Source organism: Triticum aestivum, chromosome 7D, assembly GCF_018294505.1.
Source record: "Triticum aestivum cultivar Chinese Spring chromosome 7D, IWGSC CS RefSeq v2.1, whole genome shotgun sequence".
NCBI classification, from domain to species: Eukaryota; Viridiplantae; Streptophyta; class Magnoliopsida; order Poales; family Poaceae; genus Triticum; species Triticum aestivum.
Genome location: NC_057814.1, coordinates 237,068,587 through 237,140,675, shown reverse-complemented (window position 1 = coordinate 237,140,675; position 72,089 = coordinate 237,068,587). Strand labels below are relative to the sequence as shown.

Here is a 72,089-nt window from a genome sequence, read left to right as displayed (position 1 = left end):
TCCACAAACACCCTACTCGACGGTTCTAGATCTCCTTACCGGACCCCGACAGCCAGCGTAGCGTCATCATCCTCGATGTTTCTAACCTGATTTCCACCATCTGGAGAGATGCCAAGCACCCGCCACGGCCTAGGTACTTGTCACCCTTAAACCCGTCCAGCATCACCTGCCCGATGTACTTCAAATATACTAACCGGTCGCTGTTACCTGTTATGCAGCTGGCAAAAACTACAAGGACGATGTTTCTTCTGGATCTAACTGCTTGGCCAACCAAGATCCTGCAGTGAGGCATTGCTATGATCTTGTAAGCGTGTCTCTCTCTCTTGTATTGTTCTGTGCCTGCCAGCGTGCTTTGCTAGGATTTTCGACCAGTAATCCCTTTGTGCAGACAATGATTTCTACTACTGGCTGCTAAATTAGATATGTAGATGTCACACTTGATACTACCTCGTACCTCCGTTCCTAAATATAAGTCTTTCTAGAGATTCCACTATAGGCTACATACGGAGCAAAATGAGTGAATCTACACTCAAAAATGCATCTATATACATCTATATGTGGTCCATACCGGAATCTCTACAAAGACATATATTTAGGAACAGGGGCAGTACATTACACAAAATCGTAGGTGGCAAGTAGGAATTCCAGTGCACTACATTAGGCTCCCTTAGAGTGCCTGCTAGTCCAGCATACAGAGTCATGGCTAGTTTATGGTACGCACACAATCGTTAATTGGTGGTTTAAATATGCCCAAGGGATATGCAATGTAGTATCATGTAGAGATGTCTGAAATTAGCCGTGTCAACTTGCAGATAGGGTTACACAATGAAAAAGTACAAGATGTATGTGGCAATTTCATGGAACATCGCAAAAAAAGGAGAGGCAGCGGTGAGCCTATACAGTGTGCTATGGTACGTCACTCCTCCATTGCAATCATCGTGGCATGTTATTTGTATGCCAGTTCTATTAGCCAAGTTTCTTAGGGACAGTTATTACGAGTTATCCTAAGAAAATAAGCACCTGTGAATATAAGCTCCATGTAATAAGCCAACCAGTTCTTTCCATTGCGTTTTCAGCTTATCTTTGGTATGATCAGTGGAAAGTCTAGGTTGCATTATATTTTTTCATTTTGCTGCCCATATGGAAATTAATTTGACTTGCAAACATCACAAATTGAACCCAGTGCAGTAATTAATATGATAGGAAATCAGACCATCACTATTTGCTCAAAATGCAAATACAAAGATACCATCTACTTGGCACAATTTACTTTGGTCAATGTTTTCCATAGAGATCCCATTGCCTAATTTAAACGAAGAACGCATGACCCACATTTAAATGAAGAACAATTATTTATTGAAATTCGATGGTGCAAGTGGCTGGTTATTATCGTATAGCAGCACCACCTGAAAGCATCATATAGCAGCAGCAACTCATAGCAACTCATCATACAGCAGCAGCAGTCTGCAATTCATCATATACCAGCAGCAGCTCATAGCAATTCATCATATAGCAGCAGCAGGAGCAGCTCATAGCAATTCATCATATAGCAGCAGCAGGAGCAACTCATAGCAATTCATCATATATCAGCAGCAGGAGCAGCTTGTAGCAACTCATCATATAGCAGCAGCAGCAGCTCATAGCAATTCATCATATAGCAGCAGCAGCAGCTCATAGCAACTCATCATACAGTAGCAGCAGCTCATAGCAATTCATCATATAGCAGCAGCAGGAGCGGCTCATAGCAATGCATCATATAGTAGCAGCAGAAGCAGCTCATAGCAATTCATCGTATAGTGGATCAGAATGAAAATTTGGCAAAAAAATCAGAGGAGATCCTCACCTTGTTGGATGAGCTCATCCTTCAACAGCACCTCAAGGCCATGGCCTGGGAGGAGGGGAGGGGGAATAAGGTGCCTTCTGCCGCAGTGTGGCATCAGCCATAGTTGTGCAGCGCCCGCCGGAGTAGTGCGTTGGACGAACCACAGTGGAGCAGCTGCTGGAGACCATGAGAATGAGGGGCGGCGCCAGATGGAGGAGCAGCCAGGGAGATTTTCCCCTACCCACCGGCCATGTAGCCTAGCTGGACATAGCATCGTCGAGGACCAGGCCAGACGAGACCAGTGGCGACGGCTCGCTGGAGGAACCCTAGTGCTGCAGGCAGGGGATCGAGGTAGAGGGAAAGGGGAGAGGAGATGCAAGCGGGCAGGGCAATGAATGCTTGCGTGTTTGTTTTTACTTGAGGGTCAGGTGTGACACGGGCGTCAGCAGTTGCATTTTGAGTGTCATATAGGCAGACAACAGAGTCATTTCACTATTCCCCTTCCCTTCAATTTTTAGTGAGGTTCTACCCGAAACACCCCCCTCCAAAGCGAAATTAGTTAAGCCCAAGCCCATAACTCAAAAATGACTTCTTTACATCTTTTATGGCTTATTTTGACAATATGCCCTGAAAAGGCGGAATCGAACTGGCCCTTAACCTGCAATTCAATTGTGCGTGCAATGATGAATCACTCCTGCCTGCTATCTGTACATTTAGGCATCATCATACATGGCATAACCTAATACATGTGCATTCCATTGTAGAATCTGGAATATGCAATGTTTATGTTAGTTCATATGTTGCACATGATGTTTAAATGCCCCTTAAATCTGGTCAGTCAAGTGATGGTCTTTAAGCCTCCTTCTTTGCTTCTTTTCTTGATATGTAAGATTTGCTCACACATCTGTTCAATTGCTTGTTTGCATCAGCCAACCATACTAGGACTGTTTGCTTTGATTACTTGATGTTCTTGACCTAACACCCTAACAGAGCTTGTCAACGATTTTAACACTAAGGGCTGCTGTAGTGGGGCCTTGTCTAACTCACAGGTGACATAAAGGTTTGGCTGTACACTACAGTAGGCTCTCCAAGAGTGCCTGGAGATTCAGTTCGAAGGTATGCCTAGTTTTTACATAGTGCAGACATAGTAAATGCTCATTTCATTGTGTGCAAGTGCAAGAGATGCGGCATGTTTCATTATGTGGTGTTGTTTTGTTATAAATCTCATCCTTTTGTGTTCACGGACTGGAAAGTATGCATATTTATCTTCCAAGGAGACGAGTAACTAGTTTGTGTCACCTTGCAGAGGGGGTGCAATGAAGATAAGATTGAGGATTTCCAAGTACAAGATGTTAGGAAGGAGCCTTGCAAGAGAAGTAGGAGCTGCGCTGAGCCTCTTCAACCTGCTAAGGTAAGTCACTGTATGCAACTCAACAGTTCAATTCCTTGTTTTTTCAAGCATAGTTAATTTTCTCTTTTCAATTGCTTTATTTGTCCTCAGTTAATGAGATGCCCAAATAATCATGTCTGATGTTCGGTACTTGTATCACTATTAGTTGACATAATTAAAGGCCTTACCATTTAATTACTCTGCCGAAGTGTGCCTGAAGCTTTGAATATATTAACCAACTATTATTGCATGAGGCTCACAATCTAGTTTATACTACGCTAATGATTGCATAGTTTTGCCTGTTGTAGTATGTTTGTATGAAATCCTCTGCTATTCATTATGCTCCCTAAGACTTTAATTGAGGCACAGAATGGCCAACTGCTTGCTTACTTATACACAACGTGCTGTCTAAATTTGTAACTTGTCTGTGTTTTCGATTGGGCCCCAACATCATGCTCCTCTGGTGAGCTAAGAGGGATTTCTGTATGCAGGCTGCACAGACTATCTTTTTTATAATTTTTAAAATATCACCTGCTTATGCTTCATGACGTGTAACAATTTTTTTAAAGTGACGTGTAACATTATTGTTAGTCCTGTTTTGCCATGTAGTACAAAATAGTGTCTTGTTCGCTTCACTCTTGTAACTATATTTTTGCCCTAGTCATGTGTACTTACAGAAACATTTCAGGATGAAGTGACATCAACACAAAGATCTGCGAGCAGTGTGGCATGGCCGTTACCGAATGATTATGGATTGGAATTGGAATGTGCTGATGTTCTCGAGCATCAACTAGAGGTGGCAAGACAACATGTACATGATTGTCAACGTATAATCAACAAGTTGAGACTGGACATGCAGGTATTAGATGCAGGAGTCAACAAAATGAAACAAGACACTGAGGTAACCATGAAGGAATTGGAGATTTTGCAGACTGAAATTTGTGCTATCTGAATCCGGCCAATCCTATTTTCTGAAGAGATTATAGTTCAAATGGAGTTAAGTTGATGCGCGTCCATGATGTATGAGCTGTATTTGCCCAGTGTATGTAATTTGCTGTTTGTGTATGCTTTATTATCACCTGTGCCGAACCATAATGCCCAGTGGGTATAATCGGCTGTAATTTCTTTATTGTATAGTGTAGGATTATTCTACCTTTCTATGCCTTGATCTCTTTGTTGTATAGTGTATGCTTTTTAGAGGTGATAGTATTGAGTAGGATAATTCTTTGAATATGCTATATCGTTCAAACGGGGGCCAATTCGCCCGACCATGGCCCTTCACGGGCCGTCGGATCCATGGGCCTTCTACGTCTCGTAGGATCCATGGGCCTTCTACGTCTCGTAGGATCCATGGGCCTTCTACGTCTCGTAGGATCCATGGGCCTTCTACGCCTCGTAGGATCCATGGGCCTTCTATGTCTCGTAGGATCCATGGGTCGCCGACTCATTTATGGGTCTTGTACGGGCCTTTAATGGGCCGTAGACGGGCCTTTAATGGAAATCGTACGTTTTATGGGTTGACCATAACGGGCCGTTAATAGGCCGTATTTGGTGATGCTATGAAAATGGCCCAACAGACTAACGGTCCACAAACGGCCCAACTGTAACGACGGGCTGAATTTGGCCCACAAGCAAAAAATGACAGTAATGGGCCGTAAGTAACCGAATGCTGCAAATGAGCCCAAGAATAAATGGGCCCTCAGAAGGCCGAAAGTTAACTTGGGCTGGAAACGGCCCAACGGAATAACGGGTCGTTAATGGGTATAAAGTGATACACTGTTCATTACGGGCCAGTTTCACCACGGGCCGTTAATGGGTGTAAAGTAATACACTGTTCATTACGGGCCAGTTTCAGCACGGGTCGCTAATGGGCCAAGAGTTACAAAGGGCCTCATATGGGCCGAAAGACGTCATGGGCTATACATGGGCCAGAAGTGAAAACGGGCTGGAATCATATTGGATGGCCCAGATGACGCTACTGGGCCTAATTCGGATAGAGCGTAACGGGCCTCGGGTTAGCAGGCTGTAAATGGGCTATATGCGAACAGGCCGTTAACAGGCTTTCCATGGGCCGGCCCGCCAGCTTTTGACCAAGTCAAACGGGCCGGCCTTTTCACAGGAATGGGCCACTGTTGGGCCGTGCCACGTGTCGACGTATCATAGGCGCCTTCTGTCCAGTGAGTGGATGACATCTGTCCCAACGATGAGCCGACACGTGTTTCCTCTAGCCAATGATGATTTTACACGTGGAAAATCCCCATTGGTCGGGGCTGTTAACGGGTTATCGGATCCAAAACCCGACCCGATAGCTTAACGGCGTTCCGTTACGGTGGATGCCACGTGTCGGTCACCCTTGACGAAAGCACTTCTGTGACACGCGATTTATCGTCATGGAAGTGGACACTTCCGTGATGATAATTTTGGTAATGTCATGGAACACTTCTACGACAGCACAGGTATGACTATCTTGATTCTGTCATAAATTTGTCATGGATGTACATGCATGACAAAAAATGTGACCTACTGTGACAAACACGTATCATCACGGAAGTGTATTTTTTTTATAGTGACTATCATCTGGAAGATTAACTCCCAGCTGAGTCAAGTGGTTACGATACCCAGACATTTTGAGTACGCGTTCACTGACAGAACTGTTCTCCTCCATCTTGCAACTGTAGAACTTGTTGGAAACTTCATATCACTCAACTCAGGCATTTGCTTGAAATATTAACTTCAACTCCTGGAACATCTCATATGGTCCATGATGTTCAAAACGTCTTTGAAGTCTCGATTCTAAGCCGTAAAGCATGGCACACTGAACTATCGAGTAGTCATCAGATCGAGCTTGCCAGACATTCATAACATCAGCATCTGAACCTGCAGCAGGCCTTTCACCTAGCGGTGCATCAAGGACATAACTCTTTTGTGCAGCAATGAGGATAATCCTCAAGTTACGGACCCAGTCCGTGTAGTTGCTACCATCATTTTTCAACTTAGCTATCTCTAGGAACGCATTAAAATTCAAGGGAACAGTAGCACGGGCCATTGATCTACAACATAGATATGCAAAAACTATCAGGACTAAGTTCATGATAAATTAAGTTCAATTAATCATATTACTTAAAAACTCCCACTTAGATAGACATCCCTCAAGTCATCTAAATGATACGTGATCCAAATCAACTAAACCATGTCCGATCATCACGTGAGATGGAGTAGTCATCAATGGTGAACATCTCTATGTTGATCATATCTACTATATGATTCACGTTCGACCTTTCGGTATCCAGTGTTCCGAGGCCATGTCTGTACATGCTAGGCTTGTCAAGTTTAACCCGAGTATTCCGCGTGTGCAAGACTGTCTTGCACCCGTTGTATGTGAACGTAGAGCCTATCACACCCGATCATCACATGGTGTCTCAGCACGACGAACTGTCGCAACGGTGCATACTCAGGGAGAACACTTATACCTTGAAATTTTGTTAAGGGATCATCTTATAATGCTACCATCGTACTAAGCAAAATAAGATGCATAAAAGATAAACATCACATGCAATCAAAATATGTGACATGATATGGCCATCATCATCTTGTGCCTTTGATCTCCATCTCCAAAGCACCGTCATGATCTCCATCGTCACCGGCTTGACACCTTGATCTCCATCGTAGCGTCGTGGTCGTCTCCCCAACTATTGCTTCTACAACTATCGCGAACGCATAGTGATAAAGTAAAGCAATTACATGGCGTTTTCATTTCATACAATAAAGCAACAACCATAAGGCTCCTGCCAGTTGCCGATAACTTTTACAAAACATGATCATCTCATACAATAACGTATATCACATCATGTCTTGACCATATCACATCACAACATGCCCTTCAAAAACAAGTTAGACGTCATCTACTTTGTTGTTGCAAGTTTTACTTGGCTACTACGGGCTTCTAGCAAGAACCATTCTTACCTACGCATCAAGAACACAATGGTGATTTACCAAGTTTGCTATTTTAACCTTCAACAAGGACCGGCGCAGTCAAATTCGATTCAACGAAAGTTGGAGAAACAGACACCCGCCAACCACCTTTATGCAAGACTAGTTGCATGTCTGTCGGTGGAACCGGTCTCATGAACATGGTCATGTAAGGTTGGTCTGGGCCGCTTCATCCAACAATATCGACGAATCAAAATAAGACATTGGTGGTAAGCAATGACGATCACCGCCCACAATTCTTTGTGTTCTACTCGTGCATATCATCTACGCATAGACCTGGCTCTAATGCCACTGTAGGGAAACGTAGAATGCAATTTCAAAAAAAATCTACGCCCACGCAAGATCTATCTAGGAGATGCATAGCAATGAGAGGGGGAGAGTGTGTCTACGTACCCTCGTAGACCGAAAGCGGAAGCGTTTTACAACGCAGTTGATGTAGTCGAACTTCTTCTCATTCCGACCAATCAAGCACCGAACGTACGGCACCTCCGAGTTCTACACACGTTCAACTCGATGACGTCCCTCGAACTCTTGATCCAACAAAGTGTCAAGGGAGATGAGTTCCGTTAGCACGACGGCGTGGTGACGGTGATGGTGAAGTGATCCGCACATAGCTTCGCCTAAGCACTACGGAGATATGACCGAGGGTGTAATCTGTGGAGGGAGGCGCCGCACGCGGCTAACATATGTTGTTCTGTGTTCTAGGCGCCTCCCCCCTCATATATATAGGTGGGAGGGAGAGGGAGCAGCCAAGGGGGGCGCCCCAAGTAGGCCGAATCCTACTTGGGGTTCCTCCCCAATTCGCCCCCCCCCCTTCCTTATTCATCGGAGGGGAAAGGAAAGAGAGGGGGGAGGGAAGGAAGGGGGAGGCCGAATCCTCCCCTTTCCTTCCCCCTTCCCCTCTTTCCTTCTCCTCCTATTTCGGCCTATATGGGGGCGCACCAGCCCCTTAGGGGCTGGTCTGTCCCCCTCTTGTCCCATTAGGCCCGTATAGTTGCTGGGGGGGTGCCCGGAACCCCTTCTGGTGACCCGATATGTACCCGGTACCCCCAGAACACTTTCGGTGTCCGAATATCATCGTCCTATATATGAATCTTTACCTCTCGACCGTTTAGAGACTCCTCGTCGTGTCCGTGATCTCATCCAGGACTCCGAACAACATTCGGTTACCAAATCACATAACTCATATAATACAAAATCGTCATCGAACGTTAAGCGTGCAGACCCTACAGGTTCGAGAACTATGTAGACATGACCGAGACACCTCTCCGGTCAATAACCAACAGCGGAACCTAGATGCTCATATTGGTTCTCACATATTCTACGAACATCTTTATCGGTCGTACCGTAATGACAACATACGTTATTCCCTTTGTCATCGGTATGTTACTTGCCCGAGATTCGATCGTCGGTATCTTCATACCTAGTTCAATCTCATTACCGGCAAGTCTCTTTACTCGTTCCGTAATATATCTTCCCGCAACTAACTCATTTTTTACATTGCTTGCAAGGCTTCTTATGATGTGCATTACCGAGAGGGCCCAAAGATACCTCTCCGATACTCGGAGTGACAAATCCTAATCTCAATCTATGCCAACCCAACAAACACCTTCGGAGATACCTGTAGAGCATCTTTATAATCACCCAGTTACGTTGTGACGTTTGATATCACACAAGGTATTCCTCCGGTACCTGGGAGTTGCATAATCTCATAGTCGAAGGAATATGTATTTGAGATGAAGAAAGCAATAGCAATAAAACTGAACGATCAATATGCTAAGCTAACGGATGGGTCTTGTCCATCACATCATTCTCATAATGATGTGATCTCGTTCATCAAATGACATCACATGTCCATGGTTAGGAAACTTAACCATTTTTGATTAACGAGCTAGTCTAGTAGAGCTTACTAGGGACAAGGTGTTTTGTCTATGTATCCACACATGTTTCAAGTTTCCGGTTAATACAATTCTAGCATGAATAATAAACATTTAGCATGATATAAGGAAATATAAAATAACAACTTTATTATTGCCTCTAGGGCATATTTCCTTCACCCCGGGCTCTCTTCCGAGCTGAAAATAATTAATATATTTTTTCTAGAATTTTTTCGTCTCTGAAAAATTATTTTCTTCTTTGGCCCTTATTTTGCTCTTGTGCTGCAGTGCTACTTTTGAGCTGTGCTGGGATTTCCTCGAAGAGTAGAGGATGATACAGTACAGTAGAGATAAGTATTTCCCTAAGTTAAGAACCAAGATTATCAATCCTGTAGGAGAACCACGTGAAACCTCATGAACAACACCTACACACAAAAGAATAAATACTTGCACCCAACGCGATCAAGGGGTTGTCAAACCCCTCGGCGGTTATTTGCAAAGATCAAATATGATAATGGTATATAGATAAACAAAAACACAAAATAAAAGAAGGGCAAATAAATTGCAGCAAGATATTTTTGGATTTTAATATATGGTAAAGGTAGACCTGGGGGCCATAGTTTTCACTAGTCTTCTCTCTCGAACAAAAAGCATATGGTGGGTAAATAAATTACTGTTGGGCAATTAATAGAAAGCACATAGTTATGACGATATTCAAGGCAATGATCATGTATATAGGCATCACGTCCGAGACAAGTAGACTGACTCCTGCCTGCATCTACTACTATTACTCCACACATCGACCGCTATCTAGCATGCATCTAGAGTATTAAGTTCATAAAGAACGGAGTAACGCTTTAAGCTGGATGACATGATGTAGACAAAGTAAATCCAACCAATATGAATAAACCCCATCGTTTTCCCCTTAATGGCAACAATACAAATAACGTGTCTTGTCTCCTACTTTGTCACTGGGATATATATATATCACCGCAAGATTGAAGCCATTACAAAGCACCTCTCCCATTGCAAGATAAATCAATCTAGTTGGCCAAACCAAACGGATAGATCAGAGAGAAATAAAAAGCTATAACAATCATGCATAAAAGAGTTCAGAGAAAACTCTAATAATATTCATGAATAATCTGATCATAAACCCACAATTCATCGGATCCCAACAAACACACTGCAAAAGAAGATTATATCGAATAGATCTCCAAGAACATCGAGGAGAACATTGTATTGAATATCAAAGAGAGAGAATAAGCCATCTAGCTACTAGCTATGGACACATAGATCTGTGGTAACTACTCACACATCATCGAAAGGGCAGCAATATTGCTTAATCAAGATACCACAATAATAGATCTACCAACTAGGTGCGTCGGCCAAAACATCAACCTTGCCAGAACCTAGATTACAGATCTTGGAAAAGTTCTAACCATCATATCTGCCAAAGATTCAGATCTGGTTGGTAACAGGATATTTCAGGCTCAGCATGTCTGAAAAAAAGTCTGCAACACAAATCGACGAGACGATTTTGCGAGATCCTCGGGTAATGAACTACGGTAACAAGCTCCAAAACATGAGCTAGCTTGCAAGATACATGTGAATAGAATGTCCAGGACAATCATGCCCACATAGAAGTCTTGCAACAAACACTAGTGAGTTCCGGTTGGGAACCACCATTGAGGATAACGGAATCTTGGACAAATCCATATGGTACCTTCAGGATTAGAACTTAGAACTTATTATCCTTGAGCAAATCAATCAGTGGCTTGGTGTGATAGAGAATACATATGGAATGGAGGTTGCAAATTTATTAGACCATAGCATACTTCGCACGTGCATGACGACTTGGGATGATTCCAAATGAAACAAAACAACTTTCTCGAATTCACGGCGACAACTTGCATCGAATGCACATGAAGTTGGAGGAAGTCACTTCTTACATCAAAACATCTACTTCATGAGCTGGCACGAAGATAGTGCTAACACAAGTTTCCCAACACTAGCTTAATGTCCAATACGTATCATGGAGAAGATCAGGATGTTACCGATAGGTTCAACAACAACTCATCGAGGTTTCCACGAGGATGGAAATCCACAATTATGTGAACAAGGTGATAGCGTTGGTCAGACCAAAAGATATAATGATTGGTGAGGAAAAAAAATTGGCTGCACGAAACGTTTGTGGCGTGCAAAGTATAGTACACGTCGCTAGGTGAGTGATTATAGTGGTGGCGTTGTCTACGTGGCACGTCATCAACACGTACAATACTGTTGACATGGGGTCCAACGCTACCACTATTTTTTAACAATGGCGTCATATTAATAGCGTTGAGTGTCCACACCAGCAAAGCCGTTTTTGCCACGCTAGACTTTTCTACACTAGTGGTGGCCTCACCTTGTGAGTCTAATTGGAGGCGCTGGGACAACACCACGGTGATGTACATGACCTAAAATGTACTAGCCAACGTGAGGTTTTTTTCCATCCTCTTCTCTAATACTCCGTCCGTTTCTTTATGTAAGGTGTGTTTGTTTTTCCAAAAATCAAACAAGGGCATATTTGACCAAGTTTTTAGTAAAATATATCAATATCCATAATATGAAATTTATATCATTTGATCCATCATGAAAAATAGTTTCATATATTATTCTTTTAGGTTGGCTTGCACGAAAACCAATACACCTTATATTCTGAAATAGAGGGAGTATATAGTACGAACGACATTCGAGGAAAAAAAATTATACATCCAGGAGATCCATTGCAGTAGAAAGAGATCGTGCGATAAAACACAATTGCCCAGGTCGCTACAGTTACAGATTACAGTGTAATCGGTGAAGATAGCACATGCCTCTCCAGGGACCAGGCTCTAGTCTCATAAAAATAGCTGTGTCTTCGAAATTAGTTATCTAAATTACTGTTCTTTTCCCTAAACCAGTGGTACATGTGCTAGGTAGCATAGTTGATAAATGATAATACAAAGAATTTTCTTTGCTCCAGACTGAACAATACAATCGTCCTAAGGTAGCATAGCATTGATCTTTTGTGCATGCCTATAGTTTAGTTACAAACATACAATCATCATAAGCAAGAGAAACACTTAAGTTTGAGAACTAATAATAATTCAAAATAAGTTGGTTTTGCTTCGACCTTTTGGAATATCACTTCCTAAAATGCAAGACATGACTAATTTAGCAACTTCCAGGGTACTCCAAAATCGTTGAAGGATGATGAACCACCTGCAACACATCTTAACCAAAAATAATAATGCCCCATTTTTGTGACAAAATGTACAATACCTACAAGTGCATAACTGCATATCTATTCTGGAAACTAAGAAGAGTTCCAATAATATTACCTTAGAACATATATACCGCACATAATAAACATGAACAGGTATGGAGACATTCTAGAAAGATTCAGCAAACTAAGGTTTCAAGAAGAGCATCACACACTGTTAGGCAACAAAATATACATAGATTCAATATGGCCTCACACGTACGAAAACTAATACTTCACTTGACTACTAAAGATTTCTCGTCTCTAAATTATGATTAAAAGAAGACCCAAAAGAACTCCACATATGTTCAGAACTGCTGACATAAGAAAAATAAAAGCAAAGTTCCATCTTGTGCCTATCAGTTCTTATGAACAAACATAGATGTGCATCACAATTGCAACCAAAACCTCCTCACCCCATATAATGTGTGTCGATGAAATAGTACCATGATCTGAATTTATATTAGCAAGCACGTGCCGATGACATAGTAACATGATCTGAATTTATATTAGCAATGACCTGCTATACCTCGATGCAAGACCAGTCACGTGGGTAATCACATAGACATCTCATTTTCGTTAATTATAAGCGCTAGTGCTCTAGTACACGCTGGGGGCTCCTCTGTACTCTGACGTCTGAGCTATGGACACCAATTTGCGGGTGTGTGGCGGGCTCCCGCACTAATCCTGGTGGAGTGTGGCGGCAACCCGCGAATGCCCGCACCTTGTGCTGGCGCCCGCTTTGGCCTGTGGCGGGCAACCGCCACCCACCCCGCTTGCAGCCTGATACACACATCTTCTGTTACCAATAACAGCTAATCCAACAATCAGTTCATGCACTGGAGGAAATCTCCTCACGTCAAAACAACTCCAGTTTCAGAGGCAGCATATGCAGAGGGAACGAACATCTTGAGGTGCCATTGTCAATCCCCACTGTCCACACTGATACAACGACAAGTCAGATCAGATCCTAAAAAAGGGGCAACTGTGATTGCAAACTGAGGCTCTTAATACCCCTAACAATTTAGTTCTGCTAACTACTAGTGGTACTCTAAAGATAACATCAATCAAATCTAATGTATTCCTCAGGAACTTGGTTCAGAAAAGAATGGAGTAATCACAGGGGGAGAGAAGCGATAATGATGTTTACGAGTGCGAGACACTATTCACATTGTCCCTAGGAGCATTATTACAGCATTTACCATGTTCGCCTGGCTATTGGCTGGCAGGTGGATTCCCCTTGCTAGCCCCATTCACCACTGGGGTATATTGGCGACTGGCTGGTGTTCCGGTGCCGGTAAGCGAGTTCCTGCCTGGTGGAGTTCCAGCACTGGGAGCCGGGTTCCTGACTGGTGGTGTTGCAGTGCCAGGAGCCGCAGTCCTGACTGGTGGTGTTGCAGTGCCGGTAAGCGAGTTCCTGGCTGGTGGTGTTCCAGTGCCAGTAAGCAAGTTCCTGGCTGGTGTTATTCCAGTGCCAGGAGCCGCATTCCTGGCTGGTGCTCCGGTGGCAGGAGCCATATTTTTAGCTAGTGTTCCGGTGGCTGGAACCGCATTCCTAACTGGTGTTCCGGCACCGGGAGACATATTCTTGGCTGGTATTCCAACGCCCGGAGCCGCATTCCTGGCTGGTGTTCCAACCCCCGGAGCCGCATTCCTGGCTGGTGTTCCGACGCCAGGAGCTGCATTCCTGGCCATTGCACTACTATTTGAGCTCATAGCATGCTGCTTCTGGGCCATAATTTCTTGGCACCTATTTTGTTTGCCTGTGGTGCCTGGGCCAGGTGACTTCCGATATATTGCTTTACTCAGCACACCAGCATTGCCTGTGCCAACAAGGCCACTAGAGGTGACTGTTGATGGAAAGGTCGCCCCATGTGAAGCTAGAGTTTTGGTCTTCTTCACGGTTGCTGGTGCTCTAGCAGACGCAGGGATGCTTTTCACAACTGTGGGTTGCTGTTTCGGTTGTTTCTTCTGGCTGGGAATAGCACCTTGAGCTCCAGGAGCAATTTTGACACCTTTGCTCTTATCCAAACAATCTGTAGTCAAGCATCCTTGGGCAACAAAGCGATCGAACTCCAGCATGTCGGCATCCTTGGGATCTATGCTCTCCTCACCTTTGGGGTCTATCATCTCATGCTGCTTCACTATCTCTGGCTGCTTCACCATCTCCGGCTGCTTCACGTCTTCAGGAAACAAGTCCTCCATCGTGACTGCACAAAATGTAGAGTCGTCGTCCATCTCCATATTGTCGCATGGGCCAGACACTGGTGTGGTGCTCAATGCTCTATCAGGTTCCAACAAATGTGCACTAGCAGATTGTTCAGGGGGGTTAACTCCTGCAACTTCTGACACAACATTAACTTGCTCAATTGACTGTGTTATCAAAACCGGAGGAGATGGTGTAGGGGCACTACAGTTTGGAAGTTCTGGGTGTTCAGCACTACCAGGCTGTGTTCCAGGCTCACCAGCCATAGTGGATGCTTTAGAGCTTGTAGAAGTTTTTGAAGATCCTTTTCCTCGAGGTCTTATGTGCTTAGCTTTCGGGGTTATGTGCACAGCTTGCGAGGATTGTGCAGCTTTCAATAAATTGGTGGCGATGCTTGCTGGGGCGATTCGTCCACCAGCAGCAATAGCTGCAGCTTGTATCGAGGAAGGAGCATTTGTAGGATTTGCTTGTGCATTTTGCTTCTTAGAGCTATTTTGTGACTTGTTTGAAGTATTTGACACTTTTGAGGCTGCAGCTTGAGCAGGAGCTGGTTGCACCCGAGGAAGTGGAATCTGCCCTTGTGCTGACACTGGTACTGGCAACGGGAGTGATGAAGAGGATGTTGCACATTTTAACTCGGGTGCCGCAGCAACGAATACTGGAGCAGGATGTTGAGCGCTTTGTTGTGAAGCTCCTACATGAAAAGGCTAGAATGAGCACCAAAAGGCTAGCACAAGGCACAACAAAGATGCCAGAATGGATTTACATCTCAGGTATACAACGAAGCTATAGAACAATGTTTGGCTTGTTGATACTTCAGTAAATAAGCATTATTCTAAATGAGAGCTGTACTGACAATGTATAAGAATTTTATTAGTACCTAATCTTAATGTAGAGAATCCACCAGGCTTCCCCATAGGCATATCAAGAGCCATAGAGAATGCCTTTTGAGTAGCTTTTATATCGAACTCCGTGGTGACTGATTTAACTTTAGCAAGCTTGGTTGTTCCTTGACGCCTGCAAATGACTGCCCATCTCTGAAAACAACAATACACATTACCTAATTACTCTACAGACAAATATGTACATGGAGACACATGGATGTCCCATCATGCTAATCATTATAGCACACAACAGTTATATGCGAATGAGAACTAAACAAACAGGCCAAGTAGGATTGAGATGGAACTTTTTCTAGGCATAGATCACAAGCAAAGCAACATAACTATTGCAACAAGAAGCACATGCATTTGCCTACTTACCTTGGCATATTTACAAAGGCATGCTACAAATTTATTATAATTCGGGAAGACTAAGGAAAACCAAATGGATGTAAACAAAGATGAACTGCCGCACAATAATAGATGCTAGTATGCAATTTACAAGATGACCATAGAGTTAGTTACCTGAGACAATTGAACATAAGTTCTTGTGCTATCGAAGTTATATTTACGCAGAATGTTCAGCCAATTTCCTTCACCACACTTATGTACACCATCCATTAAGTCTGCATCCTCCTTGTTGGACCATGCTTTAGGCTTCTTTGTCTTTTTATGAGGTCCATTCCCATCAAAAGGATCAGGAGATAACCCTGTATGGGATGCCTGTTTTGAGTTGGAAACTGGACCTGTACCATTTGTTAGACGATGGCTCTGAGCAAGCTGTTTGTCAGATGGAACACGCGGTATCTTCTCATTTGGAGTGTTTAGCAGAGGAACTTCTGAGTTAACACAATGACTAGAACCTTGCTCACGTGAAGGTCCATAGATTAAGATCTGCAATTTAAATGATAGGATTATAAGTACCATTGTGCATACCTAAGATATGAAGAAATTGTAGTGAAAATATGCAACAGAGCAAATATTGCATGGCATTCAACATAGTTGGTAATCAATACAAAATTGCTAACGAAACAAAGATTTGCATTTTCATAAATGATGACTCGTTTACGTTGTTACTAACTGAAATGGAAGCTGTCATAAGAACTGTTATACTGACAAATCCTTGCAATTTTTTATAACTAATCTGCCCAGCAATAGAAGACATTTGGGTGTAGACATGGTCCCTGAGTAGAACTGTGAGTATACTTGTTTTCAATTGCAATAAGAATCAAATACACTCATAACTAAAAGCATTTTCTGAGAAAGAATCTTTCATTGTTATTTTCATCTGTCTAATTTAATATTCAAAAAGATCTTCACTGCCAAAGATTAGAAGGTTTGACTGCACATATCATGTACTGCTACTCTTTCGTCACTAGAGGGGGCAAACATGATAGCCACCCTTTTGTAACTGGAGGGGGCGAACATAATGGCCCTTTATTCTTTTGTCTTTCTGCGTATAAAGGTAGAGATTACTGACTCATAGACTCATAGTTGCAGTTGCAGAATTAGTAGATCAATCAGTTTTCTGTACACACTACTTTAAGTTTGTGAAACTTGAGAGGGTGAGCTCTGACCCTGTGAGGCATTATAGGAAGTCCATCTTATAAATCAAATAAAATGGACCCTTACACTCTCTAATAGAACAAGAAACTTAGATGAAACATACGAACACTATCTTCATTGGCAAATACATATACTTATCTTACAGCCAAAACTGTTCACTATCCTATGATTTCTAGTGAAACACCATGCTTCATCTCCCATTTGATAACGAGGCATCAATCAAGCTTTTGAGCAGAGCCAACAATCAATCAGCCTTCGTTAGGCGCTCACTGAAGAGCAAACTGCGTCTGCAGCCCTAAAAGTATTGAGGGGGTGTCAAGTTAGTCCTAATTCTATTGAAGTGCACATTCCGGTCCCTATAGCACCTTAAGGGAGCATTTGGTTCTAAGGAAACCAGATTGAAAGGAATGTGAAAATTACTAGGAATATTAGCGTGGTAATGAGATAATTAGGAATATGGCATTACCGTTAAAGTTTTCAATGAATTCAAGATTGAGTTGTTTGGGTCATTGATTGCAATAACCTGTTCATGAGATTATATTTTGTAGATTAATACTGATGTATTGCAAAGACCTGTTGTTGTTTTATTTCTTCATGCCCCTTTATGACAAAGACTTTCAGATTGACTGCTTTTGGGGCTAGTATTTTTATTAACAAAACACTTCTTAGACTGGACTACTTATCAATGTAAGGCCGCTAGGTTTGACTTTAGAAACTTTTTATTCGGCTAGGAGGCTGTTCTTTCACTACTGATGTGACTGCTTTTAGCGTAAATAAAGACACGCTGTGAAAGAATCTGTATCTTACTAACTTATACAGAATAAAACCCAAATTAGTGTAATAGGACTATTATCAATCTTCAACGAAAACTGGAGCTAGTGTTCAACAAGAAAGAACTGTTAGAGTTATAATATAGGTCATGTACCCCTTTGTATTTATCCCGTTCTATAAGGGGTTTCCTGCATATGTTCCACACCTGTACATGTATATATATATTGGCCTATGGCCTCATGGTAATACAAGTTGCTTATTCCTAACATGGTATTAGAGCTTTAGGTCTCTTTTTCGCACGCGCAACTCGTGCTCCGATCCCATCTCGCCGCCGCCGCGTCTTCTCTTCGCCAGGCGCCGTTCCTTCCCGCCCAGCACCACTTCTTCTCCCGCCCAGGCGCCGCTCCTGCCCGGCGCCGTTCCCTTCGTCCGCTCCTCCCGCAGGCTCGTGGTCGCCAGGTGCCGTTCCTTCCCGCCCCGCGCCGCTCCCGCCAGGACGCCGCTCCCGCCCAGGCGCCGTTCCTGCTCAGGCGCCGTTCCCGTCGTCCGCTCCTCCCGCAGGCTCGCGGTCGCCCGGCTCGCGTTCGCCAGGCCCGGCTCGCGTTCGCCAGTCCCGCCAGGTTCGCAGCCGCGCCTCCTGCTCTCAGGCGCTGGTGCTGCTACCCGTGCGCCCCAGCTTCACTCCCCGCGGCGCCGTTCGCTCCCGTCTGCTCGTGGTCTTCCGCCTGTCGTCTCGGATTCTGCTGATTTCGGGTCTCTCCAAAAAAAAAAAAATGTCTGCTGCATCGGGCTATGTTGCTGTCCCTCGCTATCCGGTGATCTTCGATGGTACTAACTACACCGAGTTCGCTGGCTTCATGCGCATTCACATGCGTGGCATCCGTCTCTGGGGAGTTCTTTCTGGCGAGGTCTGCTGTCCGCCATGTCCGGTTCCTCCGGTGGCCCCTACTCCGCCGACTCCACTGGTTCTTCCTACGGATGCTAATCAGGCCGCCAAGGATGCGGCCAAGATTGCTGATGAGGCTGCTGATCGTGCCTATGATGAGAGGTTTTTGGCTTATGAGGAGGCTCTTCAGACGTATCATGGTGCTTTGTCTGTTTACACCCAGTGGCTTGATGATGATGCTCGTGCTGCAACTGTTCTCACTGCTAGAGTTCTGCCTCAGTTTGCTTCTAAGTTTCTGGGTCTTCCTACTGTCTTCCAGATGTGGACCTGTCTTCGTCAGCGCTATGAGCCCTCTGGTGATGCCTTATATATTTCTGTGGTTCGTCAGGAGCATGCTCTTCAGCAGGGTGACTCTACTGTTGATGACTTTTATGCACAGAGTTCTGCTATCTGGCGCCAGCTTGATTCTCTCCGCAGTGCTGGTTGTCGTACTTGCCCCTGCTGCCAGGCTGTCCAGGCCGATTTGGAGTTACATCGCGTCTACGAGTTCCTGTCTCGGCTCCGTAAGGAGTTTGAGCCCCGGCGTGCTCAGTTGTTTGCTCGTGACCGTATTTCTCTCATGGAGGCACTTTCAGAGATTCGTGCTGAGGAGACTCGCCTACGTGGTGCTGGTTTGCTGGAGGTTCCCTCTGTGCTCGCTACTCGGGCTTCTTCCACTCCACCTGCTGCACCGCCTCATTCTCGCTCGAGTGCTCGGCCGCTCTTGCCCACTCCTTCTGGAGGCTCAGGTCGCCCCCGTTCACATTGTGACTACTGCAACAATGATGGTCATATTGAGTCCCAGTGCTACACAAAGCGGAAACACCTGCGCAAGGCGCGATCATCCTCCTCAGGGACTTCGTCATCTCCCTCGCCAGCTTCAGCCATTGCTTTGACTGAGCAGGATATTCTGAGACTTAAGCGTCTGCTCGCGGCTTCAGGTTCTTCCTCGACGGGTACTGCTGGTTCTGTGACTGATGCTTCCCGCACTGAGCACCCGCCCTCTACACAGTCAGGTACATCCCCATGGGTTCTGGACTCTGGAGCTTCTTTTCATATGTCTTCTCATTCTTCTGTTTTGTCCTCTCTTCGCCTCGCTGGATTCTCCTGTTCATGTCTTCACTGCTGATGGTACTCCACTTTCTGTTGCTAGTAGAGGCCATCTTTCCACTTCTTCTTATTCTGTTCCTGATGTTGCTCATGTTCCTCGACTTACCATGAATCTGTTTTCTGCCGGTCAACTTACTGATTCTGGTTGTCGTGTCATCCTTGATGTTGACTCTTGTTCTGTCCAGGATCGTCGCACGCACACTCTGGTTGGGGCTGGCCCTCGCCGCCGTGATTCTTAGGGTCTTTGGGAGTTGGACTGGCTTCATGTTCCTTCCGCTGCCACCACCATCGTCGGTCCCTCCGCTGCTGTCGCCTCTGTTACTGGTTCCTTCAAGCAGTGGCATCATCGACTTGGTCATCTGTGTGGTTCTCGGTTATCGTCTTTAGTTCGTCGAGGTCTTCTGGGGTCTGTCTTAGGAGATGTCTCTTTAGAGTGTCAGGGTTGTCGTCTTGGCAAGCAGATTCAGTTACCATATTCCCATAGTGAGTCAGTGTCTACGCGTCCTTTTGATTTAGTCCATTCTGATGTCTGGGGTCCGGCTCCTTTCGCTTCGAAAGGTGGTCATAAATACTATATTATTTTCATCGATGATTTTTCTCGTTACACATGGCTTTATTTCATGACTTCACGTAGTGAGGTGTTGTCTATTTATAAGCGTTTTGCTGCCATGGTTCATACTCAGTTTTCTTCACCCATTCGTGTTTTTCGTGCTGACTCCGCTGGTGAGTATATCTCTAAGATGTTGCGTGGTGTCCTTGCTGAGCAGGGTACTCTTGCCCAGTTCTCTTGTCCTGGTGCTCATGCTCAGAATGGCGTGTCTGAGCGCAAGCATCGTCACCTTCTTGAGACGGCTCGTGCTATGATGATCGCAGCCTCTCTTCCGCCTCATTTTTGGGCTGAGGCTATCTCCACCTCCGTCTATCTCATCAACCTTCAGCCATCTGCTGCTTTGCAGGGTGGTCTTCCTTTTGAGCGTCTTTTTGATCGTTCTCCCGATTATTCGATGCTTCGTTTGTTTGGTTGTGTTTGCTATGTTCTTCTTGCCCCTCGCGAACGCACCAAACTGACCGCTCAGTCTGTTGAGTGCGTCTTCTTAGGCTACAGTGATGAGCATAAGGGCTATCGTTGTTGGGATCCTATCGGTCGTCGGATGCGTATCTCTCGAGACGTGACTTTTGATGAGTCTCGTCCTTTCTACCCACGCCCATCTTCCTCGTCTTTTTTAGTGGAGGATATCTCTTTCCTCACTTTTCCTGACTCCCCTATCACCCCCGTCGCCCCTGTGCCTATTCGTTCCACTTCCTCTGCTTCTCCACCCCTCGTCGATTCGCCGCCACCAACTTACCCGGTCTCCTCATCTAGCATGTCCCCGGATTCTACACCTTCATCTCCGGTGACTTCTTCGTCGCCACCCCCCGATTCTACCTTGGCGATTCCTCCTTCTCTTGTTCCATCTTTTCCTCAGCATTACACTCGCCGTTCACGACCTGTGGATGCTTCCCTGGATGAGTCGTCCTCTTCCTCTCAGCCTACTTATGGCTTGCGTTCTCATCCTCGTCCGCCTATTGATCGCTTTGGATTTCCCACTGCTGGTGCTGCTGTTCTTGAGCCGACTTCTTACCGTCAGGCTGTTGTTCATCCTGAATGGCAGTTTGCGATGGCAGAGGAGATTGCTGCTCTTGAACGCACTGGTACCTGGGATCTTGTTTCTCTTCCTCCCGGAGTCCGTCCCATCACTTGTAAGTGGGTCTACAAGGTTAAGACTCGCTCCGATGGTTCTCTTGAGCGTCACAAAGCTCGTCTCGTGGCTCGTGGTTTTCAGCAGGAGCATGGTCGTGATTATGACGAGACTTTTGCTCCTGTGGCCCATATGACCACTATTCGTACACTTCTTGTTGTGGCCTCTGCACGCCACTGGTCTATATCTCAGCTTGATGTTAAGAATGCTTTTCTTAATGGTGAGCTGCATGAGGAGGTGTACATGCAGCCACCACCTGGGTATTCTGTTCCTGATGGCATGGTGTGTCGTCTTCGTCGCTCTCTCTATGGTCTTAAGCAAGCCCCTCGCGCCTGGTTTGAGCGTTTTGCTTCTGTGGTCACTACTGCTGGTTTTTCAGCTAGTGCTCATGATCCCGCATTGTTTATTCACCTTTCTCCTCGTGGCCGGACTCTTCTTCTTCTCTATGTTGATGATATGGTCATTACTGGGGATGACCCTGAGTATATTGCCTTTGTAAAGGCCCGTCTTAGTGAGCAGTTTCTTATGTCTGATCTTGGACCTCTTCGCTACTTTCTTGGGATTGAAGTCTCTTCTACCTCTGATGGCTTTTTTATATCCCAGGAAAAGTATATCCAGGATCTTCTTGCTCGTGCTGCTCTTTCTGATGAGCGCACTGTTGAGACTCCTATGGAGCTCAATGTTCACCTCCGTGCTACTGATGGCGATCCTCTCCCTGACCCGACGCGTTATCGTCATCTCGTTGGCAGTCTTGTCTATCTGGCTGTCACTCGTCCGGACATCTCTTATCCGGTTCATATTCTGAGTCAGTTTGTCTCTGCTCCCACATCGGTTGATTATAGTCATCTCCTTCGTGTTCTCCGATATCTTCGGGGCACGATCTCTCACCGTCTATTCTTTCCTAGCTCCAGTTCTTTACAGCTTCAGGCCTATGCGGATGCTACGTGGGCTAGTGATCCTTCTGATCGCCGTTCACTTTCTGCTTACTGTGTTTTTCTTGGTGGTTCTCTCATTGCCTGGAAGACGAAGAAACAGATTGCAGTTTCCCGTTCGAGTGCTGAGGCTGAGTTGCGAGCTATGGCTCTTTTGACGGCAGAGGTGACTTGGTTACGGTGGTTACTTCAGGATTTTGGTGTTTCTGTCACTACACCGACTCTGCTCTTATCTGACAGTACAGGTGCTATTAGCATTGCGCGCGATCCCGTGAAGCATGAGCTCACCAAGCATATTGGTGTTGATGCTTTCTATGTGCGCGCTGCTGTGCAGGATCAGGTTATTGCTCTTCAGTATGTGCCTTCCGAGTTACAGTTGGCGGATTTCCTGACGAAGGCCCAGACTAGAGCACAACATGGCTTTTATCTCTCCAAACTCAGTGTTGTTCCTCCACCATGAGTTTGAGGGGGGGTGTTAGAGTTATAATATAGGTCATGTACCCCTTTGTATTTATCCCGTTCTATAAGGGGTTTCCTGCATATGTTCCACACCTGTACATGTATATATATATTGGCCTATGGCCTCATGGTAATACAAGTTGCTTATTCCTAACAAGAACAATTCCAGAAAACAGTTATGTTTAATTTAACAATGCAAACGTGAGAAGGAATTGGTTGCACTTCATGCCAAGGTTGCATTGTAAAATAGCAAGACATGATGAACTGAATTGTCTCAACACCGTTAATCGGATGAGTTTTAATTAGTACACTTGACATGGATATACAGTATGAGTGAGGTCCTAAATGGGATGGACACAAAACCCTTCACAAGATAATTACAATTCGATCACTATGTTTGAGTCGAACTAATATTGAAAGTCTAGAGTTTTTTAGGAAGAAAAATGAGGTATCGATGGATTCCGGATCAGGGGGTAATCCAAGATAGCCACCTGTTTCAAAAGGAATCATAATGCCCCAAAACAACTTGAATCGTATCATGGTAATCTAGAGTCTAACTAACATTCCAAGTGGCTATGCCGAATGCGGTAATCAACCAGATTGCCTCGTGATTTCCACTAATCTTTACAAGATTCCTGCAACCAAACACAGCCTAAAAGTGAGTCACCGCGGGTCCTGAGCAGCTCAGCTCAGCACGGGAGCTCCGTTTGTGGCAAACTCCAGCCATGGCAGCATTCTGGCTGTGCGGCTGCGGTCAAAGCATCACGAGTGCAGTCAGCACTGAGCTGGGTTGCTCAGGGCCCGCAGTGACTCACTTAAGGTACTATAAGATCGTAATAAAGGATCTATATGGACAAGCCAATAACCATATGGCATAGATAGCACGACATTAGATACTGGTTTGTGGTACAATAGGACACAATGGCCTTAAGCAGATGCCAAACAAAATTCTGTGCACATCTCGCACTCAATCCCAGATATGCTTGATCAAAGAATCGTATACAAAAAATGCAATTACTAAATACATTGATGGCGTTTAAGTTCATATATCCGGGTTCTGGGTTCCTAATTAACGCAGATAAATAAGGCAAGGTGGGTGAAACAGAAAATTAGGCCTTTGGCATCCTAAATCCAAAAGGAGCATCTGATAAGTAAATGACCGTATCACCTACAATACAGACAGAAATGCTTCTGACAAAAACAAAATGCGGTACCTTCGCGAACCGGGAGGCCTCAGCTGCAGCTTCGTTGCTCGGCTTAGGAAAGGGTTCAATCTCACATTCCAAGTCGCTCTCATCACCCTGTCATCATCAATCAGGGCAACAGAAGTACCACAATACAATTAGGAAAAGATAAGGTGACAGTAGAACAAACAGAATTTCTATATACCAACCTCTCAAGATCAAACAGTTCCAACAACGACGATACTGGCTAGAATACACAATTTTAAAGCTAGTCGAAATTAAATTTGGCAGGATAAAGAAAGAGCACAAACCAGAGGCTGGGCGCCGATGTCCTCGGCGTTCTCGATGAAGTCATGTCGGTAGGCGATGTAGCGCCAAAGCATCTGGTACTCGCGGGCGGAGGTGATCCCCGTGGCTGTCTTGGCCACCAGCGCCCTCCAGTCGATGCTCCTTCTCTCCGCGTGCTGCGCCACCTCCTGAAGCGCCGTCAGGATTGTCGCGGGCGAGTACCTGCAGCAAGATTGAGCGGCGCACTAAAACCCTAAGGCGGGCCCAGGAGAAGCGGCGAGTAGCGCGAAGGTTGAGGAGAAGGACCGACTTGTGGAGGATGAGGTACACCTCGTCCTCGGAGAGATCTCGCTTCCGCTTCCCCGCAGCCGCCGCCGCCACCATCTCGAAGTTTGTGACTCGTCAGCGCTTTGGCGGTTAACTGGGGGAATACTACAATAGAATATAATCAGCTCGTGGAATTATTATTATTTTGAAAAGGAGGCAAAAGTTTTGCCTTATACATTAATTAAGAAGAAGAGAGTTGCCTGATTAATTTACGGAAAACCAGGCGAAAACCGCACAGACTTGCACAGTCATGTGAACTACTCCCAAACTATGGAGCCACAGGACCACAAAGGTAGACCAACAAACACACCCAACATAGAACCTCTGCAACCCCAAACACTTGGGTCACAACTTCACCAATGGAACTCCATCGCCCCCCTGCAAGTTGCAGCCTAGACTACTGTACCATGGAAGCACCTGCGCCTCCCCATTATCGTCATCTTTTTTCCATTGCACATGTTAGATTTCTTCTTGCGGATACCAGGGTGGAAAATAGAACACTGTGCATTTCATGCTTAGTCAAACACTGGTGGTACTTTGGCTGGTCACATGTAAATTGATGATTTGCTCCGACAGGTATGCACTAAAACAGATCATCAGCTTGCTAATACGTGTTACTGGCGCAGTACAGATCTCTAGTTATTTATTTTACTTGTACAGTCCCAGATGATAATATCTAAAACAATATCCTTTTTTTTTTCTGTAGCCAAAAGCTACCATCGCTTGGTCCAAAGTTGCGAGCCATCAATGGGTTAATCGATTGTAGCAATTACTCCCTCCGTTCCTAAATATTTGTCTTTCTAGACATTTCAAATGACTACCACATACGGATGTATGTAGACATATTTTAGAGTGTAGATTCACTCAGTTTGCTCCGTATGTAGTCACTTGTTGAAATGCCTAGAAAGACAAGTATTTAGGAACGGAGGGAGTAGATATCACACCGACGGCCTATTACATGCTATTTTATCCAAGTGGGTAAACTGGTAGGTGTTCTCTTGCAAAGGCATGAACGCATCTACTTGCTTCAGCCCAACAACAGCGGCTCCAATCAGCTCCAGTACTAATAGGTACAGCGATGTGCCTTTCCATCTAAACTGAATCGAAGTCAGCGCATTGTCTAAGATGAGATTGAGTACCTGCTGGAACAGTGGCGCGATCCGGATGCAGGCAGACACGACGCAGCAAGAACCAGTGGAGGGAGAGTCCCACGCGTTGGCTACGTTGGCGGAGACTGATCGGCGGCGACACCCAGCGACGGCGGCGCAGACCTAGGTGGCGGCGGCCGTGAACGGGCTCTGAGAGAAGGGTTCGTGCGTGATGCTTGGGCCTGGTGGGCTTCTTTTCCGAAATTATCCGACGGTTAGGAATGAACGGCTGTCAAAATGCACCTATCTCGATCAACTCGCCTAGACAAATGCAACCTCGACAATTTATTCACATCTCTTCATTTCGTTCCTAATGTTATAGTTTCATCAACAATTAAGACAAATATAGACGACCCATACTTTCAACGAGCAAAAAAAAAGATAATCAAACATTAAAGCAAGGTACTACTCTTTAAACTAAAACCACGACAAGTATTTTGAAATGCAGAGACTACAACACATCAATGAAATAAACTAGTCATAAAACATAACGAAATGTGAAAGCAATGCATGACTCAAAACCACCTAACTATGCACCAGTGTGTCTAAATTTGAGTTATTATACCTTGGGCAATTTCTTTTTGTCGTTTAGACAAAACAAAGGAGAAGCTTAATTTGTTAAAATATGCTTACTGAATTTCAAGTTATTAATGTTCTACACCCGAGGTCTAAAGCTTGTGTTATGATATCAACTGTAACACTCCAGATTTCAGAATTTCAACTCTAACTTACGGTGCTACCACACTACTCTAAAAATAACCAAATCTTGGTATAATTAGAATTTTTGACAGAGTTTCTTTTCTATATACCTATATATTGACTTCCATAACACACTAGTAAAGATATTGCACAAGAAACAATAGTGTATATTTAATAGTATCAAATAAATTCCAGTAATTCTTCGAGAAATAAACTACATCGACAAAAGCGACCAACGATGCATGTTAGGCAAACGAATTTTGACTACAACTAGTAGATAAAATTATGAATATCTTCTAAATATAATATGACAGTCTGTTATCCGCTCAAGTGATGTAGTGCTACTACTCCCTCTCTCATGCATGTTGCTTTTTTCAAGAGCATGCAAAATGCGTACCATAGTTTTATAGAAGAAAGAAGAGTGGCCAATTTATAAGAGATAATATCCTAAACGTCGAAGATTACACCACACCAACTCCATGGAAAAAGGGGGGAAAGGGGACTACTCAGGCAACTCTACTATCCTGCTCCCTCTAGCCAAAGTCCAAAGCTCCAAATCCTTGAAGATTGTCTCAGCTAGATCACTTCTCTTGGGTTGTGGGCTAGTGTTGTTGAACACCCTAGCATTCTGTTGCTTCCAAATGTTCCGAGAGATGAGAATGACCAAACTCCACCAATCTTCCAGCAAGTCCCAAACAATTGGGCATCCGGCATCTAGAAGGCTTGCACAAAAGAGGCATCAGAACCAAACGTGATGAGCATGGACACCATGTACAAGATGTGTTTCGTCCCTTTTTAGTACCTGATAACCAAATAAACGCAAGGATGAGTACAAAAATACTCAACAAAAACAATATAGAACCATAAGAGGATCGGCCAATAAACAACACAACGATTTCAAATGAAAACGTAAAATATCTCCTGAAAGATGAATCACAAAAGAATGAAACCACCTCAAGAAGCAACCAACCATTAATTTTTGAAGAACTTTCACACAACACTCGCTTGTTATGAGTGTTCTGGATTATCCACATGATGCTTTAGCCAACAGACAATTATTGGATTAAACACGTGCAATGTCCTCACTGACCTAGCTCGCCCACGGGAATACTCACACAATGCCTTAAACACCGATGATTTTGTCAACGTGTGATTGCCGATACCAAGAATTATATCCACCCCTCTTTTTTGTTCGGCCAAGGGCTAAAACACATCAGCAAACTTCACATCAGAGAAACGGGTTCTTTGCCCAAGTTCAGGCCACTTCGAGGTGTGATACGTCCTTTGTAGCTCTTCATCAATTTATATGAACTAGGTGACCCGTTGTGCCATTGGTGCAAAGGCCAGCTGGAGCCAAGAAGCGAAGCAACCTATGAACAAATTTGAAGGATGTTTTTTGTGAATTATCTGCAAGTGAATACGTTTGTATTGCGTTTGTATTTACCCTGTGAAAGGTTTGGTATGGTCGACTAGAGGGGGGTCTATAGGCGACAAACAATTTTTAACTTCTTTTACAAATTTTAGGCTCAGTAAAAAGGTAGGTTGTCTAGATAGGCAACTAGGTGGACAACCTATAGGAGAATCTCAATAAAAAACAAGTGCAAGCTAAGAGTAAGCACAATATAACAAAGGTTGCACAAAATAAAGGATAGAAGTAACCGCAAGTGGAGACGAGGATGTTTTTTTAAGTTCCCTCCTTTGGAGGAGGTACGTCCCCGTTGGAGGGGTGTAATGACCCATAAGTATAGGGGATCAATCATAGTCCTTTCGATAAGTAAGAGTGTCTAACCCAACGAGGAGCAAAAGGAAACGATAAGCGATTTTCAATAAGGTATTCTCTGCAAGTGATGTAAGATAGTTTTGATAGATAATTTGATAGCAAGATAATTGGTAACAAGTGACAAGTAACAAAAGTAACAAGGTACGGGAAGGTGGCCCAGTCCTTATTATTGATAAGGACAAGCCAAGAGTACCTCTTATAGAGATTAAAACGTTCTCGAGGACAGACGGGAATTTCGTCTAGTCACTTTCACCACGATTCATTGAATCGCGTTCATTGCTTTGATAAGTTTTCATGTGGGTGGACCGGAGCTAAGGTTCTATTCTTACTTGAACAAACAACCTACTTGTGATTACTCCATCTCGCAAGCATCCGCAACTATAAGAGAAGAATTAAGATAAATCTAACCATAGCATGAAACATGTGGATCCAAAACAACCCCTTACAGAACAGCTCATAAACTGGGGTTTAGGTTTCTGTCACTCCTACAACCCATCATCTACGAACTAATTCCACAATGCCTTCCCTAGGCCCAAGCATGGTGAAGTGTCATGTAGTCGACGTTCACACGACACCACTAGAGGAAGAACAACACAACACATCATCAAAACATTGAAGGAAAACCAACTTCACATGATTACTTATAACAAGACTTCTCCCATGTCCTCAAGAACAAACAAAACTACTCACAAATCATATTCATGCTCGTGATCAGAGGAGATAAATATATGATGAACAATCTGAACATATAATCTCCCACCAAGTAAACTAACTAGCATCAACTACAAGATGTAATCAACACTACTAGCACCCCCAGGTACCAATCCGAGGTTTGATACAAAGATTGAAAACATGGGAAGAACTAGGGTTTGGAGATGAGATGGTGCTGATGAAGATGTTGATGGAGATGAGTCCTCCTGAAAGGATCGATATGGTCGACTAGAGGGAGGAGGGCTGAATAGGCGACTACAATTTTTAGCTTCTTTTAACAATTTAGGCTTAGCAACAAAAAAGGTTGTCTAGATATGCAACTAGGTGGACAACCTATATGACAAGCACAACAACAAGGCAAGCACATGCTACAAACACACTATAAGCTTACACAAAGTAAGGGTAAGAAGTAATCGTAAGTGGAGACGATGAAGCCGAGGATGTGTTATCGAAGTTCCCTCCTTTTGGGGCAGGTACGTCTTCGTTGGAGCACTATGGAGGCACAATGCTCCCTGAGAAGCCACTAGGGCCAAAGTATTCTCCTCATGCCCTCGCATAATGCAAGATGTCGTGAATCCACTAGCAGTGCCCTTGAAGGCGACAACCGAACCTTTACAAACAAGGTTGGGGCTCTCTCCATAACTTAATTGGAGGCTCTCGGCTCCACCACGAAGCTTCACCACAATGGAATGTGGCTCCGAGGTGACTGAGGGTGTCCTGGACTAGGGGGTCCTCAGGCTGCCGGCCTATCTCTCATTGGCCGGACTGGTGGGCCGCTCTTGATTTATCAAAGGAAGGCTGGACTACAAGCGAACCCGTGCTCTGGAACGAAGATTCTACAAGACTTGGTGATCAAGACAAGGACTCCTCTCCACCGCCATAGCCGACTAGGACTCTTGTTATCCTAGGCCTCCGGTACATTATGTAAGCCGAGGCTGGGCTAGTCGATAGATCATTATGACATTCATCATCATACCCCTAGGGTTTAGACCACAACCTACGATCTCGAGGTAGATCAACTCTGTACTCGATACATCATCATCAATATAAACAAGAGCAGGACGTAGGGTTTTACCTCCATCAAGAGGGCCCGAACCTGGGTAAACATCGTCTCCTTCATCTCCTGTTACCCATCGATCCAAGATCCACAACTCGGGACCCCCTACCCCGAGGTCTGCCGGATTTCCCTCCGACAATGGTGCTTTCATTGAGAGTTCTGCTTTGAGATCGACGAAGGATCAATGGCTCGCCTGTAGATCAACTGCGACGTCGGCATCTTCGTCGCCGGCTCGACTAGTCACCTTGGCTCGACCGAGGACTGTGCTCCACCTCAGATCATCATGTTCGGACGAGGACCTTCATCAACATCAACTCTGATCTCTATCGAGATCATGGAGGAATCATCCATGGAGCTCGAGGGCTCAACGTCAACATTGCCCTCGAGCAACCGTGCTATTTTTCTTGACAACGAACCTGTATTTGCCACCACCACCTGCTCGAGCGTCACTTTGACGACTGCTTTGGTGGAATTGTGTCTACAACAACCCTGCAAAATTTCATCACGTTCCGACGGAGGAATCTCCGGTGATCTCCGATGTACTGGAGACCTATTGAATCTAGATGGGATTCTGGATGAGTTTAGGGCGAGGGGTCCAGCACCTAGCTTGGACTTTTGTTGGAAAATCCCACCATTCATTAGCTGCAGAATTACTATATCACCAACCCCTCAAAATTTCAGCTCGATCCGACCATTCAAATTCCGAGAAACCTCCGACAAGTGTATCAATTTTCGGATCTGCTTTCTGTGCAAATACGAATCTGACCTGAGTTCATCTTTCTTCATGAACGGGATATTGGACAACCTTTTAGGAGGGATTTCTTTCTATGGTATTGTGTGTTGCTCTCAAACATGTGCCCACGAATTTTGAGCCTTTTCCAAGGCAATCTTCACCATCACGCGGGTATCAAACCAGCCCGACCATGTGGCTCCATGGCTGCCGACCTGCGCTAGACATGTCGTCGCCTTGTTGAGCCGAGGTCAATCTCATCGGATCATCATCTCGGCGAGCCGGCCAAGAGTTCGGCATCGTGAAGGCTAAATCATCACCAATATCATCGCCCCACGGATTACACGGAGCGGGCACACCGGCATCGACCGCGTCACACGATCCGACTTGTGCCGACATCGCCGCACCATTGCTTCTTCAAGCTGATGTTCACCACGCTGATCTGCTTCGACACCTCGGCTGGTATGGGGCTGCAATGTTGATGACCCACAAGTATAGGGGACCTATCGTAGTCCTTTCGATAAGTAAGAGTGTCGAACCCAACGAGGAGCAGAAGGAAATGACAAGTTGTTTTCAGCAAGGTATTCTCTCCAAGCACTGAAATTGTCGGTAACAGATAGTTTTGTGATAAGCTAATTCGTAACGGGTAACAAGTAATGAAAGTAAATAAGGTGCGGCAAGGTGGCCCAATCCTTTTTGTAGCAAAGGAAAAGCCTGGACGAACTCTTATATAAAGCAAAGCACTCCCGAGGACACATGGGAATTGTTGTGAAGCTAGTTTTCATCGTGCTCATATGATTCACATTCGTTGCTTTGATAATTTGATATGTGGGTGGAGCGATGCTTGGGTGCTGCCCTTACTTGGACAAGCCTCCCACTTATGATTAACCCCTCTCGCAAGCATCCGCAACTACGAAAGAAGAATTAAGGTAAACCTAACTATAGCATGAAACATATGGATCCAAATCAGCCCCTTACGAAGCAACGCATAAACTAGGGTTTAAGCTTCTGTCACTCTAGCAACCCATCATCTACTTATTACTTCCCAATGCCTTCCCCTAGGCCCAAATAATGGTGAAGTGTCATGTAGTTGACGTTCACGTAACACCACTAGAGGAAAGACAACATACATCTCATCAAAATATCGAACGAATACCAAATTCACATGATTACTTATAACAAGACCTCTCCCATGTCCTCAGGAACAAACGTAACTACTCACAAAGCATATTCATGTTCATAATCAGAGGAGTATTAATTATCATTAAGGATCCGAACAAATGATCTTCCACCAAGTAAACCAACTAGCACCAACTACAAGGAGTAATCAACACTACTAGCAACCCACAGGTACCAATCTGAGGTTTTGGGACCAAGATCGAATACAAGAGATGAACTAGGGTTTGAGAGGAGATGGTGCTAGTGAAGATGTTGATGGAGATCGACCCCCTCTCGATGAGAGGATCGATGGTGATGACGATGGCGATGATTTCCCCCTCCCGGAGGGATGTTTCCCTGGCAGAACAGCTCCGCCGGAGACCTAGATTGGTTCTGCCCAGGTTCCGCCTCGAGACGGCGCCGCTTCGTCCCAAAAGCTTCCTTTTGATTTTTTCCAGGTCAAAACACACCATATAGCCAAAGATGGGCATCGGAGGCCTGCCAGGGGGGGCACAAGGTCGGGGGGCGCGCCCAGGGGGTAGGGCGCGCCTCCCACCCTTGTGGCTGGCTGGTGCCCCCCCTCTGGTACTTTCTTCGCCCAATATTTTTTATATATTCCAAAAACATGCTCCGTGAAGTTTCAGGACTTTTGGAGTTGTGCAGAATAGTTCTCTAATATTTGCTCCTTTTCCAGCCCAAAATTCCAGCTGCCGGCATTCTCCTTCTTCATGTAAACCTTATAAAATAAGAGAGAAAGGCATTAGTATTGTGATATAATGTGTAATGACAGCCCATAATGCAATAAATATTGATATAAAAGCATGATGCAAATGGACATATCAACTCCCCCAGGCTTAGACCTCGCTTGTCCTCAAGTGAAAGCCAATATCGATAAATATGTCCACATGTTTAGAGATAGAGGTGTCGATAAAATAAAGTACGGACATGAGGGCATCATGGTCATCTTTAGAATAGCAACATATAATGCCATATAATTTCTTATGCTAAAGTAACAATTCGTTCACAAAGTAAAGTATGAATCAGAAACTTCATTGAAAACTAACAAACTATGATCTCAGTCATTGAAGCAATTGCAATTTATCATAACATCGGAAAGAGTCATTATAAGAGCTTTTCAGCAAGTCCTCATACTAAACTATCATTTAATGTTTCACAATTGCCAACACTCACGTGATACTTATGGGTACAAAATTTCAATCGGACACAGATAAAGATAGGGGCTTATAGTTTTGTCTCCCAACCTTTTACCTCAAGGCTAATGCCAACAATAATACTTTATGAAAACCTACATCCAAGTGGATATATATATCCGGATCTCTCCAACACATAGAGCTTGCCAAAGGAAAAAGTGTAAAAAGGAAAGGTGATGATCACCATGACTCTTGCATAAGGGTAGGAGATAAAAGTAAAAGATAGGCCCTTCGCAGAGGGAAGCAGAGGTTGTCATGCGCTTCTATGGTTGGATGCACAAAATCTTAATGCAAAAGAATGTCACTTTATATTGGCACTTGTGATAAAGACCTTTATTTTGCAGTGTAACATCCCAAATTTTCAATTTGGAATGTTATACATAGATCATCATTGCATATCATGTTTTATTGCATTTTGACAAATCCTCGATAAATCCTAAGCAACTCAAGGACCCTCGGAGAGAGTTGGGGATTTTCTTAAATTTTCATATTTGATTTTATCAAATAATAAGACGAGGATTTGGTTTTAATTATTTTTCTCTCCGGAAAAATATTTCATTTTAAATAAACGAGAGGAGAAAATATGACTTCTCCAAAACAATTAAAATACTGGAGGAAAAATGTTAAAATCATTATTTGGAATTTATTTGGATTTTATTTGCAGTTTTTATTGCATTAAAAATATTGCATATTTTCAAAATATTTATTTTGGATTATAAAAATGTTCACCCTATTCTAGATTTTCTAACTAGACGGGGAAAATTTATTTCATATTTTTCTGATTTTTATTTATTTTTCTACGTATTATTTTCCGCGGAACTTATTTAAAAAAAACCGCCCGCGCGCCGACTGGGCCAAAGGCCCAGCCGACGGCCCGCCTCGCGCCTCTCCTCTTCCCGCACGGGATCGCCGCCGCCGGAGTCCGCCATGGACACGGGACCGCCGCCGCCTCGGGTTGCCCCCTCCCCCAAGCCGCCGGACCCCCCTCTTTATATACCCCTCCCCCCTCTCTTTCCTCACATCGCCGCCGCCGCCCGCACTCACCGCCGCCGCCGCCGGAGTCGCGCCCGCCGCCGCCGTTCGTCGCCGGAGCCGCCGCCCCTCGCCGCCCCCTCGCGCCCCCCCTCCCCGAGCCCGCACCCCGCGCCCCCTCGCCGCCCGAGCCGGAGCCCCGTCGGAGCCTCGCCGGAGTAGCCCCGACGAGGTATGCCCGCTGCCCGTTGACTTGCCGGTTTTCGTTTAAAAAAAACCCTTCGTTTAAAAAAACCCTAGATCGGTTTTTTTTGGTTTTATTATTTTACGAGCGTTCACTGAACCGTTCGTTTTAACGAACGCGTTCGTCGGTTTTTCTCTGTTAACGAACGTCCGTTCTTTAACCGTTTGTCCGTTTTTCTTTTTCGTTGGATTTTTCTGCGATTATCTCAGATTCGATTTCTGATCGAATCTTCGATTCTGTTTAACTTCTCGCTCGTTTATCGGAATCAGGTGATTCAAGCGCCTAGAGTTTCGTCTCGAAATTCTCTTTCCGTTTAATCTACTCAAACAAGTTTTTGCTACAGTAAAATTTGACCTAGATCTAGATTAGCAAACCAAGTTTCTTTCTTTCGCCGTTTGACTTTCGTTGCTTCTTTCGAGTTGATTTTTTTTGCAAACCGGAGTTCTTAAGTTGAACTTTCTGGTTGGATCTTTCATTCGAGTTTTACCTGTGCATTAGATGAGTACTGATTGTATGCTTGTTTGTTTGCGATAGAGTACCCGGAGTGTGCCGCTTGTTACTTCGAATCGCTAGGTTTTGCGGATCATCAACAAGGCAAGTAACACTTTGATCATATCCCGTTCATACCCAGTTTTTATTGCATTAGATCTGTTTTCCTCAAACACTTGCATGATTAGGATCTAATTAAATTGTGGGTATTGGGAAGTAGTTGAGGTAGTACCTATTACCTGTTTTCTATTCGAACCCTTGGGAGTTACTTCTACGTTGCTTTTATTATTGCCATGCTATGCTCGTAGACGTGGATTGGGTTTGAGTGAAATTCATGACAGATGTGAGATTGTTAAATTAATGGTTTACTTAAGGTGGCAACTTAAACTCACATCTGGGTGGATTGAGGTACCTGGGTATTCCAGGATTGCCTGTTTTTCTTTTGGACCGCCACCCAGGTTCAAAGGGATCATGAGATTATTCATGCTAGAAACTTCCGTGTGCAGCCGCAAGCTATTATGGGCTCTAGCATAGTTGACTAAGTTGTGTGAACTCTTACAGTGGTAGACTAGCAGATGTAGGGGAAAGTAGGTGTAACTGTCTACCCATATGTAAGGTGCAAACACTTCTGAAAGACTGTGTCTTGGTCATCCGTTACTCAAACACCATGTAGTGCGAGTAATCCAACGGAGGAGATCAAGTCTTGTGGGGAAAAGTGCACAAACCTCTGCAGAGTGTACAAACTAATCATGGTTAGCCGTGTCCCCGGTTATGGACAACTTGAGTATCTAGTACTTGGATTATCATGTGAATCTCATCACTATGTTACTACTAATTAATTTTGTTGGGTTATTGATGACATTTTAATTGGGATTGAGATGCTGTCAACCATCTCAATGTTTCACAACCACCATGATAGTTAAATAAAATTTATTCCTTTGAAGTAGGATAAAATTGGCTTTTTCGCAAAACTGTAACCATAGAGCTTTCCACCAGCCATATATGCATGTAGTACAGCATTGTTATTGTTCATTATTCTCTATGTGTTACATTGCCAGCATATTCTATGTGCTGACCTGTTTTCGGGCTGCAACGTTTCATGTTGCAGACTTTTCAGACGACGAGTAAGGTGCCTTAGGTCGTGGTCTTATACTCAGTGATGCCGCTGGAGTTGATGGACTCACTTATCTTCCAAGTCTTCCGCTGTTATCGTTATTAGATGGCCTTAAGCCATGTTTATCATACTTAATCTCTTTGGAGATATTCGATGTAATAAGTGTGTGATTGCTACTCTGTTATAAATCCTCCATTTGTACTGTGCGTGTCAGCATTACTGATCCAGGGATGACACTGGTGCACAGCAGCACAGACCATTTGAGGTCTGGTCGCTACAAAGTTGGTATCAGAGCACACGCTGACTGTAGGACACGACCACTAAGCTTAAGCCCTAGAAAGCTTCTCTCTTCTCATTTCTGACCCCTCTCCACTTTCTACTCTTTTAGGAATGGCGAATGCAAGGAGCAAGTTCATGCAACCAGATGAAGACACGCCGTTTGGTCGACACTTGAAGGAAGTCACCAAGTACTTGAACATAGGAATACCAAGCATCACCGGAACCTACAACGCCACATTACCTAAAGAGGAGAGCTGGAAGATTCAAGTTATCATTCCAGGAAGGACGTTTGTGCCAGTTACTGAACCCATAAGATTGGTTTTCGAAGCACCAACTTGGAGTTTAGGGAAGAGCATGGCCGCACACATCGCCATGGGACGCATCGGAGAAGTCTACCACCAGGAGCTTAAGGATACAATTTACCAAATTTGTGGACGTCGAGACGCGCAATGGGAGATGATCAAGACCAAGAAGGATGGATCAATTGCAGCTTTCATCCAGGAGCAGAACCAACATATTCGATGCCAGGAGAATCAGATGTGCACGGACAAGGAAGAACTGAAGAAGGCATTCACGAAGATCAAGGAACTCCAAGAAGAACTCAAGGCTACACGCGAAGATTACTTGGAGGAAATCAACGCACTAGTAGGGAAGATTGACGACCTGGAGAATAAGATTGGAACATTCGTGGGAAATCCAGGGCCAAAAGCAGAAGTCGACGAATGCACTTGTCCGGATAACTACATCATCATCGACGACACCGACTCGGAACCAAGTGAAGACGAATGGATTGATGAAGCTGGAGCAGACATCATGGAGTCTTCAACGGATCAGAATTTTTAGTAGACCACCATATCAGTAGTAGTTTTCCCCCATTCAATAGTTTAGTTCAAGCACTTTGTAACGCTAGTTAGATCGATTGTTTTGCCTTGTTTGGATTGATTGAGTGATATTGATTGAATTTGTCTCATGAGCATATGGGTAGTGTTTTCTCTCTAGACCTCATTCTATTCTTAACTCTCATCTTTTCTAAACCTATCAGATGCCTCCGAGACGCGACACCGGATTTGTTTTTCCGCCAGAGATCACCCAGTTGATTCAGCAACAGAATGCCCTGATGCAAGTGTTAGTTCAGAACCAAGGCAACAACAACCCACCGCCACCACCACCTGTTGATCACTTAGCCCGTTTCTTAAGGCTAAACCCGCCGGTGTTTTCCAGTAGCACCGAGCCGATTGTAGCAGATGATTGGCTCCGCAAAGTTGGAAGGGAGTTGACCACTGCAGGATGCACAGATGCGGAAAGAGTGCGTTTTGCCGCACATCAGCTCGATGGACCCGCAGCATCATGGTGGGAGAATTATACAGCCACGCACCCTATTGACACTGTCACATGGGGCCAGTTTCAGCAAGCTTTCCGTACAACTCATGTTTCAGCAGGAGCTATGGCTATGAAGAAGCATGAGTTTCGTAACCTACGCCAAGGAGGACGCACCGTAGGCCAGTATGTGGAGGAATTCAGTAAGTTAGCACGTTATGCACCAGATGACGTTGCTACAGATGCTGCCAAGCAGGAGAAGTTTTTGGAAGGACTGAATGATGAACTGAGCATGCAGTTGATGGTAGCAACTTTCAACAACTACCAGGAGCTGGTAGTAGAGCTCTCATGATTGAAGGGAAGCAACAGCAGATTGAAAACCGTAAGAGGAAGTATGGACAGGGGAAGTATAACTCAGGAGCTCAGCAGAAGCCTTGATTTACCCCAAAGCCGGGAGGACAATTTCAGCATACTCATGGAGGAGTTAGTTCGCACAACCATAATGGCTCCAAGAATGGTAATGGGAATGGAGGAAGCAACGGACAGAACCGCACCAACCCATCACCCCAGCCAAGAGGGACCTGAGCCAAGTCACTTGTTTTAAGTGCCAGAAGAATGGACATTATGCCAATGAATGTCCTGAAGCCCAAAATGGAAATGGCAATGGAAGCTCTGGGAAGAAGCCGAACCCGTTCAACAAAGGACACGTGAACCACGTGAGCGTGGAGGAGGTTGAAGCTCAGCCTGATGCAGTAATAGGTAAGTTTTTGGTTAAGTCATTTACGGCAACCGTCCTTTTCGATACTGGTGCATCGCATTCATACATATCAAGGGGATTCGTGAATAAGTTTAAGATGTCCACCAAAGTTCTCAGAAACCCTATGTTAGTAACCTCGCCAGGAGCAGAGTATATGGCCACCCAAGGATGTTTTCAGATACCATTGGCCATTGGTAGGCATGTTTTCCCCTCAGACCTCATTGTTTTGGAATCGCAAGGTTTGGATGTGATTTTGGGAATGGATTGGCTATCGTTGTATGGAGGAAACATCGATTGTGCCAGCAAGACGATTTTTCTTACCACCCCGGAAGGAAAAAGGATCAAGTATGTATCCCGGCATATGCCGAAGAGGACTCAAGTGAATTCATTATCAGGAGTTGTACAGGAGGAAGTACCGGTGGTGAAGGACTATCCGGATGTATTTCCAGAAGAGTTGCCAGGCATGCCACCGGATAGAGACATTGAGTTTTTGATTGAACTTTTGCCAGGCACAGGGCCAATATCTAAGAGACCGTACAGGATGCCCGCAAAGGATTTGGAGGAAATTAAGAAGCAGATCAAGGAGTTACTGGATAAAGGCTATATTCGCCCAAGTTCGTCACCTTGGGGATCACCAGTACTTCTAGTGGAGAAGAAAGATGGATCACTAAGGATGGTTGCTGATTACCGAGGATTGAATGAAGTGACCATCAAAAACAAGTACCCACTGCCGATGATCGACGATTTGTTTGACCGCCTGCAAGGAGCTAAAGTATTTTCCAAGATCGATCTACGATCAGGATACCATCAGTTAAAGATTCGAGAGCAGGATATACCCAAGACGGCATTTACCACCAGATATGGATTGTATGAGTATACCGTTATGTCATTTGGTCTGACTAACGCACCTGCCTATTTCATGAACCTGATGAACAAAGTGTTTATGGAGTTTTTGGATAAGTTCGTCGTGGTGTTCATTGATGATATTTTAATATTTTCCAAGGATGAAGAGGAGCATGAGGAGCATTTGCGATTGGTACTTGAGAAGCTCAGAGAACATCAGTTATATGCCAAGTTCAGCAAATGTGAGTTTTGGTTGAAGGAAGTTGGATTCCTTGGACATGTTATTTCTGGAGAAGGAATAGCAGTAGACCCTGCCAAGGTTGACACAGTGACAAGTTGGGAATCACCCACGACAGTTGGAGAAATCCGGAGTTTTCTTGGACTTGCAGGATACTACCGGAGATTCTGTTCTTTCTATTATTTGATTCCCTCAAGATCATAGCAAGAAAGCAAAGCCCTCAACTCAAAACTACTCTTTATTATATATCTCACGGAATCGATTAGATAGATAGAGATCGGAACAAAACTCAAAGCTAGATCATACTAAAAACTTTATTCTACTAGATCAAGATATAACCAAAAGGATTGAACTAGGAAAACGATAAAGATAAAGGTGTGATGGTGATACGATACCGGGACACCTCCCCCAAGCTTGGCAGTTGCCAAGGGGAGTGCCCATACCCATGTATTTATGTCTCTTTCTTCAGAGGTAGGGATGATGGAGTTGTTGATGAAGTAGGTTTGTCGTCCATCTTCCAAGGCATAGGCTCACCATCATATAAAGATGAGCGGGTCTCCGGGATCCTCGAATATGCAGCCAAACTCACCCTCTTGAATCTATATTCATACTCATGGTTTTGGTTTTGCAGGTCATAGATCTGGGCTTGGAAATGCTCGATTTTCTCATGAAGCCTGAAGATGGCCTCCTCAATGCTCTTGGGGTCCAGCTTGTGCTTGTTGGTGAACTTCGTGATCATCATATGGTTGGTGTTGATTCCACGTTCCACCATCCCTTGACACTTGAAAACTTGTTGCTCCATTGCTTCGAGTCTTGTCTCCATGCTTCTGGTCTTCTTCGGCCCCTCAACATCGCGGATGTGCAGCACCCCCTCACGCATCTCAATGGCTTGAGGGTGTCACAGCACCTTCGTAAGGTAGGGGTTGATGACCTTCTCGAAAAACTTGTCCTTGGGGGCGCTTGGAGACGTCATGGTGATCTAGATCTGTCAGAAAAAACAGCTCGAAACAAAAATAGGAGATATTGTCGTGGTACGGTGGTCAAAACTTTCAGGAGATTATATAATGAATTTTTACCAACCATAAAAAGTATCGTGCAAGAAAACGGAGTCCGGAGGGCACACGAGGTGGCCACAAGGTCGGGGGGCGCGCCCTCCACCCTTGTGGACGCCTCGTGTCTCTTTCAGACTACTTTTAATTTTCCTAATTTTTTTAAATATTCCAAAACGGAGAAAAATTATCATTGGAAACATTTTGGAGTCGGTTTACTTACCGTACCACATACCTATTCCTTTTTGGAGTCTGAAACATTCTGGAAAGTGTCCCTTATGTACTCCTCCAGTGTTACAGTATCAATTATACTGGTCTCAACATTTATGGGAGTACCTGAGATATAATGTTTGATTCTTTGACATTTTACCACCTTCAGGTTTGTGCCTTCGGCATTGTTGATCTTTATGGCACTGGAATGATAGACCTCCTCGATGACGTAGGGGCCTTCCCATTTAGAGAGAAGCTTTCCTGCAAAAAATCTTAAACGGGAGTTGTATAGCAAAACATGATCACCTACATTAAACTCACGCTTTTGTATCCTTTTATCCTGCCATCTTTTAATTTTTTCTTTAAACAACTTGGCATTTTCATAGGCTTGGGTTATCCATTCATCAAGTGAGCTAATGCCAAATAACCTCTTCTCACCAGCAAGTTTGAAATCATAGTTGAGCTCTTTAATAGCCCAATATGCCTTATGTTCTAGTTCAAGAGGTAAACATGTTTTTCCATAAACCATTTTATATGGAGACATACCCATAGGATTCTTATAAGCAGTTCTATAAGCCCACAATGCATCATCAAGTTTCTTAGACCAATTCTTCCTAGATCTATTAACAGTCTTTTGCAAAATTAATTTAATCTCCCTATTACTCAATTCTACCTGACCACTGGACTGAGGATGATATGGAGATGCAATTCTATGGTTAACATCATACTTAGCAAGCATTTTACGGAAAGCACCATGAATAAAATGTGAACCACCATCAGTCATTAAATATCTAGGGACTCCAAACATCAGAAAAATAACTTCTTTAAGCATCTTAATAGAAGTGTTATGGTCATCACTACTAGTTGGAATAGCTTCTACCCACTTAGTAACGTAATCAACAGCAACTAATATATGTGTATACCCATTAGAGGAAGGAAAAGGTCCCATATAACCAAAGCCCCAAACATCAAATGGTTCAATAACAAGTGAATAGTTCATAGGCATTTCCTGGCGTCTACTAATATTGCCAATTCTCTGGCACTCATCACAAGATAAGACAAATTTACGGGCATCCTTAAAGAGAGTGGGCCAATAGAACTCGGAATGCTATACCTTATGTGCAGTTCTATCTCCAGCGTGGTGCCCTCCGTATGACTCGGAGTGGCACTTGCGTAGGATCTGTTCCTGTTCATGCTCAGGTACACAACGTCTAATAACACCATCTACTCCTTCTTTATAAAGGTGTGGATCATCCCAAAAGTAATGTCTTAAATCATAGAAAAACTTTTTCTTTTCCTGGTATGTGAAACTAGGTGGTATAAATTTAGCAACAATATAATTAGCATAATCAGCATACCATGGAGTATTACGAGAAGCATTTATGACATTCAATTGCTCATCAGGAAAGCTATCATCTATAGGTAGTGGGTCATCAAGAACATTTTCTAACCTAGACAAGTTGTCTGCAACGGGGTTCTCAGCTCCCTTTCTATCAATAATATGCAAATCAAATTCTTGCAGCAGGAGAACCCATCTAATAAGTCTAGGCTTAGCATCTTTCTTTTCCATAAGATATGTAATAGCAGCATGATCAGTGTGAATGGTTACTTTTGTTGGGGAACGTAGTAATTTCAAAAAATTTCCTACGCACACGCAAGATCATGGCGATGCATAGCAACGAGAGGGGAGAGTGTTGTCCACGTACCCTCGTAGACCGAAAGCGGAAGCGTTATCACAACGCGGTTGATGTAGTCGTACGTCTTCACGATCCGACCGATCAAGTACCGAACGCACGGCACCTCCGAGTTCAGCACACGTTCAGCTCGATGATGTCCCTCGAACTCCGATCCAGCCGAGTGTTGAGGGAGAGTTTCGTTAGCACGACGGCGTGGTGACGATGATGATGTTCTACCGACGCAGGGCTTCGCCTAAGCTCCGCAACAATATTATCGAGGTGTAATATGGTGGAGGGGGGCACCGCACACAGCTAAAATATCGTATATCAATTGTGTGTAGAGGTGCCCCCTGCCCCCGTATATAAAGGAGCAAGGGGGAGGCCGGCTGCCCTTGGGCGCGCCAAGGAGAGGGGGGGAGTCCTCCTCCTAGTAGGAGTAGGACTCCCCTTTCCTAGTCCAACTAGGAAGAGAGGGGGGAAGGAAACAGAGGGAGAGGGAAAGAGGGGCCGCGCCCCCCTCCCCTAGTCCAATTCGGACTCCTCATGGGAGGGGGGGCGCCACCTCGTGGCTGCTGCCCTCTCTCTCCCCTCAAGGCCCACTAAGGCCCAATACTTCCCCGGGGGGTTCCGGTAACCCCTCCGGCACTCCGGTTTTATCCGAAACTTCTCCGGAACACTTTCGGTGTCCGAATATAGTCGTCCAATATATCAATCTTTATGTCTCGACCATTTCGAGACTCCTCGTCTTGTCTGTGATCACATCCGGGACTTCGAACAACCTTCGGTACATCAAAACATATAAACTCATAATATAACTGTCATCGTAACTTTAAGCGTGCGGACCCTACGGGTTTGAGAACCATGTAGACATGACCGAGACACCTCTTCGGTCAATAACCAATAGTGGAACCTGGATGCTCATATTGGTTCCTACATATTCTACGAAGATCTTTATCAGTCAGACCGCATAACAACATACGTTGTTCCCTTTGTCATCGGTATGTTACTTGCCCGAGATTCGATCGTCGGTATCTCGATACCTAGTTCAATCTCGTTACCGGCAAGTCTCTTTACTCGTTCCGTAATACATCATTCCGCAACTAACTCATTAGTCACAATGCTTGCAAGGCTTATAGTGATGTGCATTATCGAGTGGGCCCAGGGATACCTCTCCGACAATCGGAGTGACAAATCCTAATCTCGAAATACGCCAACCCAACAAGTACCTTTGGAGACACCTGTAGAGCACCTTTATAATCACCCATTTACGTTGTGACGTTTGGTAGCACACAAAGTGTTCCTCCGGTAAACGGGAGTTGCATAATCTCATAGTCATAGGAACATGTATAAGTCATGAAGAAAGCAATAGCAACATACTAAACGATCGGGTGCTAAGCTAACAGAATGGGTCAAGTCAATCACGTCATTCTCCTAATGAGGTGATCCCGTTAATCAAATGACAACTCATGTCCATGGCTAGGAAACATAACCATCTTTGATTAACGAGCTAGTAAAGTAGAGGCATACTAGTGACACACTGTTTGTCTATGTATTCACACATGTATTATGTTTCCGGTTAATACAATTCTAGCATGAATAATAAACATTTATCATGATATAAGGAAATAAATAATACTTTATTATTGCCTCTAGGGCATATTTCCTTCAGTCTCCGACTTGCACTAGAGTCAATAATCTAGATTACACAGTAATGATTCTTACACCCATGGAGTCTTGGTGCTGATCATGTTTTGCTCGTGGAAGAGGCTTAGTCAACGGGTCTGCAACATTCAGATCCGTATGTATCTTGCAAATTTCTATGTCTCCCACCTGGACTAAATCCCAGATGGAATTGAAGCGTCTTTTGATGTGCTTGGTTCTCTTGTGAAATCTAGATTCCTTTGCTAAGGCAATTGCACCAGTATTGTCACAAAAGATTTTCATTGGTCCCGATGCACTAGGTATGACACCTAGATCGGATATGAACTCCTTCATCTAGACTCCTTTATTTGCTGCTTCCGAAGCAGCTGTGTACTCCGCTTCACACGTAGATCCCGCCACGACACTTTGCTTAGAACTGCACCAACTGACATCTCCACCGTTCAATGTAAATACGTATCCGGTTTGCGATTTAGAATCGTCCGGATCAGTGTCAAAGCTTGCATCAACGTAACCACTTATGATGAGCTCTTTGTCACCTCCATAAACGAGAAACATATCCTTAGTCCTTTTCAGGTATTTTAGGATGTTCTTGACCGCTGTCCAGTGATCCACTCCTAGATTACTTTGGTACCTCCCTGCTAAACTTATAGCAAGGCACACATCAGGTCTGTTACACAGCATTGCATACATGATAGAGCCTATGGCTGAAGCATAGGGACCATCTTTCATCTTCTCTCTATCTTCTGCAGTGGTCAGGCATTGAGTCTTACTCAATCTCACACCTTGTAGTACAGGCAAGAACCCTTTCTTTGCTTGATCCATTTTGAACTTCTTCAAAACTTTGTCAAGGTATGTGCTTTGTGAAATTCCAATTAAGCATCTTGATCTATCTCTATAGATCTTAATGCCTAATATATATGCAGCTTCACCGAGGTCTTTCATTGAAAAACTCTTATTCAAGTATCCCTTTATGCTATCCAGAAATTCTATATCATTTCCAATCAGCAATATGTCATCCACATATAATATCAGAAATGCTACTGAGCTCCCACTCACTTTCTTGTAAATACAGGCTTCTCCAAAAGTCTGTATAAAACCAAATGCTTTGATCACACTATCAAAGCGTTTATTCCAACTCCGAGAGGCTTGCACCAGTCCATAAATGGATCACTGGAGCTTGCACACTTTGTTAGCTCCCTTTGGATCGACAAAACCTTCCAGTTACATCATATACAACTCTTCTTCCAAAAATCCATTCAGGAATGCAGTTTTGACATCCATTTGCCAAATTTCATAATCATAAAATGCGGTAATTGCTAACATGATTCGGACAGACTTAAGCATCGCTACGGGTGAGAAGGTCTCATCGTAGTCAATCCCTTGAACTTGTCGAAAACCTTTCGCAACAAGTCGAGCTTTATAGACAGTAACATTACCATCAGTGTCAGTCTTCTTCTTGAAGATCCATTTATTTTCAATGGCTTGCGGACCATCGGGCAAGTCAACCAAAGTCCATACTTTGTTCTCATACATGGATCCCATCTCGGATTTCATGGCTTCAAGCCATTTTGCGGAATCTGGGTTCACCATCGCTTCTTCATAGTTCGTAGGTTCGTCATGGTCTAGTAACATAACCTCCAGAACAGGATTACCGTACCACTCTGGTGCAGATCTTGATCTAGTTGACCTACGAGGTTCAGTAATAACTTGATCTGAAGTTTCATGATCATTATCATTAACTTCCTCACTAATTGGTGTAGGTGTCGCAGAAACTGATTTCTGTGATGATCTACTTTCCAATAAGGGAGCAGGTACAGTTACCTCGTCAAGTTCTACTTTCCTCCCACTCACTTCTTTTGAGAGAAACTCCTTCTCTAGAAAGGATCCATTCTTAGCAACGAATTTCTTGCCTTCGGATATGTGATAGAAGGTGTACCCAACAGTCTCCTTTGGGTATCCTATGAAGACACATTTCTCCGATTTTGGTTCGAGCTTATCAGGTTGAAGCTTCTTCACATAAGCATCGCAACCCCAAACTTTAAGATACGACAACTTTGGTTTCTTGCCAAACCATAGTTCATAAGGCGTCGTCTCAACGGATTTCGATGGTGTCCTATTTAGAGTGAATGCAGCCGTCTCTAAAGCATAACCCCAAAACGATAGCGGTAAATCAGTAAGAGACATCATAGATCGCACCATATCTAATAAAGTACGATTACGACGTTCGGACACACCATTACGCTGTGGTGTTCCGGGTGGCGTGAGTTGCGAAACTATTCCACATTGTTTCAAATGTAGGCCAAACTCATAACTCAATAATTCTCCTCCACGATCTGATCGTAGAAACTTTATTTTCTTGTTACGATGATTTTCAACTTCACTCTGAAATTCTTTGAACTTTTCAAATGTTTCAGACTTATGTTTCATCAAGTAGATATACCCATATCTGCTCATATCATCTGTGAAGGTGAGAAAATAACGATATCCGCTACGAGCCTCAATATTCATCGGACCACATACATCTGTATGTATGATTTCCAATAAATCTATTGCTCTCTCCATAGTTCTGGAGAACGGTGTTTTAGTCATCTTGCCCATGAGGCACGGTTCGCAAGTACCAAGTGATTCATAATCAAGTGATTCCAAAAGTCCATCAGTATGGAGTTTCTTCATGCGCTTTACACCGATATGACCTAAACGGCAGTGCCACAAATAAGTTGCACTGTCATTATCAACTCTGCATCTTTTGGCTTCAACATTATGAATATGTGTGTCACTACTATCGAGATTCATTAAAAATAGACCACTCTTCAAGGGTGCATGACCATAAAAGATATTATTCATATAAATAGAACAACCATTATTCTCTGATTTAAATGAATAACCGTCTCGCATCAAACAAGATCCAGATATAATGTTCATGCTCAACGCTGTCACCAAATAACAATTATTTAGGTCTAATACTAATCTCGAAGGTAGATGTAGAGGTAGCGTGCCGACGGCGATCACATCGACTTTGGAACCATTTCCCACGCGCATCGTCACCTCGTCCTTAGCCAATCTTCGCTCAATCCGTAGCCCCTGTTTTGAGTTGCAAATATTAGCAACAGAACCAGTATCAAATACCCAGGTGCTACTGCGAGCATTAGTAAGGTACACATCAATAACATGTATATCACATATACCTTTGTTAACCTTGCCATCCTTCTTATCCGCCAAATACTTGGGGCAGTTCCGCTTCCAGTGACCAGTCTGCTTACAGTAGAAGCACTCTCAGTTTCAGGCTTAGGTCCAGACTTGGATTTCTTCTCCTGAACAGCAACTTGCTTGTTGTTCTTCTTGAAGTTCCCCTTCTTCTTCCCTTTGCCCTTTTTCTTGAAACTAGTGGTTTTACTGACCATCAACACTTGATGCTCCTTTTTGATTTCTACCTCCGCTGCCTTTAGCATTGCGAAGAGCTCAGGAATTGTCTTATTCATCCCTTGCATGTTATAGTTCATCACGAAGCTCTTGTAGCTTGGTGGCAGTGATTGAAGAATTCTGTCAATGACGCTATCATCCGGAAGATTAACTCCCAGTTGAATCAAGTGATTATTATACCCAGACATTTTGAGTATATGCCCACTGACAGAACTATTCTCTTCCATCTTGCAGCTATAGAACTTATTGGAGACTTCATATCTCTCAATCCGGGCATTTGCTTGAAATATTAACTTCAACTCCTGGAACATCTCATATGCTCCATGACGTTCAAAACGTCGTTGAAGACCCGGTTCTAAGCCGTAAAGCATGGCACACTGAACTATTGAGTAGTCATCAGCTTTGCTCTGCCAGACGTTCATAACTTCTGGTGTTGCTCTTGCAGGAGGCCTGGCACCTAGCGGTGCTTCCAGGACGTAATTCTTTTGTGCAGCAATGAGGATAATCCTCAAGTTACGGACCCAGTCCGTGTAATTGCTGCCATCATCTTTCAACTTTGCTTTCTCAAGGAACGCATTAAAATTCAACGGAACAACAACACGGGCCATTAATCTACAATTAACATAGCCAAGCAAGATACTATCAGGTACAAAGTTCATGATAAATTCAAGTTCAATTAATCATATTACTTAAGAACTCCCACTTAGATAGACATCCCTCTCATCATCTAAGTGATTACGTGATCCAAATCAACTAAACCATGTCCGATCATCACGTGAGATGGAGTAGTTTCAATGGTGAACATCACTATGTTGATCATATCTACTATATGATTCACGCTCGACCTTTCGGTCTCCGTGTCCCGAGGCCATATGTGCATATGCTAGGCTCGTCAAGTTTAACCTGAGTATTCCGCGTGTGCAACTGTTTTGCACCCGTTGTATTTGAACGTAGAGCCTATCACACCCGATCATCACGTGGTGTCTCAGCACGAAGAACTTTTGCAACGGTGCATACTCAGGGAGAACACTTTTATCTTGAAATTTTAGTGAGAGATCATCTTATAATGCTACCGTCAATCAAAGCAAGATAAGATGCATAAAAGATTAACATCACATGCAATCAATATAAGTGATATGATATGGCCATCATCATCTTGTGCTTGTGATCTCCATCTCCGAAGCACCGTCATGATCACCATCGTCACCGGCGCGACACCTTGATCTCCATCGTAGTATCGTTGTCGTCTCGCCAACTTATTGCTTTTACGACTATCGCTACCGCTTAGTGATAAAGTAAAACAATCACATGGCGATTGCATTGCATACAATAAAGCGACAACCATATGGCTCCTGCCAGTTGCCGATAACTTGGTTACAAAACATGATCATCTCATACAATAAAATATAGCATCATGTCTTGACCATATCACATCACAACATGCCCTGCAAAAACAAGTTAGACGTCCTCTACTTTGTTGTTGCAAGTTTTACGTGGCTGCTACGGGCTTAGCAAGAACCGTTCTTACCTACGCATCAAAACCACAACGATAGTTTGTCAAGTTGGTGCTATTTTAACCTTCGCAAGGACCGGGCGTAGCCACACTCGGTTCAACTAAAGTGAGAGAGACAGACACCCGCCAGTCACCTTTAAGCAACGAGTGCTCCCAACGGTGAAACCAGTCTCGCGCAAGCGTACGCGAAATGTCGGTCCGGGCCGCTTCATCTCACAATACCGCTGAACCAAAGTATGACATGCTGGTAAGCAGTATGACTTATATCGCCCACAACTCACTTGTGTTCTACTCGTGCATAGCATCAACGCATAAAACCAGGCTCGGATGCCACTGTTGGGGAACGTAGTAATTTCAAAAAATTTCCTACGCACACGCAAGATCATGGCGATGCATAGCAACGAGAGGGGAGAGTGTTGTCCACGTACCCTCGTAGACCAAAAGCGGAAGCGTTATCACAACGCGGTTGATGTAGTCGTACGTCTTCACGATCCGACCGATCAAGTACCGAACGCACGACACCTCCGAGTTCAGCACACGTTCAGCTCGATGACGTCCCTCGAACTCCGATCCAGCCGAGTGTTGAGGGAGAGTTTCGTCAGCACGACGGCGTGGTGACGATGATGATGTTCTACCGATGCAGGGCTTCGCCTAAGCTCCGCAACGATATTATCGAGGTGTAATATGGTGGAGGGGGGCACCGCACACGGCTAAAATATCGTATATCAATTGTGTGTAGAGGTGCCCCCTGCCCTCGTATATAAAGGAGCAAGGGGGAGGCCGGCTGCCCTTGGGCGCGCCAAGGAGAGGGGGGAGTCCTCCTCCTAGTAGGAGTAGGACTCCCCTTTCCTAGTCCAACTAGGAAGAGAGGGGGGAAGGAAAGAGAGGGAGAGGGAGAGGGAAAGAGGGGCCGCGCCCCCCTCCCCTAGTCTAATTCGGACTCCTCATGGGAGGGGGCGCGCCACCTCCTGGCTGCTGCCCTCTCTCTCCCCTCAAGGCCCACTAAGGCCCAATACTTCCTCGGGGGGTTCCGGTAACCCCTCCGGCACTCCGGTTTTATCCGAAACTTCTCTGGAACACTTCCGGTGTCAGAATATAGTCGTCAAATATATCAATCTTTATGTCTCGACCATTTCGAGACTCCTCGTCTTGTCCGTGATCACATCCGGGACTCCGAACAACCTTCGGTACATCAAAACATATAAACTCATAATATAACTGTCATTGTAACTTTAAGCGTGCGGACCCTACGGGTTCGAGAACTATGTAGACATGACTGAGACACCTCTTCGGTCAATAACCAATAGCGGAACCTGGATGCTCATATTGGTTCCTACATATTCTACGAAGATCTTTATTGGTCAGACCGCATAACAACATACGTTGTTCCCTTTGTCATCGGTATGTTACTTGCCTGAGATTCGATCGTCGGTATCTCGATACCTAGTTCAATCTCGTTACCGGAAAGTCTCTTTACTTGTTCCGTAATACATCATTCCGCAACTAACTCATTAGTCACAATGCTTGCAAGGCTTATAGTGATGTGCATTACCGAGTGGGCCCAAAGATACCTCTCCGACAATCGGAGTGACAAATCCTAATCTCGAAATACGCCAACCCAACAAGTACCTTTGGAGACACCTGTAGAGCACCTTTATAATCACCCATTTACGTTGTGACGTTTGGTAGCACACAAAGTGTTCCTCCGGTAAACGGGAGTTGCATAATCTCATAGTCATAGGAACATGTATAAGTCATGAAGAAAGCAATAGCAACATACTAAACGATCGGGTGCTAAGCTAACGGAATGGGTCAAGTCAATCACGTCATTCTCCTAATGAGGTGATCCCGTTAATCAAATGACAACTCATGTCCATGGCTAGGAAACATAACCATCTTTGATTAACGAGCTAGTCAAGTAGAGGCATACTAGTGACACGCTGTTTGTCTATGTATTCACACATGTATCATGTTTCCGGTTAATACAATTCTAGCATGAATAATAAACATTTATCATGATATAAGGAAATCAATAATACTTTATTATTGCCTCTAGGGCATATTTCCTTCGACTTTGGAATCAACAATATAAGGTCTAAACTTATCACAAGCAAAAACAACTGCTAAAAATTCTTTTTCAGCAGTAGCATAATTTCTTTGGGCACTGTCTAGAGTTTTACTAGCATACTGAATAACATTCAATTTCTTATCAACTCTTTGTCCTAGAACAGCACCAACAGCAAAATCACTAGCATCACACATAATTTCAAAGGGTAAATTCCAATCAGGTGGCTGAACTATAGGTGCAGAGATTAAGGCTTTCTTAAGTATATCAAATGCTTCCACACAATCATCATAAAAAACAAAAGGAACATCTTTTTGCAAGAGATTAGTGAGCGGCCTAGAAATTTTAGAGAAGTCTTTAATAAACCTCCTATAGAAACCAGCATGACCAAGGAAACTTCTTATACCTTTGATATCTTCAGGACACGCCATCTTTTTTATTGGGAAACGTAGCATGCAATTTCAAAAAAATTCCTACGCTCATGCAAGATCTATCTAGGAGATTCATAGCAACGAGAGGGGAGAGTGTGTCAACGTACCCTCGTAGATCGAAAGCGGAAGCGTTTGACAACTTGGTTGATGTAGTCAAACTTCTTCTTGTTCCGACCGATCAAGCAACGAACGTACGGCACCTCCGAGTTCTGCACACGTTCAGCTCGATGACGTCCCTCGAACTCTTGATCCAGCAAAGTGTTGAGGGAGAGTTTCGTCAGCACGATGGCATGGTGACAATGAGGGTGAAGTGATCCGCGCAGGGCTTCGCCTAAGCACTACGGCAATATGACCGGAGGCGTAAACTATAGAGGGGGCCGCCGCACATGGCTAGGAATCAATGTTGTGTCTTCTAGCGGTGCCCCCCTGACGAGGACATGTATTAGGGGTAGGGTAACAGGCCTGACCTAAAGACCCTACCCATGGACACCGTACACTTTGTACTGGGCCCCTGGGCCAGATTGCCGTCGAGATGTACCGCAACTTGAAAGTCACTCGGACGGCAACAACCACTCGGAGCACGACACTCCACTCGATGAGCTCATTCCACTCGGCCGTGTAACTCACTCAGATATGCGAAGACCAATAGTCAGCATGACGGTTTTGTAGTGGGCAGGCATTATGGCATTGATGCTCCACCGTGTAACATAAGGGGTGAGGTGGTGCACTCTATATAAGCCACCCCCCACCACTAGACTAGAGGGCGGATTCTTTTATTCCATCTCTCTCTTTTTCACCATTAGTCTCAGGACTACGGGGATCCGTTCTCCCCTCATTGTAATCTCTGGATACATACTAAGATAAAACAAAGTCTCTCCGGAGCACGAGACGTAGGGTTGTTATCTCCATCGTGAGAGGCCCGAACTCGCTAAAACCACCGTGTCACCCATATGCATCTCGATAGATCATGCTCCTTTATCCTACCCCTCTCTTATTGTCGGAATCGTTACCACGACAGTTGGCGCCCACCGTGGGGCATGGCATGTGTCGAGCCATGATGCAGATGGTTTTTTCTTCAATCGCCGGTAATAGACTAATTTCGGCAAGAAATCCAAGCTTTCTTGGGATGATCTCCCGAGATCAAACAATCATCACTACAAATTGACATTGGAGTCCCGGCCATCACACCATCTACAGGAGGACAACTCCTCATCATACGAAAGAATCAGGGAGTTGCTCATCTCATCTTGTCTCCTTTACAATCAACAATTGATCTAACGATTGTTTATTCTTCTTGTATGCACACGAGCTCATACAATTGATCTAACGATTGTTTGTTCTCCTTTGAACCGATTGGTGGATCGGCTCCAGGACGATGAAGCGCCGCTGTCCACCCGTCGTCATCTTCGGACTCATCTACAAACACCGTCGCCGAGCGCTGACACACGCACAGCCGCTAACGCTTGGCCTGGTTCCTCGACCGACGAAGCACGACCACCGGCGGTCGACCCGGCTCCTCGGGGACAAGACCCGGCTACTGGCACTCGGCCCAGCTCCGCAGGCATCGAAACGCGACTCCGGCCGGTGCACAGCTCCGGCTCCCCCAAGCAGTGAAACGCAGCCACCAGTGCCCGCGTCGATCTCGCCCTTGGCAAAATCGGCCCGCGTCTCCGGCGCCTGGGCTGCGTCCAGCCGCTCGTCGACCTCGTCGCCACCTCTCGGCTGTTGTCCGGTTCCGACCAGACCGGCCGTTTTCGCCGCAACGGAGCTCTCCTGCAGCGTCCGCACCAGGTCGTGATCTTTCTCTCCTCCTCTAATTAATACCAATCCATACGCATCAATGCATACAAAATATTTTCTTCCATCCTCGCGGCTGCATGTACACGGGATCGGTTAGGCTCCCGAGCCCTTAACTGCGTACATAATGCAGCACCCGATACACGCCGTAATTGCAGCCACTGGATCGGTTAGGGCATGTCCAACGCTGGACTCTTAAGGAGACGCTTATGAAGGAAATTTAATAAATACCATAAAATAGAAAGTGTCTAAGCGCCCTAGCTCCCAATGCATGGCGCTAACTCCATAGCCTAATTACGCTATCAGGGGCGCTTGGTGTAGCCGAGAAAAGGGCCAAGCATCGGATGCCAGCCTTGCATCAATGCCGCACTTGACACTGGGATTTGACGGCCCAACCGCTAATCAGCCGGGAACTCGATGGGATAATGATCCCGGCGCCTGTATAAGCGTCCAGCGTTGGACATGCCCTTAGGCTCCCATGCCATTAACTGCGTATATAACGCATCAGCCCATGCATGTCGTAAGTACAGCCAGCACTAAATGGGGACTTGATTGGTAGCATGCAAAACCGAAGCATGCGGCCATCATTGCATGCTAATACCATTTACTGTTGCCACACTTTCAAAACTCACGTAATTAACATTAATGCTTTGCCATGACCTCCGAGTTTCACGGACCAGTTGAACTGAGTATCTGCAGGTCTCCTGCGTATTTTTCACTCGGACTGGCTGAGACACACCACTCGGACATGCATGACGTACAGGTCCTGCTCTATGCACTCGGACGAGCGTTGGATAACTCAGATGTCCCGCGAGACGCCACTTCACGGGACGCGTCGCGTCTACATCACTTGGGCACCTCCGCGTCGTCGCTCGGCGGGACTCGTCTACATCATCCGGACGCCTTGCGCGTCACCACTCCGTGGGTCGCGTCTACATCACTCGGACGCCTCGCGCATCGTCACTCCGCGGCACGCGTCTACATCACCCGAACGCCTCATGCGTCGTCACTCTGCGGCACGCGTCTACTTCACCCGCACGCCTTGCGCGTCATCACTCTGCGGGACGCGTCCACATCACTCGGACGCCCCGCTCGTCATCACTCCGCGGGTCGCGTCTACATCGCTCGGACGCCACGCGCATCGTCACTCCACGGCACGCGTCTACGTCACATGGGCACCTGCGCGTCGTCATTCTGCGGGACGCATCCACATCGCCCAGACACCCCCGCGCATCGTCACTCTGCGGGACGCGTCCACTACACTCGGACGCCCCGCGCATCGTCATTCCGCGGGACAAGTCTACTTCACTCGGCCGCCCCGCGCGTCGCCATCGGTTGGTCACCTCATCACCACTCGGCCGCCCCGCGCGTCGCCACTCGGTTGGTCACCTCATCACCACTCGGCCGCCCCGCGCGTCGCCACTTGGTTGGTCACCACATAACCACTCGGCCGCCCCGCGCGTCGCCATCGTTGGTCACCTCATCACCACTCGGCCGCCCCGCGCGTCGCCATCGGTTGGTCACCACATAACCATTCGGCCGCCCCGCGCGTCGCCATCGGTTGGTCACCACATAACCACTCGGCCGCCCCGCGCGTCGCCCTCGGTTGGTCACCTCATCACCACTCGGCCGCCCCGCGCGTCGCCATCGGTTGGTCACCTCATCACCACTCGGCCGCCCCGCGCGTCGCCATCGGTAGGTCACCTCATCACCACTCGACCGCCCCGCGCGTCGCCACTCGGTTGGTCACCTCATCACCACTCGGCCGCCCCGCGCGTCGCCATCGGTTGGTCACATCATCACCACTCGGCCGCCCCGCGCGTCGCCATCGGTTGGTCACCTCATCACCACTCGACCACCCCGCGCGTCGCCATCGGTTGGTCACCTCATCATCACTCAGCCGCCCCGCGCGTCGCCATCGGTTGGTCACCTCATCACCACTCGGCCGTCCCGCGCGTCGCCATCGGTTGGTCACCTCATCACCACTCGGCCGCCCCGCGCGTCGCCATCGGTTGGTCACCTCATCACCACTCGGCCGCCCTGGGCGTCGCTATCGGTTGGTCACCTCATCACCACTCGGCCGCCCCGCGCGTCGCCATCAGTAGGTCACCTCATCACCACTCGACCGCCCCCGCGCGTCGCCTCTCGGTTGGTCACCTCATCACCACTCGGCCGCCCCGCGCGTCTCCATCGGTTGGGTCACCTCATCACCACTCGGCCGCCCCGCGCGTCACCATCGGTTGGTCTCCTCGTCACCACTCGGCCTCCCCGCGCATCGCCTCTCGGTTGGTCACCTCATCACCACTCAACCGCCCCGCGCGTCGCCTCTCGGTTGGTCACCTCATCACCACTCGACTGCCCCGCGCGTCGCCTCTTGGTTGGTCGCCACGTCACCACTCGGCCACTCGCGCGCCTTCAGACAGCTAAGTTATTTTACATTCTGTTATTTCCGTCTTCCCGAGTATCCCGTAATTCACACATCCCGTTCACTCGGAGGCCACGCCTCCGAGTGTACCTCTACGCTCGGCTGCTTATTTTCACATACTTCCTTAGTACTGGTTATTTGACTCCCGAGTCGAACTTCCATTTTTTCGCATACATCATTCACGAACACCATGTGTCGTTCTTCATTTCGAGTTTGCATCGGTCCTCCGGGGCTGCAACTCAGTAGAAACACTACATTTCCGTTTTATTTGAGCCAGTATTCCAATGAGTTCAGTTGGATCCGTCACTTCGATAAGTTCGAATGGATCCTTCGCTCTTTCAGACTCTTGCTGGTTAACCAGCAAGCCCCTTGCACTCCCAGCGGGTGTCTATGGGTGTTATTCACACAAATCATCTCAGCACATATCAAATTTCCTCGAGAAATTATTTAATTGGCTTGTGCCATTTTTTACACAACTTACGCGATCACTCGACGGCCCTATGCGCCAACTTCATGGCTGTTCGCACTCGGTCACCATATCGGTCCCAGCACCGACCTTGTCGCTCTGTTCACTTTAAACACATCCGGCCAACCTCTCTGTGGAATCCTCTTCATCGTATCAATGATATAGACCTCATCAGGCATGAGACAGATAAGTCCCTTTTATAATTAAACTTCACACTTCACTCCTTTGCGAGTTTGCCTCTTTCGAGCATCACTCGGAAGCTTCTCCTCATCTTTACCCGAGTCCGACTAGATGAATTGCAAATCATCCTTTCAAAACTATATTTCTCATATTTCGACATGTCCGTTGTCGAAGCCTGTAGTACGCTCGGGGGCTACGGCGCACTCGGGGGCTGCATCTCATTTGAAATGACACTTTCTTGAGTGGTCGAGTACTTCATCACCAGTCAGATCCTTCACTTTAACAAGTGCATTCGATCCGCCACTTTGACAAGTTTTATAATCACCCAGACGCTCTGCGCGCCATCTTCATTCCTTCTCAGACTCAGTTGTCACGCCGGTCTTGTTGCGTCGCAACCACACTACACCGACCTCGTCGCTACATCAGCTTCGAAAGCATCTGGCTAACTCCTTCGAAGACCATTTCAGCCGCTTGGCTGGACACGCAATCTTTCACTCGGCCATCCCGCGCGTCACCACTCGGTTGTGCACGTCCTCACCACACGGCCACCCCGCGCGTCACCACTCGGTTGTGCACGTCTTCACCACTCGGCCGTCTCGCGCGTGGCCACTCGGTTGTGCACATCTTCATCATTCGACCACCTTACACATCATGACTCGGCCGCCTCGCGCGTCGCTACTCGGTTGTGCACGTCTTCACCAGTCGGCCGCCCCGCACATCGTCACTCGGTTGTACACATCATTGCCCCTCGGCCGCCTCACGCGTCACCATCAGTTGGACATGTCTTTACCTCTACACCCCCAGCACGGGAACGACTAAGTTACTCATATGATCAAACCTCATATCACACTCTGTAGCAAGCTTACCTCTTTCAAGCATCACTCGGGGGCTACGCACAGCCGCTGGCCATGCCGCCCTCAGGGGTTACGCCCATTCGATCAACCCATTGATCACACCAGGAATATCTTTCTAACCATACATGCTTGTTCCGCCAAAAATCTATAAGGGTAGTATTGTCCACTCGGACGATCGCCCAAGTCACTTCTTGAAGTCATCTTCAGGACTACAAAAGGATGAAAATGACGCTCCTCTACGGATACACTTGGACCTTATCCTAGGCTCCAAGGCGCCAGTTTCACAAACTTGGACTTAGAGATGGCATGTGCTGGTGTTCCCCCGGGATAATGAGTGGCATCTTTCCGGAGAGTCAGCCCACACACTAGCCTCGCCACTCGGGTTTCATGGCACGTCCATGTCAGACCACTAGTCTATCTCCTCCGGGAGACATACGAGTACCACCAAGTTTTTCCTTGCAGTCATCATACCCCAATCAGTCGGGAAGTACGTCCACTCAGACAAATACCCCTTTCATGCAAAAGGATGAAAATGAAGCTCCTCTGCGGATACAATGTACTCTTACAAATACCCCTTTCACGCAAAATCTAACGGTCAATATAGGAAGTACTAATGGAAAGATTACTCCCTGGAGTGTCCAGCTTTTTTCTACAGTCGGCAGTTTCAAAGACGAATTCATTCACCGTGCCGAGAGCACGAAGATTCACCTGCTTGACCGAGTTCCAGGCTGAATTTATTCCATGCTGAGTGCATGAAGATCAGTCCGACTGACTCAGCTCCAGGCTGAGCTTATTTACCATGTCAAGCACCAGAAGATGCATCTGATTGACTCAATTCAGACTAAAAGATATTTACCGTGTCGACTGCATGGAGGTTTACCAGGAGACTTAAACCCTCTGCCCGAATCATCTAGTCCGACAGAGGCTCAGGGACTACACCCAGTGGGTGCACTCAGCGTGCTCCCACTGGAAGAGAACTTGGAAAGAAACATTTTGCTCGATGCAAAACTAGCTCCAGAATTACTCGACCTCCGAGTCAGAGAAGAACAAGTTCGATCAGTACCAGCTAAGAGGAGTTTTAGTTCTCTCAGACCCCCGCCGACTGCCCGCAGTCGACGACGGTCTCGGGGACTACACCCAGTGGGTGCACTCAGCGTGCCCCCATTGGAGTAATCTCCACTCGGTACGGCCTGACCAGTCCGAGTGATGAACAACAACAAAAAAGACAGGCTCTAAGACTCCCGCCGACTGTTGGTATCCACTCGGAACGGTCCGCCCGGTCCGAGTGACGGCCAAACAACAACAAAAAGGACAGGATCTAAGACTCCCACCGACTGCTCGCAGTCGACAGCAGTCTCGGGGACTACACCCAGTGGGTGCACTCAGCGTGCCCCCACTGGAATGGTATCCACTCGGAACGGTCCGCCCGGTCCGAGTGATGGCCAAACAACAAAAAAAGACACGTTCCAGGCGTGAAGAAATTCCGAGTAATCAGTTACTCGATGCAGGACCAGCTCCAAATCACTCCAAAAAAATTGCTATAAGGTAAGTTTAACGCTCCTCCGCGGACCCGTTTGAGCTCATTTCACTCGGACACCATGCAGTCCGGAATCCGTCAAGGCAACACGTGGAGATAAGACCGCCGGGTGACCAGAGGGAGTTCATAAGTGCCTCCGTAGCACTCGACTCATCTGGGAATTCACCTCGACTTGACCCGCCCAACCTCGACTGATTCGGGGGATAATGACGAGGACATGTATTAGGGGTAGGGTAATAGGCCTGACCTAAAGACCCTACCCATGGACACCGTACACTTTGTACTGGGCCCCTGGGCCAGATCGCCGTCGAGATGTACCGCAACTTGAAAGTCACTCGGACGGCAACAACCACTCGGAGCACGGCACTCCACTCAACGAGCTCATTCCACTCGGCCGTGTAACTCACTCGGATATGTGAAGACCAATAGTCAGCATGACGGTTTTGTAGTGGGCAGGCACTATGGCATTGATGCTCCACCGTGTAACATAAGGGGTGAGGAGGTGGCGCACTCTATATAAGCCACCCCCACCACTAGACTAGAGGGCGGATTCTTTTCTTCCATCTCTCTCTCTTTTTCACCATTAGTCTCAGGACTACGGGGATCCGTTCTCCCCTCATTGTAATCTCCGGATACATACTAAGATAAAACAAAGTCTCTCCGGAGCACGAGATGTAGGGTTGTTATCTCCATCGTGAGAGGCCCGAACTCGCTAAAACCACCGTGTCACCCATATGCATCTCGATAGATCATGCTCCTTTATCCTACCCCTCTCTTATGTCGGAATCGTTACCACGACACCCCCCCTCATATATATAGGTTGGAGGGGAGGAGAGGCGGCCAAGGGGGCGCCCCAAGTAGGAGGAATCCTACTTGGGCGCCTCCCAATTCGGCCTCCCCCTTCCATATTCATCCGGAGGGGGAAGGAAGGAGGAGGGAGGAGAGAAGGAAGGGGGAGGCTGAATCCCTCCCCTTCCTTTCCCTCTTATCCTCTTTCCTTCCCCCTTATTTTGGCCTACATGGGGCACAGCTGCCCCCTAGGGCTGGTCTGTCCCCTTCTTGGCCCATTAGGCCCATGTAGTTGCCGGGGGGATGCCCGGAACCCCTTCCGGTGACCCGATATGTACCCGGTACCCCCAGAACACTTCCGGTGTCCGAATATCATCATCCTATATATGAATCTTTACCTCTCGAACATTTTGAGACTCCTCATAATGTCCAGGATCTCATCCAAGACTCCGAACAACATTCGGTCACCAAATCACATAACTCATATAACACAAAATCGTCATCGAACGTTAAGCGTGCGGACCCTACGGGTTCGAGAACTATGTAGACATGACCAAGACACCTCTTCGATCAATAACAAATAGCGGAACTTGGATGCTCATATTGGTTCCCACATATTCTACGAAGATCTTTATCGGTCATACGGTAATGACAACATACGTTATTCCCTTTGTCATCGGTGTGTTACTTGCCCGTGATTCGATAGTTGGTATCTTCATACCTAGTTCAATCTCGTTACCGGCAAGTCTCTTTACTCCTTCCGTAATACATCATCCCGCAACTAAATCATTAGTCACATTGCTTGCAAGGCTTATTATGATGTGCATTATCGAGAGGGCCCAGAGATACCTCTCTGATACTCGGAGTGACAAATCCTAATCTCGATCTATGCCAACCCAACCTACACCTTCGAAGATACCTGTAGAGCATCTTTATAATCACCTAGTTACGTTGTGACGTTTGATAGAACACAAGGTATTCCTCCTGTATCTGGGAGTTGCATAATCTCATAGTCGAAGGAATATGTATTTTACATGAAGAAAGCAATAGCAATAAAACTGAACGATCAACATGCTAAGCTAACGTATGGGTCTTCTCCATCACATCATTCTCCTAATGATGTGATCCCGTTCATCAAATGACAACACATGTCTATGGTTAGGAAACTTAACCATCTTTGATTAACGAGCTAGTCTAAGTAGAGGCTTACTAGGGACACGGTGTTTTGTTTATGTATCCACACATGTATCAAGTTTGCGGTTAATACAATTCTAGCATGAATAATAAACATTTATCATGATATAAGGAAATATAAAATAACAACTTTATTATTGCCTCTAGGGCATATTTCCTTCAGTCTCCCACTTGCACTAGAGTCAATAATCTAGTTCACATCGCCATGTGATTTAACACCAATAGTTCACATCACCATGTGATTAACACCCATAGTTCACGTCGCCATGTGACGAACACCCAAAGGGTTTACTAGAGTCAGTAATCTAGTTCACATCACCATGTGATTAACACCCAAAGAGTACTAAGGTGTGATCATGTTTTGCTTGTGAGAGAGGTTTAGTCAACGGGTTTGCCACATTCAGATCCGTATGAATTTTCCAAATTTCTATGTCTACAATGCTCTGCACGGAGCTACTCTAGCTAAATGCTCCTACTTTCAATATGTATCCAGATCGAGACTCAGAGTCATCCAGATCGGTGTCAAAGCTTGCATTAACGTAACTATTTATGATGAACTCTTTATCACCTCCATAACCGAGAAATATTTCCTTAGTCCTCTAAGGATAATTTTGACCGCTTTCCAATGATCTACTCCTAGATCACTATTGTACTCCCTTGCCAAACTCATGGCAAGGTATACAATAGGTCTGGTACACATCATGTCATACTTTATAGAACCTATGGCTGAGGCATAGGGAATGACTATCATTCTCTCTCTATCTTCTTCCATGGTCGGGCTTTGAGTCTTACTCAACTTCACACCTTGCAACACAGGCAAGAACCCTTTCTTTGACTGATCCATTTTGAACTTCTTCAAAATCTTGTCAAGGTATGTGCTTTGTGAAAGTCCTATTAAGCGTCTCGATCTATCCCTATAGATCTTGATGCCCAATATATATGTAGTTTTGCCAAGGTCTTTCATTGAAATAATTCTTATTCAAGTATCCTTTTATGCTATCCAGAAATTCTATATCATTTCCGATCAACAATATGTCATCCACATGTAATATCAGAAATGCTACAGAGCTCCCACTCACTTTCTTGTAAATACAAACTTCACCATAAGTTTGTATAAAACCATATGCTTTGATCACCTTATCAAAGTGTATATTCCAACTCCGAGATGCTTGCACCAGTCCATAAATGGATAGCTGGAGCTTGCACACTTTGTTAGCACCTTTAGGATCGACAAAACCTTCTGGTTGCATCATATACAACTCTTCTTTAAGAAATTCATTAAGGAATGCAGTTTTGACATCCATTTGCCAGATTTCATAAAATGTGGCAATTGCTAACATGATTCGGACAGACTTAAGCATCGCTACGAGTGAGAAAATCTAATCATAGTAAACACCTTGAACTTGTCGAAAACCTTTTGCGACAAGTCGAGCTTTGTAGATAGTAACACTACCATCAGCGTTCGTCTTCCTCTTGAAGATCCATTTATTCTCAATGGCTTGCCGATCATCGGGAAAGTCCACCAAAGTCCACATTTTGTTCTCATACATTGATCATATCTCAGATTTCATGGCCTCAAGCCATTTATCGGAATCTGGGCTCATCATCGCTTCCTCATAGTTCGTAGGTTCGTCATGGTCTAGTAACATGACTTCCAGAACAGGATTACCGTACTACTCTGGTGCGGATCATGCTATGGTTGACCTAAGAGGTTTGGTAGTAACTTTATGTGAAGTTTCATGATCATTATCATTAGCTTCCTCTCTAGTTGGTGTAGGCATCACGGGAACGGTTTTCTGTGATGAGATACTATCCAATTCGAGAGAAGGTACAATTACCTTGTCAAGTTCTACTTCCCTCCCACTCACTTCTTTCGAGAGAAACTCCTTCTCTAGAAAGGATCCATTCTTAGCAACAAAGATCTTGCCTTCGGATCTGTGATAGAAGGTGTACCCAAAAGTTACTTTTTATGCACTTCTCCGATTTGAGTTCGAGCTTATCAGGCTGAAGCTTTTTCACCTAAGCATCACAACACCAAACTTTAAGAAACGACAGCTTAGGTTTCTTGCCAAACCATAGTTCATATGGTGTCGTCTCAACGGATTTAGACGGTGCCCTATTTAACGTGAATGCAGCTGTCTCTAATGCATAACCCCAAAATGACAGTGGTAAATCAGTAAGAGACATCATAGATCGCACCATATCTAATAAAGTATGGTTACGATGTTCGGACACACCATTACGCTGTGGTGTTCTAGGTGGCGTGAGTTGTGTAACTATTCCACATTGTTTTAAATGAAGGCAAAGCTCCTAATTCAATATTTGGCTCCGCGATCAGATCGTAGAAACTTTATTTTCTTGTTATGATGATTCTCCACTTCACTCTGAAATTCTCTGAACTTTTCAAATGTTTCAAACTTGTGTTTCATTAAGTAGATATACCCATATCTACTCAAATCATCTGTGAAGGTTAGAAAATAACGATACCCGCCACGAGCCTCAACACTCATTGGACCGCATACATTGGTATGTATTATTTCCAATAAGTCAGTGGTTCGCTCCATTGTTCCGGAGAACGGAGTTTTAGTCATCTTGCCCATGAGGCATGGTTCGCAAGTATAAAATGATTCATAATCAAGTGATTCCAAAATCCCATCTGCATGGAGTTTCTTCATGTGCTTTACACCAATATGACCTAAACGGCAGTCCACAAGTATGTTGCACTATCATTATCAACTTTGCATCTTTTGGCATCAATATAATGAATATGTGTATTACTACGATTGAGATTTAATAAACCATTTACATTGGGTGTATGACCATAGAAGGTTTTATTCCTGTAAATAGAATAACAATTATTCTCTGACTTAAATGGATAACCGTACTGCAATAAATATGATCCAATCATATTCGTGCTCAGCGCGGACACCAAATAACATTTATTTAGGTTCAACACTAATCCCGAAGTAGATGGAGTATGCGATGTTGATCTTATCAACCTTGGAATAATTTCCAACACACACTGTTACCTGACCCTCAACTAGTCTCTGTTCATTTTGTAATTTCCTGTTTTGAGTTACTAATCTTAGCAACTGAACCGGTATCAAATACCCAGGGGCTACTATGAACACTAGTAAATTACACATTAATAACATGTATATCAAATATACCTCTGTTCACTTTGCCATCCTTCTTATCTGCCAAATATTTGGGGTAGTTCCGCTTCAAGTGACCATTCCCTTTGCAGTAGAAGCACTCACTTTCAGGCTTAGGTCTAGCTTTGGGCTTCTTCACGGGAGTGGCAACTTGCTTGTCATTCTTCTTGAAGTTCCCTTTCTTTTCCTTTGCCCTTTTTCTTGAAACTAGTGGTCTTGTTAACCATCAATACTTGATGCTATTTCTTGATTTCTACCTTCGCTGATTAGCATCGCGAAGAGCTTGGGAATCGTTTTCGCCATCCCTTGCATATTATAGTTCATCAAGAAGTTCTAGTAACTTGGTGATAGTGACTAGAGAACTCTGTCAATCACTATCTTATCTGGAAGATTAAATCCCACTTGATTCAAGCAATTATAGTACCCAGACATTCTGAGCACATGCTCACTAGCTGAGCTATTCTCCTCCATCTCGTAGGCAAAGTACTTGTCAGAGGTCTCGTACCTCTTAACACGGGCATGAGTCTGAAATATCATTTTCAGCTCTTGGAACATCTCATATGCTCCATGGCGTTCAAAACGTTTTTGAAGTCCCGGTTCTAAGTCGTAAAGCATGGTGCACTAAACTATCAAGTAGTCATCATATCGAGCTTGCCAAACGTTCATAACGTATGCATCTGCTCCTGCAATAGGTCTGTCACCTAGCAGTGCATCAAGGACATAATTTTTCTGTGTAGCAATGAGGATAATCCTCATATCACGAACCCAATCTGCATCATTGCTACTATCATCTTTCAACTTAGTTTTCTCTAGGAACATATCAAAAACATAGGGGAGCTACAACGCGAGCAATTGATCTACAACATAATTTGCAAATACTATCAGGACTAAGTTCATGATAAATTAAATTCAATTAATCATATTACTTAAGAACTCCCACTTAGAGAGACATCCCTCGAATCATCTAAATGATCACGTGATCCAAATCAACTAAATCATGTCCGATCATCACGTGAGATGGAGTAGTCATCAATGGTGAACATCTCTATGTTGATCATATCTACTATATGAGTTCGATATTTCAGTCTCCAGTGTTCCGAGGCCATGTCTATACATGCTAGGCTCGTCAAGTTTAACCTGAGTATTCCGCATGTGCAAAACTATCTTGCACCCATTGTATGTGAACGTAGAGCCACTACAAAAAAATACACTTCCGTGATGATACGTGTTTGTCACAGTAGGTCACGTTTTCTGTCATGCATGTACATCCATGACAAATTTATGACAGAATCAAGATAGTCATACCTGTGCTGTCGTAGAAGTGTTCCATGACATTACCAAAATTATCATCACGGAAGTGTCCACTTCCATGACGATAAATCACGCGTCATAGAAGTGCTTTCGTCAAGGGTGACCGACATGTGGCATCCACCGTAACGAAACACCGTTAAGCTATCGGGTCCGGTTTTGGATCCGATAACCCGTTAACAGCCCCGACCAATGGGGATTTTCCATGTGTAAAATCATCATTGGCTGGAGGAAACACGTGTCAGCTCACCGTTGGGACAGACGTCATGCACTCATTGGACCCAAAGCGCCTATGATACGTCGACACGTGGCACGGCCCAACAGAGGCCCATTCCTGTGAAAAGGCCGGCCCGTTTGACTTGGTCAAAAGGTGGCGGGCCAGCCCACGGCAAGCCTGTTAATGGCCTGTTCGCATATAGCCCATTTACAGCCCGCTAACCCAGGGCCCGTTTACGGCCTATCCGAATTAGGCCCAGTAGCGTCATCTGGGCCGTCCAATATAATTCCAGCCCGTTTTAATTTTCGGCCCATGTATGGCCCATGACGTCTTTTGGCCCATATGAGGCCCTTAGTAACCCTCGGCCCATTAACGACCCATGGTAAAACTGGCCCGTAATGAACAGTGTATCACTTTATACCCATTAACGGCCCATTATTCCGTTGGGCCGTTTCCAGCCCATGTTATCTTTCGGCCTTCTTAGGGCCCATTTATTCTTGGGCTCATTTCCAGCATTCGTTTACTTTCGGCCCGTTACTGTCATTTTCTGCTTGTGGGCCAAATACAACCCGTGGTTACAATCGGCCCGTTTGTGGCCCGTTAATACGTTGGGCCGTTTTCATAGCGTCATCAAATACGGCCTATTAACGATGACCCATTATGGTCGGCCCATGAACGGACGATTTCAACTCTAGCCCATTTACGGCCATAATGTGGTCTGTTATTGGCCCATGTTTGGCCAACCGATCATACGGCCCATAGAAGGCCCATTGATGATACAACCCGTAGAAGGCCCATTGTGTCTACGCCCCGTAGAAGGCCCATTGTGTCTATGCCCCGTAGAAGGCCCATTGTTTCTATGGCCCTTAGAAGGCCCATTGTTTCTACGGCCCGTAGGAGGCCCATGTTAACTACAGTAAATATGTAGCCCATTGTTAATGTGGCCTAGTTTTAAAAAATAGGTTATTCCGGCCACTAGCAAACCGCAGAAAAAGAACTGCAGTGACTACAAGAAAGCAAATAAACAAGACAATGGAAATAAATAAGCAAGCAACTTACGCTAGGCTATCATGGCTATTACACATATTACATCCGCTGGGCATCAAAGTTCGCCACAAGTGCAAATATAGGGAACAAAGCAGCATATAAACGCCGCAGCAAAACAAGTCCAGAACTGGAACCACTTCAGAAGAGCTCAAGAAACAATATCCTGGGTACCCACAATGCTGGCAAGATGCTTAGCAAGCTTATTAACTTTCTCTTGTTTGGCGCTTAAATCCTCCAGCACTTGCTATTGCACCAGAAAGTATGCATCTGAATTCTGCAGTGACTTCCTCAGTCCTTCGGCTTCCTGTCGCATAACATCTGATCGATGTCTTTCAACTTGAAGTTGAGACTCAAGAAGCCGAACTGATTCAGGAAGCGAGTACGAAGAGCTGGTGCCAGCAGTAGTAGCCAGTAACTCGAACACTACATCAAGACAAGACTTTGGGGTTGTCTTAGTGTCTTCAATATAGTTTTTATCAGCTTTCTTGGAGAACAACAGGGATGTCTCACTATCTTGAACCTGATCTGCATTACTTCCTTTACCATTGCATAACGGGGTACTCTTCTCCAATATTTTATCCACGTTCTAAAGGAGAAACAAACAAACACATCACAGGTTTACAATGTAGTATATGAAACTCATTTTGGTAAACCAGTTCAGTAGTAAGGTGGACAGGATAACAGCATGAAACAAACATATATCTATGTAGTATGGTCACTGTATGGTCTATATCATTCTAGTTTATGTTGCCAAATCAAGATAGATACAGTTCGAATCATATCTATTTAAGACAAAGCAGCATAGACAGAATATAAGTGTGGGAAACTACAGAGCAATAACAACATTTGTAATGTGCATGGCATGAGAACATAACTGTTTATTCAATTGAAACTGAAATCAACATAGAGCAAGTTACAAAAACAAACACGTTAAAGAAACAGGTTTAAACATACCTGTTGCGCCATTGGAGTTTCAATTGCATCCTTCAAATTTGAAATTAGTTGGTATGAGTAAATACAGTGATGCAAGAGCAAAGTAGTATGAACCATAGCTACGGAACCTGACCTGAGAACAATTCTTCTTCTGCTTTAAGCGTTGACTTGGGGTTCGGAGTGGTGGTCCTCGTGCTTTGGGCACTGCAGTTGCCTTACTAACTACTCGTGTTTGGGTGCTTTGTGGTGGAGACGGTGCTGTGTGAACGGGAACTGGGTTACTATCTGCTGGGGTTGGGGTTAGAAGGGGTGTAGCTAGTTCTCTGTCCAACTAGGTAGGGGTACAATCTGCGTGAGTCTGGGTTATGTGTGGTGGGGCTGGTTCTTGGGCAAGTACAACCGTGGTTCTATCTCCATCGACAGGTAGCACAATCTTTTCTGAAGACCGTGTTTTTACTCCCACAGATACTGCCATCACCCCCTCCAATTGAAATGGCTGATAAACAAGAAAAGTAATTGAATGTACAGACATTGTAAGATAGACAGGTGCAATGGATAGTAGGGAAGAAAACAGGTCATGAAATAATTCACATTTATGTTGTCTAACCAAACAGAATAGCAGGACATAATTTCAAATATATGATGGCTAATTAAACAGGATAGCATGACACAATTTCACATGTATGATGGCTAACTAAACAGGATAGAATGACATACTTCAAAATATGATGACTATGTAAACAAGATGACATGATATAACTATACGATGTGTTTATTAAAGTGGTTGGCATGCCATAAATCACAAACATGCCGTCGATGGAAACATGATGGCATGATATAATTCACGGATAGAATGACATAATTCAAAATATGATGACTATGTGAACAGGATGAGATGATATAACTATATTATGTCTTTAGAAAATGGGTTGGCATGCCATCAGATACATGCTCTCTATGTGAACATCATGGCATGATATAATTCAAATATATGATTTATATACTAAGGAAGTGAGCAGAGGGCAATCACATATATGATGTGTCAACTAAGGAGATGGCATTCAATATCGTGTATATGATGTAAAAACTAAGCATTCCAATACAACATATGCATGATATGAGTAATATAACCCTGCCAAGTTTGAGCATACACCTCAGGGGGATAATAGGACTGGTCATCTGCCACTGAATCCTCCTCTGAAGAGCTATCTGTAACCAACAACATATCTGCTTCACCAGGTAGCATTGTCTTCTCTGAAGACCTTGTTTTCACTCCAGATTTCTCCATCACCAATTCGAATGGCTGATGCACAGGAAGAGCAGTTGAATATACAAACATTGTCGACAAAATCAATGAGAAATACAAAAGAAGGACGGCATGATATAATTCACATATATGACTGATAACCCACAAGTATATGGGATCGCAACAGTTTTCGAGGGTAGAGTATTCAACCCAAATTTATTGATTCGACACAAGGGGAGCCAAAGAATATTCTCAAGTATTAGCAGTTGAGTTGTCAATTCAACCACACCTGGATAACTTAGTATCTGCAGCAAAGTATTTAGTAGCAAAGTAATATGGAAGTAACGGTAACAGTAGCAAAAGTAATATTTTTGGGTTTTGTAGTGATTGTAACAGTAGCAACGGAAAAGTAAATAAGCGAAGAACAATATGTGAAAAGCTCGTAGGCATTGGATCGGTGATGGAGAATTATGCCGGATGCGGTTCATCATGTAACAGTCATAACATAGGGTGACACAGAACTAGCTCCAATTCATCAATGTAATGTAGGCATGTATTCCGAATATAGTCATACGTGCTTATGGAAAAGAACTTGCATGACATCTTTTGTCCTACCCTCCCGTGGCAGCGGGGTCCTAATGCAAACTAAGGGATATTAAGGCCTCCTTTTAACAGAGTACCAGACCAAAGCATTAACACATAGTGAATACATGAACTCCTCAAACTACGATCATCACCGGGAGTGGTCCCGATTATCGTCACTTCGGGGTTGCCGGATCATAACACATAGTAGGTGACTACAGACTTGCAAGATAGGATCAAGAACTCACATATATTCATGAAAACATAATAGGTTCAGATCTGAAATCATGGCTCTCGGGCCCTAGTGACAAGCATTAAGCATAGCAAAGTCATAGCAACATCAATCTCAGAACGTAGTGGATACTAGGGATCAAACCCTAACAAAACTAACTCGATTACATGATAAATCTCATCCAACCCATCACCGTCCAGCAAGCCTATGATGGAATTACTCACGCACGGCGGTGAGCATCATGAAATTGGTGATGGAGGATGGTTGATGATGACGACGGCGACGGATTCCCCTCTCCGGAGCCCCGAACGGACTCCAGATCAGCCCTCCCGAGAGGTTTTAGGGCTTGGCGGCGGCTCCATATCGTAAAACGCGATGAAACTTTCTCTCTGATTTTTTTCTCCCCGAAAGTGAATATATGGAGTTGGAGTTGAGGTCGGTGGAGTGTCTGGGGGGCCACGAGGCAGGGGGGCGCGTCCAGGGGGGCAGGCGCGCCCCCAGCCTCGTGGACATGTGGAGGCCCCCCTGACATGGATTCTTCTTCCAGTATTTTGATTATTTTCCAAAAATAAGTTCCGTGGAGTTTCAGGTCATTCCGAGAACTTTTGTTTCTGCACATAAATAACACCATGGCAATTCTGCTGAAAACAGCGTCAGTCCGGGTTAGTTCCATTCAAATCATGCAAGTTAGAGTCCAAAACAAGGGCAAAAGTGTTTGGAAAAGTAGATACGACTGAGACGTATCAACTCCCCCAAACTTAAACCTTTGCTTGTCCTCAAGCAATTCAGTTGATAAACTGAAAGTGATAAAGAAAAACTTTTACAAACTCTGTTTGCTTTTGTTGTTGTAAATATGTAAAGCCAGCATTCAAGTTTTCAGCAAAGATTATGAACTAACCATATTCACAATAACTCTTAGGTCTCATGTTTACTCATGTCAATAGCATAATCAACTAGCGAGCAATAATAATAAATCTCGGATGACAACACTTTCTCAAAACAATCATGATATGATATAACAAGATGGTATCTCGCTAGCTCTTTCTGAGACCGCAAAACATAAATGCAGAGCACCTTTAAAGATCAAGGACTGACTAAACATTGTAATTCATGGTAAAAGAGATCCAGTCATAGTCATACCCAATATAAATTAATAGTAATGGATGCAAATGACAACAGTGCTCTCCAGCTGGTGCCTTTTAATAAGAGGGTGATGACTCAACATAAAAGTAAATAGATAGGCCCTTCGCAGAGGGAAGCAGGGATTTGTAGAGGTGCCAGAGCTCGATTTTAAAGCAGAGATAAATAATATTTTGAGCGGCATACTTTCATTGTCAACATAACAACCAAGAGATGACGATATCTTCCATGCTACACACATTATAGGCGGTTCCCAAACAAAATGGTAAAGTTTATACTCCCCCTCCACCACAAGCATCAATCCATGGCTTGCTCGAAACAACGAGTGCCTCCAACTAACAACAGTCCTAGGGGGAGTTTTGTTTGCAATTATTTTGATTTGATTTGCATAAAGCATGGGACTGGGCATCCTGGTGACCAGCCATTTTCTCGTGAGTGAAGAGCGGAGTCCACTCCTCTCGAGAATAACCCGCATAACATGGAAGATACGGACAGCCCTAGTTGATACATGAGCTATTCGAGCATACAAAACAGAATTTCATTTGAAGGTTTAGAGTTTGGCACATACAAATTTACTTGGAACGGCAGGTAGATGCCGCATATAGGAAGGTATTGGTGGACTCATATGGCATAACTTTGGGGTTTAAGGGATTGGATGCACAAGCAGTATTCCCGCTTAGTACAAGTGAAGGCTAGCAAAAGACTGGGAAGCGACCAACTAGAGAGCGACAATAGTCATGAACATGCATTAAAATTAATAAACATTGAGTGCAAGCATGAGTAGGATATAATCCACCATGAACATAAATGTAGTGAAGGCTATGTTGATTTGTTTCAACTACATGTGTGAACATGTGCCAAGTCGAGTCACTTAAATCATTCAAAGGAGGATACCACCCCATCATACCACATCACAACCATTTTAATAGCATGTTGGCACGCAAGGTAAACCATTATAAGCTCCTAGCTAATTAAGCATGGCATAAGTAACTATGATCTCTAGTTGTCATTGCAAACATGTTTATTCATAATAGGCTGAATCTGGAACGATGAACTAATCATATTTACAAAAACAAGAGAGGTCGAGTTCATACCAGCTTCTCCCATCTCAGTCAGTCCATCATATATCGTCATAATTGCCTTTCACTTGCATGACCGAACGATGTGAAAATAATAAGAGTGCACATGCATTGGACTAAGCTGGAATCTGCAAGCATTCAATAAGCAGGAGAAGACAAGGCAATATGGGCTCTTGGTTAAATCGACAATAATGCATATAAGAGCCACTTCAACAATTTAATTATGGTCTTCTCCTATCAACCCCCAAAGAAAAAGAAAAGAAATAAAACTATTTACATGGGAAAGCTCCCAACAAGCAAAAGAAGAACGAGGGGTTTTCTTTTTAATTATTACTACTACAACATGAAAAGTAAACTAACTAAAAGCTACACTAATTTTTTT

The 72,089-nt window shown here is 44.9% G+C and overlaps 1 protein-coding gene across 2 annotated transcripts; it reads right to left on the bottom strand.

The window, feature by feature from the left end:
- Window positions 1-12,059: 12,059 nt before the first annotated feature.
- LOC123164842 (nascent polypeptide-associated complex subunit alpha, muscle-specific form) lies at window positions 12,060-26,162 on the bottom strand. Of its 2 annotated transcripts, none has more exons than XM_044582434.1 (8): window positions 25,893-26,162; window positions 24,737-24,858; window positions 24,450-24,648; window positions 24,169-24,255; window positions 15,978-16,346; window positions 15,452-15,608; window positions 13,568-15,265; window positions 12,060-13,307 (listed from the first exon to the last, which is right to left on the bottom strand). In XM_044582434.1, the coding sequence occupies exons 2-7, from the start codon at window positions 24,808-24,810 to the stop codon at window positions 13,581-13,583; spliced, it is 2,571 nt and encodes an 856-aa protein (XP_044438369.1). In that variant the 5' UTR covers window positions 24,811-24,858; window positions 25,893-26,162; the 3' UTR covers window positions 12,060-13,307; window positions 13,568-13,580. The 2 variants fall into 2 exon arrangements, with proteins under 2 accessions (XP_044438369.1, XP_044438370.1); XM_044582435.1 differs by having other exon boundaries at window positions 24,737-24,847; window positions 25,893-26,110.
- Window positions 26,163-72,089: the final 45,927 nt, after the last annotated feature.

Coding starts and splice junctions, on each gene's coding strand:
- LOC123164842 (XM_044582434.1), bottom strand. CDS start 24,810: ATGGTGGCGGCGGCGGCTGCGGGGAAGCGGAAGCGAGATCTCTCCGAG. Junction 24,649..24,736: donor GTGTACCTCATCCTCCACAA/GTCGGTCCTTCT, acceptor ATCTTGCTGCAG/GTACTCGCCCGCGACAATCC. Junction 15,609..15,977: donor CTTATGTTCAATTGTCTCAG/GTAACTAACTCT, acceptor TGTTGTTTTCAG/AGATGGGCAGTCATTTGCAG.